Source organism: Apaloderma vittatum, unplaced genomic scaffold, assembly GCF_000703405.1.
Source record: "Apaloderma vittatum isolate BGI_N311 unplaced genomic scaffold, ASM70340v1 scaffold2715, whole genome shotgun sequence".
Taxonomy (NCBI): domain Eukaryota; kingdom Metazoa; phylum Chordata; class Aves; order Trogoniformes; family Trogonidae; genus Apaloderma; species Apaloderma vittatum.
Window position 1 is genome coordinate 1 of NW_009715341.1, and position 65,958 is coordinate 65,958.

Below are 65,958 nucleotides of genomic sequence, written 5' to 3' on the forward strand. Positions count from 1 at the left end.
CTGCTGGAGAGCAGCGTAGGAGAAAGGGACTGCAGGAGAAAGCGACCTGGGGGTTCTAGTGGACAGCAGGATGACCATGAGCCAGCAATGTGCCCTCGAGGCGAAGGCCAATGGCACCCTGGGGGAAGGGGAGTAGCTAATAGGTTGAGAGAGGTCCTCCTGCCCCTCTACTCTGCGCTGGTGAGGCCACATCTGGAATATTGTGTCCAGTTCTGAGGCCCTCAGCTCAAGAGAGACAGGAAACTGCTTGAGAGAGTCCAGCGCAGAGCCACAAAGATGATGAAGGGAGTGGAACATCTCCCTTACGAGGAAAGGCTGAAGGAGCTGGGTCTCTTTAATTTGGAGAAGAGGAGGCTGAGGGGGGACCTCATAAATGTTTATAAATATATCAAGGGGGAGTGTCAGGAGGACAGAGCCAGGCTCTTTTCAGCGATGTCCAATGACAGGACAAGGGGCAATGGGTACAAGCTGGAACATAGGAGGTTCCACAAAAACATTAGGGAAAACTTTTTCCCTGTGAGGGTGACAGAGCACTGGCACAGGCTGCCCAGGGAGGTCATGGAGTCTCCTTCCTTGGAGACATTCAAAACCCACCTGGACACATTCCTATGTGACCTACTGTAGGTGATCCTGCTCTGGCAGGGGGGCTGGACTAGCTGATCTTTTGAGGTCTCTTCCAAACCCTAATATTCTGTGATTCTGTGAAATCTGTGGGTTCTTCGACACAACAAAACTCCAGACCATAGTACAAGCTTCACTAATGTGAAGAAAAGAAAATGTAAATGGCCAGCTTGGCTAAATTGTTATTTTTTGTTTCACCTTAGATATAATGAGGAAAATTTCTCTATTTTCCAAGCATGGTAGACTAAAACACTCATGTAGAGACAAGGCAGAAGGGCCAGAGCACTCATTGAGATGTGTCTAGCAAGAGAAATGAAGATTTAATATAACATGATTATATTAGGGAGAAAATCAAGAAATAAATCTTTAGCACCTGAAAGATATACTACAGGAAAGGAAAAGCTGCTCATAATAGGTGGAGAGAAGGCAAAAATGTACAATGACTTTCTATCACACATGTTTTCTGAAAGGGTCATTGGTGAGAATATGACATGCACAGGTAATCCTAGGGCTAGAACCTCAATTGTAGATAAGGAAATAACAGGTTACATAGGTTAGGTATCTTAAAATTGATTTAGTAAACTTCATTTTTTGTTACATAACTGTCTGAAAAACTTAGACCTGTTAGTGAGTTTCTGTGAGAATTTCTGGAAGATGGATGAGGTACCAATAGACTAAAAGAGATTGGTGTAGAAGTTATCTTTAAAAAAGGAAGGAGAATGTGGAGAATTTTTGTCAATTCATAGAAAAGTCACTGAACAGATAGACTCCTTAAAATAGCTAGAAAATAGAAAAGAAGTAAGAGACAGCATGGATTTGCCAAAACCAAACCACTTTAAAGTGATCTAATCCTTTGCTAGGAACAGATACCACAGATTTTTTAGGTAAAGGAAAGAGCAGTAGCTGCCCAGTCTTTAGACTTCAGATAAGGTTTTGACATTGTTTCATGTGTTTTTCTTGCAGGCAAATTAAGGAAACATGGGCTTGATGAAAATAATGATAAGTCAGACAGATGGATCTCAATGTCTAAATTCATACTTCTGCAGTGTAGACTGCACTCAGGATGTCTCAGCCACTGAGTGCGATGAGCAGGTACCTTTTGGTATTGTTCGTCATATCTAAATGTCTGAAGCATGGCAAATGGCACTACGAGTATCTAGAAAGAGAGCCTAGAGGACACCCTCAGATGTAGCTGTCTAAATCTGGCTGAAATAAATCTCCTCCTCTTCTCCCCAGGACAACGTTATAAAGGAAAAATATAGAGAAGGATTCAAGCAGATTATTGGAGGGATTATAACCTCTGCTACATTGAGCAGTGTCTCCAAGACTTCTGAATATTTGCCAGAATTTAAAAAAATAGTGGTTGGGCTATAACTGACCTTGGCTTAGGGTAGCTGAGCAGATTAGGTCACTGTTTAATGTCACTTTGAATCTATTTTGTAATGACTCTGACTACTGTGGTAACATTATTTACATGGAACCTGCCTACAAGGTAAAGTAAAAAGGAGAAACACTTCAATTTTGTATTTTCTTTTCCTAACTATAAACATTTTTTTCTGCAATAAATAAGTCTTTCTAGGCACTCATAGCGATATTTTCTGTGTTAGCTGAAGCCCAACAGCTGTTCAGAGGTGTGTGATTCAGAGTTTACTTCGTTTGCAAGTCATTTGAAAGGAATAATCAAGAAATAATCTACTTCAGAGATTTTTTTTTTAAACTATGGGTAGTGGATATCATATCATCATCACGATTAAAGCAAGAATCATTTCAAGTCAGAGCAATTAAAATAATGACAAGATAAATAATTGTTGAAGGTCATTCCATATCAAAATAATCTACAGTGCGTTTAGGACTGTGCTGGGCTTTTGAGAGAACCGCTTCCGTCAAATACGTTCTAGCATATGGAGGGTAATTTATAAGTTTATAATTCTGCTAATCATGAATCCTTTTTAGGATGCTATCCATAAATGCACTACCCAGTTGCTGTGTGCATATGAGTGCACTGTAGTCAGTCTTTCTTGGTCAGCTGAGCATGTACCTATCATTGAGTGCCCTCATTATTCTACCTAAAGGCATACAGGATACAGTTTACTGGATTATCTTCAGTTCCTCAATCTACAGTTTTGGCTCAGAACCTAATATGCTGGCAAGCCTTTTTCTTAAAGCTGAAACAAGCAAATTTCTTATTACATTTAGCAAGTTTCATTTTTACAAAGTTTATATGTTGCCCTTTTGTGAGAACAGTGCCTCTCCCTCTGCCTGGAGATAATCCTAGCAGCACATTCAGCATCTAGGTCTAAATAACAGTATCAAGGCTGCAAACTTTACTTAATGAGACTACCTGAGTGAGTACCTTTCAAAGATTAATGCTGCCTGTGACTGAAAGTGAGGTGTTTGCAACAGAATTATGTTGTATTAAAAAAAAAATCACATTTATTGGAGCTAGAAAATCTCCTAAGTATTTTCTTTAGCAGTATGTACTATCACATGTACAACGTCAGAGAGACTCATGAGTTTTCTCTGCTTTGAAATCAAAACACTGACCTGATCCATCTCTCATCGAAAGTAGCAGAGCTGCTGTGGGTTGTGCTGTGTTCAGAACAAACCCTACAACTACAGTTTACATCAAGTTTTTTCCACAAGCAAGGCTTTATTACTTCTGGATGTGCCCAGTACATATGAATGTTTCTGTATCATGTAGTACACATTTAGTGCCAGAGATTGAGAGTAGGTTTTTGAGCACTGTGTTAGACTACATTTTGTAGTGTACTTTTTCTGATCTTTCTTATCAGGATGAAAGTTGTAGGCAGTCATCATGTTTATTTTGCCTTCTCTACTGATATGACCAAGGCTATTGTTATCAGTGACTCCTCCTTTGCAGTGTGGGGAATTTTGTAAGAAATTTTACTCTTCAGATTTGTGAGGGACATGTATTTTAGCAAAAAGGTTGGCAAAGTAAAGTAGACATGACTTCAGTCATGTCTTCTTGTGCCCCGCAGACCTATAAAGTGTAATGGAAATTGTGCAGACTTTTTACTGCCAGAAGCTACATGCTCAGCTTCTACTCTTTGTTCTGTCTGCTCCACTGCCACTAGTCAGACATGAAGCCTTCATCTGCCCTAGTATGGTTCTGCCTATAAAAGCTAAAATTTCACTCAAAAGTCAAACTTTCTTTTAGCAAATGCAGTCTTGTTAGGCTGGCCCTTTTCTGTTTGCTGCCATATGGTTGCAGTTTTGGCAAAGTGGTCTTCCTCCAAAGCTGTTAATATCCTCCCTCCTCCAAGGGCAGAAAACAGATAAAATATAAGTACTTAATTAAGGCAGAATTTTAATTAGGTATGTGTAGGCATGTTGGCATAAGGCAGTTTTCACAGCGGTAAGTTGTATACTTGAAACTATATACTGTAATTGTAATTTGGTGTCTGTTACAGCAGCTACTCTTTTAAAAGCTCTGTGTGGTTAAACTAAGCACTTTGATAAAGTGGATTTAATGAATAGATTTTAATAAAATGAGCCATGCCCCTTCTCACGATATGGGAGACCTCTTAAGTTTACAGTTTCAAACCCACAACTCTGAATTTGCAATAGCCAACCGTAACAATCAGACTGTAAAATAAAGTTAACATCACTTCCCTCCCAACTCCCACCGTCCCATTGAAGCTGATATGCTGTGCAATGAGACTGAAATATCTGTAGCATCGTAAAGGGGGGGAGGGGAGGAAAGGCAGAGGGAACCTCATAGTGTAGGTAATAGGAGAGGGATGCAAAGAGACAACTCCAACACATTCTCTCTGCTCCCAGTGCTGTTTGATGCCTCCTCAGTAGGAAACGCATGTGCAGTTTAAATATCTCAACTGCAGGTCTGTGAACTTTTTACCATCAATTACAGGACTGCACTGTAGGGACACATTTGGGTTTGGTTCTGCACTTCCTTGTATCTTACTAGTAACTGCAAAGTGAGTATGGAATTTTAAGTCACTATGGCTGAACTGCTGGGGGGCAATTCATGCAGCTAAAGTTAACATGAAGTGTTATGGAAGGTGAAGGTGATTCTTTTTTTCAGGTAAAACTGGTTACAGTCACTCACATTCTCTTATGAATGTTGCTTACTTTTACACTCAATGCCCAAAAGCACTGAGGTGTGCATGCATGTGTGTGTCCAAGTTACTTGTCCATGGCCATTTGTGTGTGACCATTGCATTCTCATTGCATCTGTTGGGTTCCTTTTGACTAGCAACAGCAAACCAGACAGTTTTTTGGATAGATCTTTAGGAGTCAAGGGTTGCTATGGTGTGGTCCTTTTGATCCAAAATTTTGTTTACTTCAGTGGTTTTCATTGTTTTTACTTATCTCAGATATTTTAGTGCTAGGGACTGTCTTCCTTCTGGAATATCTTGAAGATGAACATCACATGCAATGCGCTGTAATGTTGCCACCCTCCTATGTAGTGTAGGGTCTTCTGCTGCTAAATCATCTGTGCTGTTGTTTTATCAGAGCACACTCCTTGACTTGACAGAATTACATTCATTACTATTTTACCACTGTCAGCTGTGTCTTTGGATATCGATACAGACCGTACCTTTAACCCTTCATAGCACTGATTCTTCTGGTGCTTTCACATGTGCATTTCTATTCATGCATTATTAATACCAATTTTCATATTTCTTATACAAATCTCTTCATTCTGAATTATTTGAACAGTCATTTAAGTGTTATTTATAATCAATTAGATTATAAAATAATCGAAGACAGAAGCCATATAGCTGTAAAATGTTTAGAAGAAATATTTTAGACATTTACTTACTTGAAAACATGATAGTCATCATGCATTGCATGTCACTGAATTTACCCAAAGATCCTATAAATTCCACAGAAGAAATCACAAATGATTGGATTAATGATTTGTTGACTTCTGCAATGTAAAAGCCTAAACAAGAGATAAAGACGCATCCATTGAATCCCAAAACAAACCTTACAGAAGACTGGGCAAACTGCAGGATAATTGTAGGGCTTTTAGCTATATTTTGTAATAACCATAATGGGAGTCAGACACAAAAAACTGCAAGCATTTATTTTATTTTCTGTTGTTCATGTATTCCTATTCTACTGGTAATTTTACCCTGTAGTGTCATAAATGTAATATTCAGCTATATGCTCTTTGTACACTAGTTAATCAGAGATGTTTTTGAAACAGCCTATTAGAAATTAAAACACAGGCTAAACTGAAAATACAGTGAAAATAGTGTACTTACCACTGTTCTTAGAGCCTTGTTTCAGTATTTTTAAATATTCTCACATTAAATAAATTTTTGCCGAGCTGTGCCCATCTAGATAGGAGATAAAAGGATCAACAAAGGTAGATTGCAGACTTCAGAACTTGAAAGAAATGGATTAAAACATTTTTCAGAATTATTTCCCATAGGACTGAGGTCTTGAATGTTTTTCCACTGAGCCATGACAGTCCAGGGGAAGTACTAATAATCTGTGTCATCTCCACAAGGACAGTTTGGCTGAATTTCAAAAAGTTAATACCAGAGGGTTTGTTAGTGTGCCTGAAAAGTGACAAGCTAACGGTGCCCTCGTTCTATAATGCCCTTATAATCATCCCACTTTAATTCCAGAGGTTAAGAGAAATTCTTCTCAAGCCATCATAAATGACACGAAAAGAATGATCAGATTACATGAGAGTTTTAGAAATTACTTGCTTAGGTTCAGTTTTTTCCTTGCAGTTTAATCTGAACCTTGCAACTATGCAATCATTTGCACACATATATATTAAGGTTTAATTCAACTGGTGTCACTAAACTGAACAGCATTTATGCCTTAAAGCAGAATCAAGTTCAATACTAGGTTTAAAATGTATGCAGAATAGGAATTAGCACCTCAGCGGAGTTAAAAGTATCTGATGAAAAATGAGGCTTTCACAACCTGTGGCCAGGAAATACTTTAAAGAAAACGGAATACTCCCAACTTCTAAAATAGACTGTCTGAGAACCATGAAGTGATTACTAAGGGCAAATCTCTAAATCTTTGTTCAATATCTTTGGTGGCCTTTTATAAGAGATGATACGGGTATTACTCTTACAAATATGTTAGGATTAGAGATGTTGCATCCAGTGAGACTATGATGAAGTTAATCTTTCATAAATTATACAGACATCTTAGTCTACTAAAACTGAATTAATAACAGCTTCTTGACAGTTCAGTTGATTCACTCATGTTTTCTTCTTAAGCTAGTAGTCTTTAGATTTAAATAGATATGAAATCTTGGAAGCTCACATTTCTAGTAATCACAAGAACATCACAAGCTAGTTAAGAATCTTTAGCTTATTATAGAATTTACATCACACAGAATTGTTTCTAGTTTTAGTTCCACCTACAGAAAATGAAGTAATTTATGACATTGAACTAACTAAAGTGTGTTCATTTATTTTTTAACCCAGACTGTTAACCTGAGTTCATGATTGTAACACTAGAATCAGTATTTTTTTGTTTTGTGGCCCTATATTCAGGAAGATCCTGTATCTGAATGCTTTCAAATCCTTCAAAAGTTATTTGCTATTTACTACTTATGACCCATTCTTCATAAACAATGATATAAGGAAGTTCCCCAGACTGTTTTTCTACTTTTATCTACTGCTGCTGTTAGCTCTTTATTTTAGATTATTGCAAATCTGAGATGGTTCAGGTTAAGTTATTGATTGCTAATATGAATTTTCATGCTAATATATGCTAGTAATAGCATTTAGTGTAAATTTGTGAACATTGTGATATCTGTTTCTAAAGTGTATTATTCATTACTTCATGCATTAGTTTAGATAACTATTTTTTTTGAACTCTACAGTTTGACTTTTTTCTATTTATGGGATGTGATGGACTATCTCTTTTTTCTGGTAGGCTATTTGTAATATTTTATAGAGCATAATTCCAATGAATAAATTATCTTGTCGGTACACAAATCCCCTTATTTGCATTTAAATACGGCTTTCATATAAAGATCAGCCATTCTTCTCAAGTTTATGCAAGCAAAATCCATGTTCATAAAAGTTTTCAAACAGTGATCAGCAAGGGATGTAGCTAAACAGCCCTACACCATAATTTAAGAGAATAACTGTACGTGTTGGTTTTGTTTATTAAACCAGTTCTAGTTTTGATCCTTTTGTAGTATAGGAAACAAGAACATGTTACAAAACATTAATGAAACCAGTCTGATGAGTACATTTTCAGCTAACCTGTAGGACCATTTGAGCTCTTGCTGAGATTAAGGCTATTGCATTAACAACGGAACGATGGAAGGAATGATGCCAGGAGTACAGTTTATTAAACTCTTCTGGAAAGTTGCATTTCTGTCATTCCAATTTCTAAAACAAAAACTCATGCAGGACTAAGTACATTCTACAAGAGGTATTTGGACTGTAGGCATCAACATGTGTTCTTGAAACAGGGTTCAAGGCTCAGTCTGTGGGTCAGCGAGGACAGTTTAGGGTTCCTACTCCAGAGGTGGGAGAGTGAGAGTCGCACAGTTGGCATGAGGTTGCTCACAGACAGGATGAAGAAAGTTTATATAACCTCATCCATATGCAAACAGTCCAGTGAGTTGCCAGGGCTGTGCCAGCATGCCACCCACTCAAGTAACATCTTTATTATTCATTGAAAGATGCCGCAGCTTTTAGTGTTGCAGAGCCTGTGTTAGCAGGGCATAAATATTACAGAAGGTAGTTACAGAGTATTTATGTAATAAAGCAAGTTCCTACTGAGTACCCGACATTTTGTCAGGGAGCAGAGAGGACTGGTGGTTCCCCAATAGTAGTGAGCTATGCCCTTACCCATGGGGTCTCTGTGGGCAGAGGCAGCTACTAGTAGCATGCTCCTTTGACCTCCCCAGATCTTTTGACCACCCCAGAAAGGCCCCTGAGAAGCTCAGGCCCAGGGTTCATTGAGGGAAGCACTTCCTCACGGAGAGGGTGATCAGATATTGGGATGCACTGCCCAGGGAAGTGGCGGAGTCACTGTCCCTGGAGGTGTTTAAGGAGAGGCTGGATGTGGAACTTAGTGCTGTGGTCTGGCAGTTGTGATGCTATTGAGTCATAGTCTGGACTTGATGATCTCAGAGGTCTTTTCCAGCCTCAACAATTCTGTGACTCTGATTCTGAGACTCTGTGATTCTGTGAGGGAGCCCACCCAGGAGACTCGGTCAGAGAGAGAAATGAAGACAGGTCTGTAACATGGGTTCATAGTCTACGCAGGAGGCAGGGCTAAAGATGGAACTGGAAAAAAAGCCGCTAGGTATGTTTAAAGGGTCCACGCAGGAGATGAACTACCTACCTACAGCAGAGGTCCAGCATCCATCCAGTAGTTAGGACCAGAGGCAGGGCCAGAGACCAGTCCAGTTCTGGCGTTGCTGGGACAGGAACTGATAGCCCCAAACTAAGCTGAAATGGGGTTCTGGGCCATGGGAAGGGTGGGGGAAGCCTGGAGAGATGCTGGGCATGAACAGCAAGGCCCACTGATGCCCTCAGAGCCCTGATACCTCTGGGTTTTATTTATTATTATAATTTTGCCTTATATCATTGAAATGTGGTAAGTTGTGTTAAATTTATATATTATTACTTCCTGAGATTTTGAGTGTTCTAGGAAAGAAAAAGGTGAGGGGTAGTTCAGTGTTATTTTTCAGTAAAGAGATTTAAGTTATATTTGCTCCCATTGAAACATGCTTTCCTAGTACAGATTTAAAGTATCATATTTATAATTAGCTGCTGAAGAGCTAATGCATATAGCGGATATTGTCCTGTATCTAATCTATTAAAATGTTGAAGTTGTTAGGATTACCTCAGATACTTAAATCCAACCTGGCCTCAACTCTACACAAATCTCAGGGGACAATTTAATCTCAGATAAGTAATTTAATTTAAAAATGAACATTTTTTTACCTGTTTTAAAAGACCTGAAAGGGGATACGAGAGAGAAAATAAGCAAAAGCAGAAAGGCAGATGTGAAACAACAGATTGTTGTAGCTGCAGATGACAAAAGAGCAAATGATTATAACTTACAGGGAGAAGAAGTGAGGTAAATAGAGAGTGTAAAAAAGGAATTATAAAATGAAGCTAGAAAGAACAGAAAGGAGACAAGGGAATTCACCTGATCAGCTATTCAAAGAAATTCACTCTAGAATCTGATGAGTCAGTGGCAAGGGAGCCTCTGAGCCCAAGTAGGCAACAGAAAACAGAACACAAAGTGCCACAATGTCTTGAGTTGAATGTGATTTTTAAAATAACCCCCGGATAAATTCTTAAGCTTCCATCATGTATAATTTCAAGATTCATGTTTTCAAAGATATGATGTTTTACTGCAGCACCAGCATCTCATCCCACAGCTCTCCACAGAATCTTGCAGCAGTTGCCAAATCTATGAAATTATGGCTACTATTTATTTTAACAGCTGTATTTAACTTCTTGAGATAACTCTGTGCAGCGAATGTCCTTTCAAAACTTTTTTAAACAGTTTCTTCAAACATTTCTCTGTTACCCAGTTCTGCTAGTCCAGTGTTGCTTAGGACTGTACAAAGATTTGCTCAAATTTGAAATTATGTAAATTTATTTTTATGGTGCCAGGGATTATAACATAAAGAGTTGAGCTTGCACTGTATTTTTAGCAAGATTATGTTGTATACATTTATACACTTAGTAAACTATTTTTTAACAGTAGTCTAAAATCTTTACTGGATTAAAGAAAATATTTTAATTGGTCATGGTGTCATGTAAATTTTCAAGTTGGGATTTTTTTTCTTGCCAGGCAAAAACCAGTGAAAATGATTACTCATAGGTGATGAGCATAGTGTTACTATTATCCTGTAAAAGTTCCTGAGGCAAGCTCTAAGAAAATAACTCATTTTCTCAAAAATGTTATTAACTTTCATTGACGCCAGAATAAGGATGTACACATCTACCCCTTTGACAAGAATATGATTTGCGAAAAAAAATGACAGGCAACTGAAAACTCTTTGTCCTACTAAAGAAAGTTCCATTAGACAGAATAATTTCATAGTATAGTGGGGATCTACTGAGATTTGGATTCATATCACCTGCTCAACACCAGCTCCAGCAGAAGGAGCTGCTTCAGTGCTCATGAGGAAGGGGAAAAAAGCAGCTGAATTCTAATTGCATTTTATCTGTATCTAAGTACAACACAAAGTCATAGTAAACTCTTCCCCTTGTAGTGGCAGCCAAAATGTAGAGATATTCCCTCTGTTTCCTCCATTTCCCACAGAACAGAGTTACAGAGGGAGGGTGGAAGATGAATCCAGCTCTCTCCGCAACTCTCTTTCTCCCAGCATGTTTCATCAACTACCAAAACTGGCGGAAAAATCCGTGAATGACTATTAAGCATAAAGACACTATTTCTCTTTTGGGAAGGCATTGAGATGCAAATTGCTGGAAACTGCGAAAATAATAGGAGAGGATCACTTATTCTATCTTATTCTATGTCTATCTTATACTCGTCTGTATGAGCTGGTGAATTGCTGAAGCTGGATGAAGCTGTGGAGTGATCCAATAGTCTCACAGTTGAAACATCCATCTGCTCTTAACTAATTCTTGCAATTCAGCAGGCTGTTTCTTGTATTTTTGTTCATAGGCCAAGGATATACATCTGACTGAGGTTGTGGCTATTACAATTCTATATAATATAGTTAGATTTTTCCATTGTCTTTAGAAAGAAATTATCCCCCAAATTTATCAATTTAAAATAGAAAATCAGAATCTAGGAAGACTAATTGTATCTCAAGCAGTCTTGGTGTATGGTGATATACGTTACCATATAGCATATATGTATTGCTGAGCATCATAGTAATGACAATCTTGAATAAAACAAGGTACCCTGAGTCTCAGTCTGGAGGCTGTGCTCTAGAAAACAGGATCTGTCCCTTATTCACTGAACGTGATGAGTTCTGAAGGAGACTAAATCGAAATTGCCAAAGCAATCAACAGAACATGAAAAATATCCTAACTTTGAAGTGTCTGTAGTGAATATATGTCTCATTATGGAATGGAGTGCTTTGAGCTTTTTCTGGGTAAATACATCAACAGTCAGAAACACAAGCTCAGATAAAGGCCACTTGGGTTCACAAAGTACAGTTCACTGCTGACAAATCATCTGTCAAATAAAATGGATTGTCTTTGCTGACTTACAGTTATCATAGGTACGGTTATTGTACTTACATAGTGGTAATGTGGAGTTATAATAAATATTGGTATAAAAATCAGGAAAGAACTGTGAGGATAATTTCCCTAACCAATAAGATTTGTTCCTTTAGCTTGCATTAGCTGTGGTCTAAGAATTATTTTTGTGCATTCTGAGCCACACATAAGCAATGGAATGTAACCTTTAGATTATAGATACTAGATAGCGTTATTTAAATTCAAGCTGTTTCTGTTGATTTTGTTTTGTTTCTATATATGTCATGAGAAATATCTCTTCAAGTACTTTCATGAAAATGTTCAGCATCACCAAATATGATCATCCAAAGTGGCATCATCATGCAAAGAGCCAGGCTGCTAACAAGTTATAGATTTTATGTAAGATGTCCAGGTTTTTCAGTTTTATGAAAAAAATCATTTAAGATCTAGGCATTTTGAGTAGCCTAATAATGTACCTGAAATGTGTAATATAAAGCAGAACCTTGCATAGGCTTCTTGACACCTACTATACTTCTCCCATAATAAACTTTCTTTGATTATATTGGTCTGCTGGATGTTAAGCATAGTTTTTTCTCATACAACATCCTGTTCCTAGCTATACTTATCTCTTCACCAGGAATACACATTATTAGTTTATTCACTAGAACACCCAGTCATGCTAACTCTGCTGTAGCACAAGTTCTGTCGCAATGTCAAGATATAACTCCTTCATCTGTCTGAAATCATAAATATAAAGAGGAAAATTATGTCAAATTTAGTGTTTGACAAGGCTGAAAGCTTTAATTAAAAAAAAAAGTCTACAGTAACTAGTCTAGCATCAATTTCTTCCCCAGCTCTGCTGAACTGGCTGACAACTTTTATATTGTGGCATAGTTTCCACTCAGAAATTTCTTGGTCAGTAGCTACTAAAATTCACCAGCTTATGGTTTCTTAACACTGGAAGCGCTTAGCAATGTTCAACAGGTATTGACCTATCTAAGAAAATGGTTTATAATAATGTGTTCATGGTGACTGGAGGAGCACCTCCTCTACAGTAATCACAGCATATCTTTCTTTTCCTCACTCAAAAATAAAGAAAAATCCAGAAAGACAAATCCGCATCATTAACAGTAGAGACAATAAAATAGAGGAGACCTTAATTTTCTTCACGTTTAGGACAAATCTGCCTCGCAACATGTTTGAAATCATGTGCTCTCTGATATCACAGATTCACTCAGTTCCAAACTCCAAGATAAAGATATTCTGAGTCTCATTGGGAACGAGACGTCTTGTAGAAATTATCGTATAGCATACCAGATGGCATCTTTCTTGCAGACTTCACTTTAATGTGCTTATTCTACTGCTCTGGAGAAGAAAGAACCAAGTATTGCTATCTCTGTAAGAGACTTATTTGTCAGTTCTCCTATGCCAGAATAGGTACATCTTTTTTGATTGTGGTATCGCAGAAGGATTATCACAGGATTTATATTCTTTGAAATCATAGAAGAGCACAATAGTGTGTACATATGTTCCAGATGAGACCATTTCATACAGTCTGCATGATGTTTTTCAGTATCAGAACCAGCTTTGGGCAGAGGCGAAGTAGACGCTGCCTGCAGCAGCACGCTGGTGGGGCTTGCACTGAATCATGGGTAGCAAAATTAAGAGACAGACTTCTAGTCTCAAAGCAATAGCACCTGCTTCAGGTTCCACTTGTACTGGCTTAGATAAACTGTCCAAGTAGCTCCTCTAAGATAAGTCTCCAGGACTGGCCAAAAAAGAATGACATCTAAAGAGCTACAAGTTCCTGTAATGAAAGACTTGACCCTAATCCATGCACTCCTGGCTCTGCTCTGTGCCTTCCTTTGCTGTTGCCTTACTACTTCCATTGGTGGAGAGGAAAAGAGAGTCTTGCAGGTAAACAGGATACTTTAACAATGACATAATAGTCAGAGATGAGGACAAGGCAGCAATCTGACTCTGTTTCTCTTTATTTTCTTACTCCTTGCTGAGCAACTTTGTGTTGTGTTGATGGGTTCAGACGTGTAGTTATACTGGCAGAGGACAGAGTTGGAGGAGAGTGCACAGTGGGACCAGCAGTGCTATAATCATCTAGTGCTGGAACCATGGAGATAGTTAGACACAGTACTAACAGCTACATGAGGAAATGTGTCTGGGGAGCCACTCAAAAACTGAATTTTGCCTACATTGTTGCTAGGCGTTGAGCCAAACACTTCTCATCACTGGCAGCATAATTTCCATGCTGTTTATAGTAAGGTAAGGAAGAAGCAGTTTGACCATGAACCTAGTATGTTGATTATTGGCTGTGCCTTATTGTGGGCAGAGACGTTTTGTTCTATGACTCTGTGGGAAATTACAGGAGCCAATCATGCATAATCCTTTCAAAGAGTGGGATTATGCTTCACTATGTTTCTTTCTAATATCTATTATTTTTCTGTTTATGGGGAAAAGGGAAGACAATGTCAGGAACTCTTTTCCAAGAAATTCATTATTTCTCAGTCAAATAGGAAAAATTTAGCAAGAATTTAAATCTCATCTAGTTTAAGATAATTTTGTTCTCAGTTTTTTCACTGAAGAGCTTACCCAGCCTTTCAAATTTACCTACCCAAAGGAAGTCCACTATATTTCAACTCAACGTAGCCTACTTTCCTCTTTATAGCCTTGCTACTGACTGGCACAACCCTGAAGGGATTGCACTCCATCTATATAAATTGGTTCACAGTGGAAAAAAATCCACAAAATAGGGAACTTTTACAGACAGGTGTGAATAAATGCATTTCTATCTCCATGAGAGCTAGATTCCTATCTACTTTCTCTGGGAAAAATGAATTATCCATTGACCTATTTGAAGTACATTTAGCTATGTGCATGCTGTACTCTTACCAAATACATATACTTTATCTTGCATATATTCACAGTTATTAAATACTTGAAAAACTCCTAAAAGTTTTTTCAGCAATTTCACAGAATCACAGAATCACAGAATGTTAGGGGTTGGACGGGACCTCTGAAGATCATCTAGTCCAATTCTCGTTCCAATTTCAGATTTATCAGCACCTGATAAGCCTTGAGTATTTTCCTAACAGACTAATGAACCTTTCGTGCTTCATGCAATAATATATGAAATCAGTAAGAAGAACTGGAGCAATGTAAGATCTCATAACAGACCTGTCTTAGCAACTTTCCAACCTCATGAAAGATCTTCTGTGGCTCAACTAAAATTATTCTACAAAATCATTATGGACTTTAGTTTGCACAAGCTGTTCCATGAATCCAAGAAGCAATATCAGAGTGAAAAGTCATCCAATTTTAGTCCAAGGACAAATCAAGTTGCAGTTGAAACTCATAATACTGTTAATTTTAAATATCCAGCTAAGTTTAGAGCCTGTTCTGCGACTACTCAGGGAGCCTCTGTGTGTCACTTGTGGAGAATTTGTGTTGATGTGTCGGTCAGACTGCAGGTTTGGTTTTCTATGAAACAGTTTTCTGCCATAGTGTCATCAATCCCAAATGATGCCCTTGACAGGTGTCTATAATCTCCTTATGCCTGGAATTAAATTCTTCCTTAGAGATGGTCATTGCTTGAGGTTCACCACAAGAAAAACCGAGAAAAGTAATTAAGGTGTTCAATAAATTAAATTCAACTGGACAGGATTCTTCTTAGAATTGTACTCTGTATATACGAAATTTCTGCCTTTTTTGCTAAATCGTTTGATCCTGTTATGAAAAGCAGACATTTACTAAACAGTACTCTACAAATAAAGGTGTAAAATATTTCCATCCCGAGAGACACTATCTCAAAAATTGAACATTGATGGGAAATACTTTTGAGGGTATTTGGTTTCTTGTGGAGAAAATGAACTTTGCTTTCATTTTAAATTAATCATCTTTTATTACATTTTTTCTAGTTGTAATTGATAAAATATGCATGCTCTCTAGAAATCATGCAAATCTTATATGTCTGTCTGCTGTCATTCACATTTTTGTAAGAAAAGGGTATAAACTTAAAATTTTACTTAGTAAAAATATTCTTTTAATTATTCATTTGAAATGGTGACCTTTTCAAGTTGTATTACTGTATGTTGGCATGAAGGTTTTCTTGTGTCTTGTAATATTTTACGGTTGAAGAAATCATGCAGATAATCTAATTACTTTGACTGAAATTGTTGTGCCGTTTATGTCTCTTGCTGTACTACTGGAGAGAAACTGTGAAATGTATTCATTATCGATTCATTAAAGGCTTTTGCTATTATATAAGCAGAGCTGCAGACCACTACCTATCTTCTATTAAAAGGGGAAAGGGGCAGGCATAGTAAATCATGCCAGAGGCTATCATTTATGTATTGCATTTCTTATTGTCTTCTGAAAAAATCTACAACAAACTGTGTAACTGGTATGAAGATTCTATTCAGATTTAAGTGCTCTGGGTTGCTTTTGAATCTTGCTATTTTCTGCATTTGTTTTGACTGCTCTCATCATTCAAGATTGACGCTTGGATGGGTGTGTAGGAGGAAGCAGCAGCAGCAGGCTTACAGCTTGCAGACAAAAAAAAAAATCTGCCTTATCTGATGGCTATTATTGAAAATGCGAGGTGTAGCCTAGGCTGGGTAATGAAGGGGAGCGAGCGAGGGGGAGCAAGAAGCATGGAGCTGCATACTGATGAGTGTAGGAGTACTTGATAAAAAGAATTCTTGCTGCTGGCAGTGCATTGCTCATTGTGGAGTATTCCAACAATCACATATAACGGAGAACAGCTTAGCTGACAGCTTGATATGCTTTTTTTTTTTTTTCCCTACTGTATGACGTACTGGTCGGTAGTAAAGATTAATAACTAAGAAATGTAGAGCTAGGATCAGATCTTACGCTTTATACTGCCCTGTAAACTATGTTTTACTTCTGACTTTTCTGCTTGCTGAAAACATTAATCTGTCAAGCTGGCGGGCTCCTTTGATACCAACTTTCCCAGGAACACGATGTGGCAATGCCACCTCTCAGCCCAGGACTACCGCTATTATCCAGTGGATGGTTATTCGTTGCTTAAACGCCTCCCTCTTCACCCTCCTACAGGACCCCGATGCCCTGTCCAGACTGTGGGACAATGGTTGGAAAATATTGGGCTACCTCAGTATGAAAATCACTTGCTGGCTAATGGATTTGACAATGTGCAATTTATGGTAAGAAATCTTCTGTGCATAGCTGTGTATATACACTGTAGCTGCCTTTTTTGTCTGTCTCTTATGTGCTCATAAAAACCTTAGAGCTATTTCTGCATTGCACTAAGATCTGTTTAGTGTTTCACTTTTCTATGTCTAGCTAAAATAATATATAAACTATCCTTGTATAAACTTCCAAACTGTACATGTTACAAAATATGCTAGCGAGAAATAAGGTAAAAGAAAAACTGAATATTAAGGTTCTTTCTCCCCCTCATCAGTCTTCAGATCAAAAAAGAAAAATGCACAATTCTTTTAATACATTGCAGGATTTTCACAGTATGTAAAAGCTGTAAACACCCCTATCTGCAATACATCACATTATTACTTTTATTTAGACATTAACATTATTGTAATAAGAGTTAAATAACATGCAATGCAGTTCTTGCATTGAGAGGTATTTTAATAACAGAAAAATATTTAATGAAATGTGCTCTCTATGCAAGTGATTCTGGATGTCTCAGTTAAATCTTTTTTGCATCTTAGATAATCAGGCTATGGGATTCACTTGTTGAAACTTATGCCCTGTGTGGAAAAGTAATGCATTCCTTTTAATAGTTCCATTTTCATGCTTTAACTCTAGGCATTTATCAGGAACATATGAATGAAATAAAATTTTATTTACTTTAGGATTTACAATATTACCATGAGGTGTAAAGTAAGAGACCTGTCATGCACGAACTTTCCATTGAAATGGATATTGACAGTAAAGAGAGAAGCTTACTTATATGGTTGTTACATAAGCACTTTTCTACCTGCTTCAGTATTCCCATTACTTGGACCCCTTAGAAAAAATCCTGACTACATTTCTTAGAAGTGTCAGAGCTTAAAATATTATTAATCACTTTTTAAGATATTTTCAGTAGCCATGGAAGAGTTCTAACTTTTCGTAACTTACATCTGACACATAAGAAACAGAAGTGAAACAGGATGAATATTATGACTATAAAGTCATCACATCAGCTGCCTTTTCCCTATTTCATTTCTTTTGCAATATCATTATATGTCTTTTGGTTACTGATCAGAAAATTAAGGCACAATTCTCTCACATTTCCACATTATAATATTGTAGAGATTTCTTCCTATTTTTACATGGCTGACATGATCTTTTGCTTATATTGGTAAAAGTCAGTAGAATCTCTAATTATTCTTGAAAACAAAGCTGCAAGGGTGTGCTGTCAGCTCAGCAATGTAAAAAATAAAAATAAATTAAAAACTAAAATACATTTCAAGCTACAGTTTCCTGAAATGTGACTACGTATTCTTACATATGTTGTAGCGTTAGTTACATAAGTAGATGATCGTTTAGTCTTAAAGAGATTACAGAAGGAAATTGCTCACAAGAGGCTGTAGGTGGTATAACAAATACAGAGCGTTACACCTACCACAGGTAGGTGATAAGGCCCAGAGGAGCCACAGAAACTAACCTGGAGAGCTTTCCAGTCGTCCCCTGGCTGGGGAGGGGGGAAACACTGAACCACGTTCTAGGGGAGTAGATAAGACTTCCATTTCCTAAATCTCTTATGCAAACACAGAACTTACATATGAGATTCTCTTACTCAATATGCAAATCAAACTTTTCAAGCATCAGGGAGATTAAGTTATGCCTGCATACTCGTGTGTTAGCTAAGGTTTTCCAGTCATTTTGATTTAAGCCTTTTCTGTAGTGGTTTGGTTTCAAATGTATATCACAGGTAAAATACATAATTACTGTTAATATTAGTTGGAGTAGCATGCACATGTGAATGGAAAATTGGACTCTGAAATCCAATGATTAAGCAAAAAGCTGGAAAATTGCCTACTAATAAAAAAAGTATCATTTCAGTAATTTGATAATTCCTAATTTATTGATTTCATCATGCAGGTACATATTCCAGGGTTTTTTTCTACTAGAAATTGAATAGTTCCCATATTTTATCAGAAATAAAAATGATCATAAACCACCAATTTCTTACTATATTTTTCTTTTCAATATATCAGCATTATATAAGGAAAGCCTATCCTGAAAATTTAAATGAGTGCTTTTTTAAATATTTTATATTCTACACAGAACACTGAAGAGAAAATTAAACTCAATGTACAGGAAAACAAGAGAAGATGTGCTATGCAAAGAGAAAAATTCAAAATACTCCAAACTTAAATGTATTGTATTCTTCCTTAATATAACTGCTTTATCTTTATTAAGATGTTGTACATACTAAGCTGTATTTTACAGTCTTATTAAATTAAATGTTTCAGATATGTTAATGTGTTTTCACTGAAGAACTCTAATACTTCAATGCAGTAAAAATCAGTTAGACATAATTATTCTTCATTCTGTACCATATTCCTGCTTTTGTTTTTCTGGAAGCACATTCTGACCTGCATTTATTCATTCTGTTGCCTAAGCAACAACCATCACACTCCTATTAAGTATGATTTAGGAGTACAGGTCTTACTAGATGTTCAGAACAGGAGAAGGAATATCACAATGATATAATTAATGTCCATGAAATAACATACATCTGAGAACAAATATATTCTATTTATGCTACTTTCAACAGCAAATTTCTGTTAATTAAATTAGCATTATAATAAAAAGGTGGTTTTCAGATTAAAAAAAAAAATCATAGTTAATCATTCATTAGATAACAGAAATTAACTCCTTGTGTTTATTCCCCCTTGGTCATTAGCAAAGTTATTCACTAGACTGTGCTTCGAATCAGGAAGATTTGTTCATGTTACCTAAAGTGTGTGGACTTTATAGAAAGAAACAGCCTATTTCCTAATAACTTTACAGAATGAATATTTTTCCATACTTCATCAGTTTGTATGTTTTAAAAATATGTTGAAACATAGTATTAAAAATTTAGTTGTGTTTTCATTATCTACTTATAGCATATTTGCACACATGGCAAGTACAATTCCTACCTACTATTAGTGCTGTGCAGGAATCACACTTGCATAATGTTTAGTAGGCCCCAGGCAGATTTAGTCCAAGATGGTTCGTATGTGCTTATAGAAGTAGAATCATACGTCAATACGTGTGTATATATATGCAATCATTATTAACTTTGATAATTTGTTGTGTAATAGGCTGCAGCGTCCTTCAGATGTAAAGATTTGTAGTGACTTTGTGCAGAGATACCCTATATTTGAAGATGCAGATGATACTGCAGATTCATAACGTGAAGGCTATTTTGCAGTTAAACTAATTCTAAAGAAGAAGAAAACAATCAAATCAGTCATAAATTGCAGTATATAAATTAGATATAAACTATAAGGAAAGCTGAGGAATCAGCAAAGGTCTTTTTGATGCATAAGTCCCATGGATATCTCTGGGACAAGCTGTAATCTTTATGCAGACTTGCATAATATGCTGAGGAAAAAAGTTACAGTGCAGAGAAACAGATGAAAATATACACGTGTGCGAGGTCACTAGATCCTTGGATGCAGCTTTCTAAAACTCTGGAGCTTCATCAAAGACTCTATTCTGGATTCACAGAGATAAAAGCAGTTCAGTCAAATCACTTCCCAGTGAGGACTAGTTCTGATTAAGGATTGCATATGACTATCTATTTATAGATTGTTCTAAATCATTTAAGATACTCTGAAATTTTATCATCTGCTTAATATAGCAATTTGAAGAAGATAATATCTCTTCAAAATATTTATAAACACTCTATGAGAGAAACAGGGACCTGGCAACTAAAATGAGTCGAAACAAAAATATGAAGCGTTTTATTAAATTCTTTGACTTTCCAAAATGTTATTCACTTGTAACATTTAATAACCTGAATTCGCATTAGACATGAGAATTTCATTGCTGCTGTGAACTTACGGACATGCACCTCTACCCCTTCAAGCCCTTAAATGGCTTGCATTGCCTAAGGATCTAAGAATTGCCAAAGTATTTTTTTTAACTTCTTGCTGTTGGGAAACTGAGGCATAGAGTGACTGCATGGTGGAATTTAAAACTGCTTATACATTTCAGATAAGACGTACTAGTTCTTAAAATAGCTACTAATATAATGTTTGAAAGATCAATTCAGTTGCTTGATCATAGGTATCTAGTACCAACTGAGATATCATGGGGAGTCCAGGAGATCCAGACAGGGCCGATGGATATTACTGAGGACCAAAGACAGCCAGACCCTTCATGATGAGCAGCTGGATTCCAGGTGGGATACCACCAAGCATCTCAGATGGTTCCAAAGTCCAGATGTTCATGCAGCTGAAGAGTCTTAAATGTTGTAGGTCACACAGAGCTTGCAACATGTCTAACAATTGAATATAGATGTCTTGAATTTCCACTTAGTATCTTAGTTGCTTATGCATTCATTTTCCTTATAATAATTTTCTGTGTTTACGTTCAGCCTGTGAACTTATCTGCACAAGTATTCACCTGGTTTCACAGTGGTAGGCATGGACGACCTTCTCAGTTCCCCTTAGCAGCCTGGTTTGGATTTAGTTTCAAGTTAAGTTTTGACTTTTCTTTCTTCCTTCCTCTCTCTCTTTGTTTGTTTCTTTTCTTTCATTTTTTACTAGGTCTGGAGGTTTATTAGTCAGCTGAAGTTTGTCTGGAGACTGTTCTCTCTCAGGTGTCATTTCTGGGATTTGCTGTCCTAGAATACCCAGTAATTCTTCTTACCTTTAATGTCTTTGGAGCATCTTAAACTCTGTATCAAGTATAAAGGACAGAGGCAATTTTATTTCTTTAGTGTGAAATTTACCCGAAAGAAATTCTCTCGGTGCATTAGCTCCAAGTCCTGCACTCATAGAGACCACCACAGCTTTTATCCAAAAATACCTGGTGCAGAAATTGATGATTTGGGCAGTAGATGAAAACTTGAAAACGTGACTCTGTCTGCCAACACCTTTCTTAAATTAGCCATGCTGCAGATGATGAAAAAGAGGCCAATGTTTGACAAAGGTTCTACTCTTCAGTGACTTTCAGAAGCCAACTCCTAACATCCTTAGGAGAGCAAATCAACCTTTGCAACATCCAGGCTCCAAGCTCCAAGCTCTCCAGGCCCAGAATGTCTACTGCAGAGACTCATCAGGGCTCTCATGCATCATCTGAAATGTAAGAGGATTTAGAAAGCCTTGTCTGTATGTAGTTTACCCAGAAATAAAGAACTGTTTAAGGCAGCCTTAAAAGCAGCAGTCAGTGATACATGGCAAGCCGCATTTTTAGTGGAGTGGGAATATGAGTTCCACTGATGCTGAAGTAAGCTGTGATTTAAGATTTTCTGTACATCTAGTAAAATCTTAAAATACATGCCTGAAACCATAAGTTTCAATCCCCTCATCTGGACCTGACTTCTTACAAACCTCGGAACTTACTTTTAGTTTCATGGCAGATCTACAGAACTTGACACTAAAACTGTGGAGCTCTTAGTGCACTGGCGTCTTCCCTGAGCAAAGTGGCTTTGTCACTTTGCTCTCTTCTGAGTCTTCCTCTCCTTCACCTCAGTAACCCTCTGCAAGCATGGCTCCTGAGGCAGGCCAAGTCTTCCCTTAGTCCAACCTGTTAGCCAAACGTAGAGTGGGGCAGAGTTGTCATTCAAATGTAGATACCTACATGTGTAAACTAGATGTTTAGGACTCAGTTCATTTGGATTCAAGGCAATGTATGTTTGCAGCACCTCAAATGACTCTAAATTCCTATCTGTGGGCAACCAGGTGAAGCACCTAATCAGCCATTAAAGCCAATGAAGCATAGAATGCAATTTAGCAGACTGGCTGACTAACTATTGGGGTACTTATTTTAGGATAAATTAAAGTAGATTCATCTGGTCAGCTGAATCACTGTCTAGGATGTATTGATTTTTTTTTTACTAGGTCTCCTTAAGCTATCATGTAGACACGAAAATTGCAATGACTCAATTTGGATTCATCGAAAAGGAAACACAAAGTATTTTTATTAAAGCTTTTTCTCCTCCCTCAGAACAAGCAGCCCTGAGGCTTGAAGATTTTCTTTTTCATCCTAGTAGGGATTCTTACTATAAACCCTGCAAATTAAAGCTCAGGTGGGTGCCAGAGATGAAGATTGTGCCTGTCATCCTGCAACAGCAGCAGGTCTAACGAATAATGCCATTCCACATGTTGCAGTTAATGTTTCTGTCATAGTGTTCCTCAAGCTGGTCAAGAGGCAGAAAGGCTTGTTAATGTACTTCTCAATATTGCATGTGCAAATAGCTTGCACTGTCTTTCTGTCTTGAGGTCTCAGACCATTGTTCATCAACCTGTGTGAGTGTGTGCAGATCTGGAAAGGCAGTGCCTATTCCCCAGGGAAAGGGATTTTAGGGGAATATGCTTCGTGTTTATATATCTATATATGTAATATGTGCATGAAAAGCACAGGAACTCCAGGCTGATGACTGCACTTGACAAACGACTTTATGAAAATTTAGGCAGTAATGATTGCTCAACAGAGGAAAGAAACTTGAATAGTTGATTCATAAGGAACCTATCTCCAAACAAACTGTTGACTTCATTAAGATGTTCTGGGTATGGTGAATCCCTTGAGAGTCAGAGGTAGTATGTTTTCATCTAAAAATGTATCAGCAGTTGTATCTTGAGGGACAGGTCCATCTGTCTGTCTGCTAGGTTCTGCTAAGTTAACCTTTAAGTTAGGCGTTTTCTGATTGTTCTGGAATATTTGCCTGTCTCTTTTTAAATGTTGTTCCAGACAAGGTTGTACATACAAGTCACACAGACAGGACTTCAGGTATACATAAACCGGACAAGACTTCAGGTATACACAAACCAGATGCTGGTATATATGGTGGAATGTCCTTCCACTCACCTCTGACATTGAGGTTAGTGACACCTGGTGTGTATGTGTCTCTTTGTGAAGATCACTCTAGAGCAGTCTGAGAAAAAGGGCTTGTCCAATGTACATACCAAGATATCTGTCTCAGTCTTACCGTCACTGAGAACAGAGGGCTAAATCCAGGCATTGAAACCCAATGCATGTACAGTCATGACTAAAAGTGAAACTATTTCATAGTACATATCTGTGAGTATGGTACTTGAGGGCTGGAATTAGTCCCATCTGTTCTAACAATATGTTAAATGTTAATGTTAAATGTTGTGCTTGAGCTAAAATCCTGCCTAGTGCAGAGACTGGCCGTCATTTTGATGTAGAAACATTGTATTCTGAGACTACATATGCGAGGAATTGTCTATTAGCCCTAAATACAAGTTTATGAGAAACTAGTAGCAACTATTTACCCTGAAAGTTAGGTTGATAAAGCAGATGAAAGTTCTAATAACCAGAATAAAACATGACATTTTAATAACACATAAAATAAAGGGTATAATGCCAATATAGTGTTCTTATTTTGTATTTATTTAAAGTCAAAACCTTTCAGGTGATTTTGTGACCAAAAAGAACAATGCTAAATGTTCAAGAATTAGAAATGTTTCTGTATAGAATGATGGCTATAATGTTATTCTTCATAAATAATTAAAGATATGGAAGATATGACAATTATGTAGAGGTCATTAAAAATAACAAAGCTTAAAGATTAAGAAAGGTGTAAAGTTTAAGTGTTATTGCATATGTGAATACTTCTAAATTTTTTTAAAATAGAAAAAAAAATTAAAAGGGACACAGTATATAGCTGTGTATATTACTGTTTTAGAACAGCATTCTCCAACAAGAAAGTCTTAAATAGAATCTGAACCAGTAGGTAAATTAATCTCAAATGATGACAGACTTCCCTGACTAAGTTAAAAATATTTGAAGAACACAGTAGTACAGAGGAGCTTGATTACAGATAATTACATTATGGGATTTCAAAGGAGTTATCAGGTAAAGATTAATGCGTACTAACAGGTAACTGGAAATAAGCATAAGATTCTTGGACATGATATTCTTTATGAAGGAAGAGTGGATGATGTAGGAAAAGCTCAGGCATACATGAACAAGTACTAATGCAGATAAACTAAAGAAAGGAGAGAATATACCATGAAAGAATCGATAAATAACCAAAATATAAAAAGGAAAAAAATTAGAACATAAAAAGACATTTCATTAACTGTGTGAGTAGAATACATTAAGAATAGGTTTTATCAATATGCTGTTGCTAAAAGGAATATTAAGAAAGTTTTGACCACTGCTAGAAGTCAGATAAAACTCATTTTAGTGTTAGTATAAAGAACAAAGTACAAGAATTAGTGAAATACAGTGTTAATGAAGACTGCAGAGATATTAGAGAGAGGGAGAAAAACGAGAGAAAGCTATCATGCTACAAGCAGATAAATGAGTACTTGGTTAATTAAATTATCTGAATCATCTTTGTTAGGTGATGTTTGATGAAGAGCTTTAAGAAACCGAGGAGGAGATACTAGGTCCTTTAGCAGTCGTATTTGAGAACTAGAGAATGAAAGAATTATTAGAGGACAAATAAAGTACAAATATAGTGCCAATGTGTATTTTTGGTCACGGGATTCATCCTCAGTATAGATTTCCAGTCTCCTGACCTCTTCGTCTTCAACCTTTCACCATACAACCAATGCCTCCTTCAAGAAAGAAATAGATAGTGATGTTATTAACAACAGATAGTTATTGTCATCAGTACTGAGTGTTGTGGGGAGAAAATGGGGAATTGAACAGAATGTTGCAATGGGATGTAATGGGAAGAGAATACAGTAACCGTGCGGTTGGAAAACAAACGAAGTATTTAAGGGAAAACAGTAAAAAAACAGATGTGTTGTACAACACATTGTGCCTCTCATCACGTAGATGAGAATTTTCCTTCAAAAATAATTAAAATTTCAACAAGGGAAACAAGTTTAACTTTGCTAGTAAAGCTACATCTACCTTTTACAAGCTGTTCTACAATCATCTACTAGATGATTGCCATGCAAGCAAGCCATTCCGGGCACAGAGTTTACCTGACTGCTTCTAAATTCCCTGGGCATGTAAACTTTCTCACCTTCAATTTAGAGATCTTCTGTTTTCCCCCACACTGGTGAAAACATTTCCTTTTCCCACACACCATAACACCCTGTCCATGTATTCTGTATGGCACCAAACCCCTGCATTGGTTTTAACCTTCGTAATGATAACGATAATGAAACCTGTGAAGCCTTTATCAACGTGCTGTCCGTTCTGCCTCTTCACGCACACATTACACACGGAGGTAATTCACTAAAGGTGAAAAATTCCATGTGCTCAGAAGTAAAGATCTAGAAAGTTACAGTAGCTGTGCAATCTCAGTTCACTGCTCACATCCATATGCCTTGTGATACAGTCTCCAGTCACAGCTTTCACTACTAATGTTTTCCCTAAAAATTCCTTCCTCATTCAGTGAAATTTGGGCATGCTCAAGCACACATTTCAAAGACCTAGGAGTTAAAAATAAAACTTGTTTTTATTTTTCTAATGTTGTGTTGCTTAATGATTTTACAACCTTAGCCCACTGGTGGTTTAAAACCAAACTGCCTTCTCTTCTCATTCTTTACACTTGTCTAGTACTGTTCATCTGGAACATCAGGATAGTGTTATTGCTCAAAAGTACTTATACATCTGAACATACTCCTCTTTTGCATTTACATTTTAGAAACTGGGTTACAAAAAGTTAGAAAAGATGAAAGGATAACAGTTCAGATTGTAACTTTAGACAATTAAAAATGAATCTATTCAGTTAGAAGCATTTTTATAATGATTTTTCAAAAGCTGAGCATTGTGCATCAGAGGTCACCTCCAAAAATTTGCCCAAGTGTTTTATATGGCTTTAAGCAGAGATTCCATTCTAAGGAAGTTTGACATTCTTGACTTTCAATGGGGAAAAAGACACATTCTTCAACTACTGAAAGTAATGTAAAGTCCCATTGCAATCAAAGCCAACTGCCTTGTCTTAATTATGATTTTATTCCACATAAACATAGTTGATTGAGTTAACAACAAGCTTTTATTCATCATAAATACAATGTCACACAATGAAATTCACACCTGGTCTCTGCTATTGTTCTTAGACCATTCCTGATTGAAATACATCCTCAGGAAAACAGGTGATACAAATGCTGCATTAGTCCCCAAATAATTTACTTCTGTAGACTTTAAAACACTACATTAAACATTTGAAACATTTTATTCTCTATGGAACATATTATATTCTGTATCTTTTGCTGTGCCTTATTAATCTCTAATTACTGTGCGTATGGGATAAAATCTCCATACAACAATACACTGAATTTGTTCTAGAATGGCTAGAAATTATGAAACTGAGGATATATACAACCCGTGCTTAACTGAAATTTCATGTTTCAGGTGTTAATTTAATATTATCTTATGCAGTATTTTATTGAATTATTTGAAACAGAATGATTTAATAACATTATTGATGAGAAAAACAATAGGTCAAATTTGCAAGATGTACCATACCTGCTGTAGAATTTGTTAAAAGTCTTTGAATGGATAATAATTCTTTAATTTTTTTTTTTTGATCCAAATACTACATCTAGATGGAAGTTTTGAAATATAAAAGCTAAAGTATTTGTCCAGATGGCAGATGTGGAGGAATAAGGTTTCTGTGGATACAAGTGCTAACAGTCAGTTTAAATTTAAAATGGGAATATCATGAATAAAAGCATGCTGGATAAACATCTATCAAATTATCTTTCTGATACAAATCGCAAATAGTATTTTTCTGACTGCCTAGTTGGCATCTATGAATTAGTAGAGTGGCTTTCTGTGTGCAATCCCCCTTTGCAATTAGGAAGAGAGGGTTAAAAATCTGCCTCTTATTCACTGAAATCTTACAGCTCACATTAAAAACAAATATATGTGCAGCTGGTTACAGCTCTTAAAAACTCTGAAATGATTGATAACTTCTATTCTTTAGTAGCCACACTGTTTAAAAGCTTTTTCAATGCTTCAGGTGTGCTCTATCCAAACAGCTCCCCTTTTAATCAGATAGGAAGCCCACATCTTGTAGTTAAGATGGTATTTATAAAAAAAAATAATAGTTCTTAGTTGCTGTTCTGCATTAGGATAAAAGATTGCACAATACAGAGTTGGTTTTTAGCCTTGATCCATTTTTAAATACAGTATGAATATTATAGTTCTGTTAGCTTCTCTGAACTCCCTAGGCATCCCTCTTGTTGCCAGAAAGGGATTATAAATTGACAATGCAAGTTATTTTATTTCATTTTCCATCTCTCTTGGAATTTGGAAATGTGTCTATTCTGTCCATGAACTCCTTATTTCCTGATCTGATTTTTGAAGTACTTGTTTTATTGCCTGTAAAAATAGTCTATCTTCACTGTTTGCCCAGAAAAATAACTTTATGCAACAAAGGTTGGACAAATCTTTAGTTCCCTGTAATACTGGGCTTTTTATCAGCAAATTCTGCTCTCCTTGCTTGTATAGTTTGATTTCTTTCTGTCTCTTCACTCTGCTATGCAAATAGTAGCATCCTGCTTCTTATAGGTATATATTTTAAACTCATGCTGGTTTCCTTCCTTCTTAAAGAACAAGAAATGGAAACTCAGGGGAAAAGAGAATAAAGAAAACACTTGCTAGCACCTGCAGAAGAAGCCTGGTTCATGAAGCATCCATAGGACAATATATCTAAAGATATTTTCTGTGGTCAGCTTTTAATTTGGATTATGAGTTTGGGGAAGATGCTTTTCTATTTCCTTAATTACCTGGGTGGGAAATTATATAATATTGCTGGCCCATGTATACAAAAGCAAGAGAGGGTTCTGGTATATAAATATCTGTATATTAAGAGCTAACTTGTAGCCAAAAACCTGCTTGTGTCTCTCCTTTGATAGTACAAGTTTCTAAGTACCAGTGGTTACAAAGTACAGTTTCTCAGAAGAGTCAAGGGTAACCAGACTGAGGAATCTCACTGAGTACCTTCAGTTAAGTTCTGAGTAAATTCAGTGGCAAGGATTGGACTCAAGGTAAAAGTAGTGCAGAAAACCAAAACAAGTATTTAATACTAATCAATGTTTTTATGCCCCTCCAAATGAGAAACATTTTCTGTGTATGAGCTAGCTATATATGATTTATCATTAATCTTCAACTAGTCATGCATTTTATTACTTCTATAAGCCAAGCTCATGGCAGAAGTTTTCTTAGCATTCCTCTTGTCTTGCCTGCAGCTACTTGGGTACCACTCTTCCTTTTTCTTTATTTCTAAGACTCTCTGTGTCTGACCCTCTCGCTCAAAATGCATCTGTGTTCTTGAGCTCTCTTCCTGCCTCACCATCCCTGCAGGCAGGATTCTTCTTGTGCTACCCATATCCTCCTTTTCTCCATTTTCTGTTTCCTCAGCAGAAATTACTGTGTGTCTTTTTTGTCTCCAAATCAAAAGAAGGAAGGGAGAAGGGAGAAAAGAAGAGGAAGAAAGAGGATGGAGGGTATAAAAGAAAACAAAGAGGGGGATAGAGGATATCTCATTCACATCTAAGTTCTTTTGCTGACCTAGAACATTTTAGGGAGTCCTAAACAAAAGCAGAGGGTTGTTTAACTGGATGGTTTTAACAGAGATGTTGTTGTCACTCTTTGGGAGACAGATCTGCTCCAACAGAGCTGGTGCTCAGCAAAAACTAGTTTGCTTGGCTAGGCTTAAGCGGACTCCTTGCACAAAGTTGGCTGTGCTCTCCAGCATGCTTTGTAGTGCCATATTATCCAGACTTTACCATTTCCAAGGTGTGTCAGGCCTCTGATTTATCTAGACAGCTAGCTGCAAATTGTGACAACATTTTCTAATAAAACTCTTGCACTGAAAACCTTTTGATACACATGTGCAAGGGAAGGAACAGAATTTGGATTTACTGAAGTGTGAGTGCTCACAGCTAAAACTCACTTTGACTACAGGTTTCCTTTGAATACCTATGTAGATACTAAGTACTCTTTGAAATGGAAGAAAACAATTCCTGCATTTAGACACTGAGAAGTAATAGATTATTTTTTTTAATTTTATTTCATATTGGCCCTAATTAGTCCTACTTTAGTTCTTTATCTGTATAATGGGTATAAAAATGCCACTTTACTTTGAAGGAGTATTATATATGTGTGTTGGAGCTGTCTAACATTATTTCAATAAATGTCTAAAAAAATCTGAGGAAAGTGAGTCATACTTACTGGTGAGGTCTTCAATGGAAAACTATATATAAAACATGGACCCACACAGAGAGCGATAAAGGCTAAAAAGAAGAAATATGAGCTACCTTATTTTGTAAGTACCATCCATCCTCCTGCAGTCAATTAATGGATTATTCAGAAATATAGTTATACGGTATGTATGATGCCATGTAGAATATGTATCCTGGGGTGAAGGGTGGTTCACTAATGTTGAACAGTCTTTGTTCTGGTATTTTGTAGCTCTGTGATTTTGAAACATTCCTTTACTGTGTAGTGGGATCAGCAGCTCTTATTTGGTCTGTTTTATTCCTTGCAGTAGCTTTTCCTTTTAAGAATGTGAACTGAAACATAGAAATTATGTTGAGTCAAGTTACAGTCTCCCACAACCTTGTGTTACTAGATGTGGAGCAAACAGTTTTATTATCTGAGTTCTTGGTAGTTGTGCTCTGGTTTGGACCCTATGTTAGAAGCAGAAGTGACCAGTGAGACTCACAGGTGTTCACCAGCACTATTAGGAGCACTTTTTTATGGCAAAGAGAGTTAAATTAGAAATAAAACTTGCTCACAAATAAATCTGCAAAGCATCAGTAAAAGAACTGCTTGAATTTGTGTAGTGGGAGGCCCCAAAGACTCCATAAACATAAGTTGTCAAATGCAGTATCCTTGTGTAGGAAAAGAATTGGTGGAAATGCTTATCACAGTAGCATCAGGAAGAAGGGTGCCAGACAAGGCAGACTGATGTGTGTGAAGGTTTCCTTGGGGCTGAGGAAATTGAAGTGCTGCAGTGGCATGAGTACTGGACTCTGACAGTAGACACCCCAAAATGCATACTTGGCAAATCAGTTGTGTGGCAACATTGCAGAATCCTTCCATAGTGTTTTGGGACTGGATCAATCTGTGTATAGGTAATACTGCTCTAAAGTTATATAATGTTAATTCAGATTTTTAAAACACTGCAGTACATCTATGGGAAGAATAATCAACCCCTCAGACAAAAAACCCAAGTTTATCTTTATATGAAAGATTCTTGAAACCAAATACTATTTTCTAGGCAGGAGGGATAGTTTGGAGGACTCTATCAAGATGCTAGGTCTGTCAGTCTGAGACCAAGTGGCTTTATGTCTCACAGTTACTACTTGCTTTGGCTGGACAAAAGTTACACAGCTCAATTCCTGAGAACAGCCTTCTTCAAATGAATGGATTTTTTTCTTCTATTATCTGGTAATAAAAGATTATGCTTGCTATTATATATGCAAGTAATTTATGGATTGGTATAAAAATGTCAGGTTGTGTGAGTATTTTTAATTTCTAACTACTCAGTTATGGGTAGAAAACACCAAACTATGGCAGTCTAATTGCTGCTTTTGTGTTCTATCTGAAATAAGCAATACAAAGACATTTGCGAAAGAGTGAAAAATGTGTAAATAAAGCAGAGAATGTGAACAGAAAGAAAAGTCACAGTATTAGAACTATATGTGAATACAATATGTGGATTGGGAATAAGATGCACAGGGAGAAGAAATAGGTATGAAAGGAAAAATATAACAGAAAGTAGACAGTTTACTCTCTGGCTCACACAGAGAGAAATCTGATTTTGCATGTTTATTTATTGAATGTGTTTGTTTATTTTTACATTTCAGAATTATAAATGTTATTGTTTAATGGCAAGATACTTTAAAATTGTGGGCAAACTATTTTGATGCCTGTGATAATTAATATTTTATATGAAATCCAGTGGATAGCTATACAGAGGGTTTTTTATTAGGTTCTGGGTGACAGCTGCTGTATTATTGGTGACATAGATAGACAATGCTACGTGAAATGCTACTGTTTAATATTAAAAATATGTTGTCATGAATTGACAAAAAAATATTAAGAAATGCAGTGATCAGTGAATCACTCCAGAGTGCACTTGTTATGTACCAGTGGCTACCCAGTTGTTTTCCAAAATAGGACCTTCAATTTTTAAATGAAGTTAGCATAAATGAAATTACTTTCCCTCATTTTTTGGACTCATTGTCCAGTTATACCTGCTTCAAGTGTTTTAGTGATCAGTAAAGGACAGAGAATGAAATATTGCCTTAATGCATAGAAGGGATGCCATCCAGAGGGACCTGGACAAGCTTGAGAAGTGGGGTCATGTGAACCTCACAGAATTCAACAAGGCCAAGAGCAAGGTTGGGGCCATCCTGGCCACCTGGGATGAGGCCATCCCCAATATCAATACAGGCTGGGGGATGAACTGATTGAGAGCAGCCCTGCAGAGGAGGACTTGGGAATACTAATGGATGAACATGAACTGGCAATGTGAGCTTGCAGCACGGAAAGCCAGTCGTACCCTCAGGTGCATCAAAAGAAGTGTGCCAGCACATTGAGGGAGTGATTTTCCCCCTCTTTTCTGCTCTGGTGAGACCCCACCTGCAGTACTGCACACAGCTTTGGGGTTGTGAGCAGAAGGAAGACCTGCTGGAGCAGGTCAAGAAGAGGACCGCGAAATTTATCCAAAGGCTGGATCACGTCTCCTAGGAGGAAAAGCTGAGAGACTTGGAGTTGTTCAGCCTAGAGAAGAGAAGACTGCAGGGAGGCCTTGTTGTGGCCTTCAAATATATAAAAGGGGTTTATGGGAAAGATGGAGAGGGCCTGTAGTGACAGGACAAGGGGCAGTGGTTTTAAACTGAAAGAGATTAGATTTAAACTGGATATAAGGAAGAAAGTGTAGATACCAATTGGACATAAGAAAGAACATTTTTTACAGTGGGAGTGGTGGGACACTGGAACAAGTTCCCCAGAGAAGTTTTGGGTCACTCATCCCTGGAAGCACTCAAGATCAGGTTGAGTGGGATTTTGAGCAACATGAAACATGTCCCTGCCTATGGCAGAAGAGTTGGGCTAGACAATTCTTAAAGATCCCTTCTGACCCAAGCCATTCTGTGATTCTGATTCTATGATTCTAAGTATCCTTACTTCCATGTGCTCTACAAGTTTGGGCCTGTTACCATAACACAGTTTTAAAGGGACTGTTCTTATTTTGATTCCTGTGGAATATATAATCCCAAAGTTGATTTGTAAGAAGGCTAGTCCAGGGTTTCTGCCATGTCTGCAGCCCATAAAAAGAAATAAGCTTTGCAGTGCAGAGATAATTTGCTGCAGTCTAGAACAGGGATGGTAAATCAGCTTCCTCCAAATGCTAAAGAGCAGCCGAGTCTTATGTATCTGTTGAAACCTATGGTGGATTTGTATTTAGCAAAATCAGGTCTTCTGCCTACTATATCCAGCACTCAGTATCTAGTGTAACTAAATGCCCATATGCTTAACTTTAAATTAGCCCAAAGATGAGAATGAAAAGAAATTATGTAAGACAAATTATTTATATATTTTACTTTTCTGGGCAGTGCTGGCCACTGAATCAATGAATTAGAGGGACCTTTGATCTTACCTAGTATGGTCAGACTGATGATTCTTGAGAACTACAGCCTCAATTCAGATTGCCTAGCATGTTTCTGAGGAGCAGACTTGGTGCTGAACATAGGCTTCGTGATGCAAACCAGTCATTCTTGAGGTTACTACACGTGAAGCAAAGTGCATGCTGATATGACGCCATAGTCCACGCACAACATGCAGGATGACCAGTGGGATGATAATTCATCCTCCTTTACGAGAACAGGGAAACGCATCTCCCAAATCGTTACCAGAGAACAATAGCACCGTGTAGTGACATAAAGCGCATGGGATCACATCGCAGCGATCTGCTGGTTGCCATGGTGACGGGAGTGGGCCTGTGAAGCCAGCCGCCCGGCTGTGGAATTGGAAGGGATAAGAAAAACACAGCCCACTTCCCATGTGAAAATGAATTACGAGAACAAGCAAAGGAAGAAAATTGTCAACCCTTAATCAAATGTTCTCTTATTTTTAGAAAGGGTTTGAAGAAAATGGAGGCCATCTCTGCTTACCTCTTGGGCTTCAGGAACTCAGCTAGTAGCACCTCAAAACATACCGTGGAAATAAATCCTAATGGTTTGTATAAGAAAAATCACACATAACAGAAATCTCATCTGTCTGCAGTGGAAGACAACAATACCTTATTCAATCCTGCTATTCGTTGTGCCTGCCTTAGCAAACAAAGTCTGCAGGAATATATTAAAAAGGGTCTCAGCATAACAACTGTATTTAACAGGCAAGCCTGACCACACATTTTTCCCACATTCTTTTAATCTTCACTTAGAGGAAGTTACTGTATTCCAGTTGCTTATTAGCTTACAGGCTTTCTTACCTTTTACCCTTGCTTCACCACTACAGCAGGGTGGAATGTAAAATGCATTTAAACATAACAAATCAGTGATGCATAGAAAACACCTTTCATTTCCCAACATTTCATATTTTGGGGAAGTGTTCATGTTTTATTGTATTTAGTAATATTAAACAAAACAGCAAGTTCAGTTGATCTAACAGCCTCCCATTACTAGCAGGTAGCTCCTGAGAATGATTTGCGCACCTGAAAGTTAGGCGATGCCTTCATTTTTCAGTGCATAGAGAGGACTCCAAACAGGCAGGTGAGGCCTCTAAGACCATGTTAAAAATACATTTAACTGCAGCAATTGTAAGCATTACCATGCTTGACTGTGCAGTTACTGTCTCTGTATGCAGAATCTCTACAATTAAATTAGGCACACAAGACCCTACATAACTTAATAGAAAGAGAAAAGCAAGTAAGAAAAGCATTTGCCGTGCTAAGCAGAGGAAGCCAGTAAGATGCTCCAAAGCAGGAGTTATATCTGAAAGTTTTGCCTCCCTTTGCAGCCCTGCATTAGACACCATTTAGATGCTGGATCTTGACATCCAAGACATCCCTTTGGATGAGGACAGATGAGTCACTGTTTTCTTTCGAATTACAATATGTACCAGAAGCATGAGTCTCTAGCTCAGAAGTTACGATACTTGGTTGAAAGAAGCAGAAAGTCTTGCATTTTTAGCTTTTTATCTTCTTTTTATACTTGGCAGCCACTGGATGTAAACCAGAAAATTTCTAGCAGCAGCACAAGAAGATTGATTTACCACAGCCAGCTGTTACTGGTCTAAAGAATAATATTGCTTTCTAGCTTACTGACTAAACTTCACAGCAATTTAGTCTCAGCAGGACAGTGAATGATTCCTCCTCAATCCCAGAGTGCCCTTTCCTATCAGTTCTTGCGTAGCTTGATCTCTTTTTAGGAAATTCCAGTTTGAGAAAGACGCGTGAATCTCATCTGTCTTTACGAATCCTATAATGGCTAGGATGTGCTGAGAGAATAGATAAAGCCATTCTTTCTCCTTGTGTCACAGTTTTAAGAAAGAGCAGCTGCTACTTCACACCATGTTGCTGTGTTTCTGCCTTGGGCATGCTCTGAGACTTCTTTCTCACAGATCAGGTTCTGGTGGCTCAAAGGTCTGACATGGCTTCTAAGAAGATTTTGTCTGCTTAGAACAAAGAGCTTGAACACTGTGCAGCCCAAAGGTCAAGCTACTGGTGCAAGATGGGTTCAGCTGCAGGCAGGAGATATACAAGTGCTTCCATGACCTCAGCTGTAATTTTAGGGCATAAGTGTGTGAAGGCTTAAGTGTTTTCTTGAGTGTGTGTTTTCCTTGCTACTATTTTACAGACCCTTTCTGTGAATAACCTGTTTTTAAGACACGGATCCTACTGCGGCTCTGCATTTTTTTGTACTCTTCTATGGCTCACATTTTAAACAACATGACTGGAGTTGATAAAAATGTGAGGAAGGAAATACTTCTGTGAGACATTCTGGGAAATGAACAGGGATTTTAAACTTATTACAAAAACACCAGTGTTAGCTCCAAGGTTACAGAGAAATCCATGTTACTGCAGAGCAGCTATTCAGCATTTTTGTATGTCTGAAAATACCATGTTTGCCTGATCCTGCACTCCTCAAACTTACTCCTTTATTGGAGAAAGAAATATTTTTCTGAGAATTCAGAAGTCTGTTAATTAGCTCACAGTAATATTGATTTTAAAGTGGGTCCTTTGAGAAATTTAGCATCTAATCTAACTAGCATTTATCTCAAGTAATCTGAATAATGGTACAATATAGACTCTCTGGAATTTTCATTACTCAAATGAAGTGAAATTATCTTCACAGTATACATTCAAGACATTAAGATGTAATTTAGGTAAGTATTAATAATTATTTTATTGAATTGTTATGACTAAATAGGCAGAGTTGGGTCAACAATGTTAGTAATTAAGTGGGCCAAGTGCAACATCAGAGGTAATTTTTTCAATTGCCACCTTATCTGTGGAGCTAATTTGCATGTGACAATTGTATTGGTTGTAATGAATTGGTGCTACAAGGAAGAGGGGATAAAAATAGCAGAAAGTCTTCCTACAAGGATCCTTATCCCAGCTATCGGTATTGTTTAATTATCACTATACTTTAATTAACTATTACTGGTGTGTGAAAGGTCTTTGACTATGTGCTCATTTGAATATCAATATTTGAAAAGCTTTTGATGGCACTGGTTACTTCAGGTTCACTTCTGGAAAAGCTGAGTGTGAACCAGAGAGAGATCTTTAAAACAAGTATACTAAGATTCAGGTCTGTTGAGACTCCTTTTTAAACTGACCCTACTTATATCATCTTCTATCTTTATCATAGGTTGCAAATTAGAGCTTTGGATTGCTATCGCCCCACTCCTATCTATGAGTTTTTTAGTTAACATTTCAATAGTATTTTATTATTACTTCCTGATGAAATGACAGTAACATGGAAAACTTTCTCCCAGTTTTCTCTTTGTTCTTGTGGGGTTTTGAACTGCTAAGAAAGTCATTGATGTAAAGACTGACAGTAGAGCAAGGTGAAGATTGAGAATTAGTATCGGTAGTTTAAAAGCAAAATAATTTTGGAAGAATGTTGTCAAATTATTATTTTGCAACATGCTCAGTCCTTTCTTCTTAACTTACTTTATAATCAGTCTCCTCCAAGGCAGAACTTCATGCTTCTGCAGGGGATTTTTTCTAACATAGCCTTGTCAGGTTTGTAGGTGAAATAACAATTTCTGCAACATTTCCAGGAATCCAATAAATCTTTTTGACCTAAAAGTACAAGTTAGGTATTTCACTTGATAATCATTCTTACAGATCTTGTTTTCATGTTAACACTGGCAATACTAGTGAGAGGCAACCTTTTCACTCATACTGAAGCTTTCTAAATTCTGGTCATTTGCCAGTTCTTGTTTGGAAATGAACCATGTGACACATTGCCTGTAATTTTTACACTAATAAAGGGCTATGTTCATTATTGAAAGCTACATTTCTCTAGTCATTTCTTACAAGTCTCTAAGAAATAAGCTCTTTTACTTTCTGGAAAAGCTATGTGGTAGTGAAAATTTATAAACCTTCTGGCATATGATTTAGACCATGAAAAAGAAATGTCCTGGTTGTTCAGTGTGTCCTCAACCACATTGTGAGATGTCTCTAATTTGTACCCAGCCAGGGAGTTTAGATGTCAACTATTTCAAGCAGATGCAGTTTGGAAGGATATTACGATTTGGTGGGTGAGAAGCAATGTAATTCATGCTGAGGAGGGGGCTGCTTTAAGTGAACTATTGAGGATGTTCTTCGTAACAGTCCTTTTTCCCACTGATACCACATAACTGCTTCCTTCGTTCCCAGTAATGGATTTAGGGTGGAAGGGGTGAGAAAGGGAAGAGATTTTTGGTGTTGTTGATCTCAGTTTTCTATCTCTGGCTTCAGTCTTCAAGCATATATAATGGAAGAACATTCCCATCTGCTTCTGCCCTGCACCCACCTCTCTTATCCAAGTAAAAGTGCTCTCAGATACTCAGGCTAAGTGCACCACCTCCCATACTCACTTTTTTCCTTTCCATGCTAGGTCATGTAAGCCCAAGTATGAAGTGTGTTGCCCCAACTCCATTCAGATCCCCTGAGCTGTGCTCTTGCTCCTCAAGCTGCCCTTCAGGGACAGATCTCCAAAGTGCTTTTGTTCCTGCAGGATGTAAAGGGTGTTGGTTTGGGGTGGTTTTTTTTGTGATAAATCTGATAAATACTAGATTAAACTGGTTTTGAAGGATTCTGTATACATATATCTGTACTTTCACACATTTGGAATCTGGTATAAACATCTAATTCATCATTTGGGGGAAAGATTGTATTAATTGACTAGAAAGCTGTCCAGTGGAAAAGGACCTGGGGATGGTCGTCGACAGCTGGCTCCATGTGAGCCAGCAGTGTGCCCAGGTGGCCAAGAAGGCTATCAGCATCCTGGTCTGCATCAGAACTAGTATGGCCAGCAAGACCAGGGCAGTGATCGTCTCCCTGTACTCGGCACTGGCGAGGCTGCACCTTGAATCCTGTGTTCAGTTTTGGGCCTCTCATGACAAGAAGGACATTGAATTGCTGGAGCATGTCCCGAGAAGGGCAACAAAGCTGGTAAGGGGTCTAGAGAACAGGTCTGCCAATGGCAGGGGTTTGTATTAGATGATCTCTAAGGTGCCTTCCAACCTAAGCCATCCTATGATTCTATGATTCTGTGATTCTATGATTCTATGAGTGGCTGAAGGAACTGGGGTTGTTTAGCCTAAATAAAAGGAGGCTGATGGGGAGACCTCATCACTCTCTACAACTACCTGAAAGGAGGTTGTAGCAAGGCGGAGGTCAGTCTCTTCTCCCAAGTAACAAGTAATGGGACAAGAGGAAATGCCCTCAGGTTGCATCAAGGGAGGTTTAGATTGAATACTAGGAAAAATTTCTTCACAGAAGGGGTTGTTAAGCATTGGAACAGGCTACTCAGGGAAGTGTTTGAGTCACCATCCCTGGAGGTATTTCAAAAACATGTTAAGGGACATGGTTTATTGGTGGGCCTGGCATTGCTATGTTAACAGTTGGACTCGATGATCTTAAGTTCTTCTCCAACCTAAATGATTCTATGATTCTAACTTCAGGTGAAGTGTGCCAGAGGTGATTTTGTGTGAAACAACACAAATAAATGCCAATAAAATCTTTATCTCATAATGTACCATTATGTGTTTTGTTCTTAACTTATTTATAGGAACTATCTCAGATTTTGGCAAAATTTCTGAGCTTTTTAAATTGTGTTGTTTTTCATATGCCTCCAGTCTCCCACATGCAGAGTCATTTTTCCTTCCTTCTTGAGCCCAACTGTTCTGTGAAACTACTGCCTTCTTACTCAGGAGACTGGCTTCCTGTTATGTGCTTACAGGGAAAAAGATGATATTCCTGAGAGTTGTGCAGAACCACAAATTCTGGGGGGCTCAGCTATACTCTTTCCTAACTGGAACTTAAGAAGCAGGATCATTCTAATTCATAAGTAAGACTACATTTTACACGTTAGAAGAACAGGAATTTCAACAGTGTAAGCTAAAATGAATGAGATCTGAATTTGTCCTAGAATAAGTAATTTTGATATATTCTTACTGCTTTAATTCTGACAAGTAGGTAAGTTTGCCCTCCAATATCACAAAGCCTCTTATGTTTTCATTATATAATAAAAGCATAATAACCCCAGTAGAGATTGCTGTCCCATATTTCCTGTTATAAGAACCTGGTTTGTATATAAGCATATCAAAGTTTAATCTTTGGACCCAAATCCTCTAGGTGTCTGCTAGAAGAATTTCATCTTGGTGAATGTTTCAGCTAATATAGCTCAGCTATTTTTAAGCCTGAAATAATGTGAAAAGACACTTTTGCATTCATATTCATTTTAATTACCTTTACCATGTCATCTTTGTAAAGTTAATTGAGGTTAAATTTGGCCCAGCTTATTGTGTGCATGGAAGCTAAGAGCAGGGAGAGAACTTCTCCTCTTGTCTCCGATCTGCCGCAGAAGGAAGTTAGGTTTTCCCCACTCTCAGCGTAGCAGCCCATGGAAGGAGACTGGATGAGCACAAGAAGAGTAATCAGGTAGAAAAAGAATCAGGGCCTGAGATTAAGGGGTGAATGGGAGCAGGCACCAGAGGGGTAGGAAAACAGGAGGCTGGCTCTTTCGTTTCACAGTATTTCTGCAAATCAGACAGCAGCTTTCTACTACTATCAGTTTAATCCTCTGTGTTAGGCAGTAATAACTAAAGTTTCCTGGTTTGCTCTTGTGGAAAGATTAAGAGCTGGTTTAGCTCCATGGCAGGAGGCAAAGAAGTCTGTTTTACAGGAGAGATGAGTGTCAGTTACTGCTGACGCTGATGGTAACACACAGCAAAAGCTCCAAAACCTGAGAACTTTGAAAGACCAGGTTGTTTCCCTCTTTACGGTGGGGACAAGGAAGCAGCATGAATTCCAGGCTTTCCTCAGTTTTAAATACTTGATTTTGTAACCCTGACATACTTTTAAAAAATATGTAATGGCAATTGCAAAGAAATAGAATATATGAACTGATATATAAGGAACAAGCAATAGTAAAGAATTAATAAAATAATATTTTCTCTGCAGTAACTCTGTGCAAATAGACAGGATTTTTCATGTGCTCAAGTGTTACTCGAATTGGGTTTTAAACACTGCAATATTTGAAGCTGGATGCCAAGGTTACTGACACTAGTAAACAGTGTGTAGTAGCTCAGTGATGAGTACACCATGATTGTGTGTAAACATCATAAGTGATGAAAGGTCATATCTGAAAAACAGTGAAATGAAGTCAAAGCAATAGCTGTAAACAAAATAGCCTCCTTTATTAAAATGAATAAAAATGTATAGCCATTGTTTTGGACTGGATCCTCAGTTGGCTCAGTTTCCTTAAATCCATTTATGCAAGCTATTTCCAGCAGCTGGTGAATTCCAGCCCAAAATGGAAGGGTTTTTTTTCTCTCCAGTTCTTCCTGCAAGTTTACAGCCTCTTTTCTGTTATGTAAAGGAGAAGGAAAGAAAGAGGAAATTATATTTTGTATGTGTTTACCAGAGAGATAAAGGGGCTATTAACCCCACCGCATCGCTATCACTGTTTGCACAGCCTGTGCTGCACGCACTTCTACACCGTGTGATCTACCTAAACCGGCATGATTGCACAGCTTCTCCCTTTAGAGCAGCTCTCTGCCTGCTCCTGTTCTGAATGCTGCACACAAATCCTTTCAGGATATGATTTGCAAACTTGTAGTCTTAAATCATACCACTTACTGTGAAATATAATTTTAAATGTAATAGCTTTGCAGAGTTTCCATGATTGCCTTAAAAAGACATCCCCTAGATTTTTGCAGGATACTCTGCAGAGCGGCACTTGAGAGTCCTCAAGAGTACATCTGTAAACTAATCAGTCCAACTGAAAAGGGTGAAGATTTAGCAGCTGAACAGGGTGAAGTATTGCATATTCCAGTGTGCTTCTGAAAGAAAGCTATGTTGCTGTGGGGCAGGAGATTTTATATTCAGAAAGAATTCATATCCATTATTAAGCCCTGATTCAGCAAAGTATTTAAGCATGTTCTGTTATGTACCCATTAGTTTTTTCATTTTGCTGCTGCTTAAGAGCTCAACTGAGTCAGAAGCAGCAGGCCGAACGGAAAGGTGGAGATGAAGTTTTCATGGATTTGCTCACATAAAGCCTATTTCATGATGATGTTAAATGAGTACGAAAAATAAGAATTCTTACTTCCAGCAAATTAGTGTTATGAGACTCCAGCAGGGCTAAGAGTTCAGGACAGGTCATCTGAGTTTTGCAGGTTTTGTTGCAACTGTGTTAATTAGAAGCTTTTTAAACATAAAATAATATATTTAAAAAACAAAAAGCTGAGATTTTGTCTGACATGAGGTAGTCTAAAAAAAAGAATACAGGATTGCCAGCCGACTTTGAACAGGCTTGATTTGATCCCTGGCTGCAATTCCCTTTTTCATCTATTATTGTGCCTCCTGTGATTCCAAATAGTCACTGCTGGCTAATCAAGCATTTTAACCTTCAAATGCTAAACTTTCTATCAAGGTGGTATCAAATTCCTTGAACTTAGGAGTTGTATTAGCCTGTTTGTGTTGTTTTAGGTCCTCTCCTACTGCTAGCAGCTCCTAAGAATAGAGACTCCAGTTGTAGAGGCTTATTTTATGGACTTTTGTGGCCAATTATTTTGTGTATGTTTGAACAGATGGTCTTTTTCAGCTGTTTGGATGTTAGGAATTATTTGACCTGCCCGCAAGCAGGGAGATAAGAGCAGTGACAGGTAAAGCTTGGATTGCACTGGTACAGTTAAATTTAGGGGGATGAGGACTGTAGGTTGATACCACTCCCTCTCTTCACTGTTTTACTAACAAGTAAGTAAATAATTTTATCTTCCTCCACTCTGTCCGTCTTTATTCTGTGTTGTGTATTTTCCAGCCTGGAGGAAAAATGAACATCATGTATAGCTGAGTGAGGCAGGAAGGGAATTGAAAAATTAAAGAGTTTCTGAACATTTCTGTACTCGTGTCCTTGGTTCCAGTCAAATGAAAGAAGGTTCACATCTGGTATTTGGCTTAAGTGAGAGCTACAATTTCTCCACCGGCAGTGCTGCCAGCAGTGTAGTAATTGTCCACGAACTCAAGCACCTTCCACCATATTTTGTCATCATGAAAATGAATGCAATCATTAGTAATTTGTGATTCTTGTCAGATACTATAAGTTAAGCAAAGTGTTCTCTTTTAAACGCAACAGAAGGGCTTGTTTCAGGCATCTGTTATTTTTTCATTCTTATTCCACTTTTTTTCTTTTTTCTATTTTTAGGGAAGCAATGTAATGGAGGACCAGGATCTCTTGGAAATAGGAATCCTTAACTCTGGACACAGACAGAGAATACTCCAAGCAATCCAGCTTCTCCCAAAGGTATAGTTTCTGTTATTCATGCAAAGGAACTAGCACCTACGACTTTCATGTTATTTAAAAGACCTTTTTGAATGGAGATAAACATAACTACTGGTTTTGTAGACGTGTTTTTTGGATATGAAAATGTGGCATAAATTAATGTCATTGCATTGGACTCTCTTTGTATATATGTAATTAACAAACAAAGTGAAGGAGAGAAAAATCTTTAATTTGAAGTGATGACTGTTTAGAATTTATTTTAAATATTTTTGGCTTTTCAATCTGTTTATAGACTGTCATTACATAAGTGTAAACAAGGCTGTCAATGAATCCCAGATGTTTGTCTTTACATAGCAGTTGTCCTGAAAATACTTTGCCCCCTATTTAAGTATTCTTAAATGCTTAGGATGAAACATTGTTTTCCTGATACCTGCCTTTCATGTTAGATGTGGAAACTTCCTGCAGGCCTCATCTTTGATTTGCTGTGTACATGAATTTTCCTTCTCAGCTGTGGACAGAATGACTTGCAGTCATGTTCCCAATAATATTTGGTATTGGCTGATTTAAACTGTAGATTTTAAAATGAGCAATAGAAAGGAATTCTTTCTATATTTCAAATACCAGAATTTACTAGCATTCCAAACACAATAGTGGGCCTAGAATAAAAACTTACTATTTATTTTGGAAAGAGAATGAATGAGGAGAAATAGACACCAGTAAGGATCAGAAGCCTGCCACGTGCTATGGAAGTACTTAGTGCAAAGTACTAGGGCAGGAATAGAAATTGGCATAAAGTGTCTGGAGTGTTCTGGGAGCAGCATGTGTAGAATAATTGAGGCAAATAAAAATTAGTCTGCTTGCAGTTAGATAATGTTGGAGAACAAGAAGAGTTATTTAAAGACTTTTCAGTCTAGGGCATGAGGCTGACATTGCAGGAAGTCTTTTCTGATACCTCAAAGCTTACTGGGTGGATCACTTATAAAAGAGAACAAGGTTTTCTTTCTGGAGACTGACCTGCTGGAGAGCAGCAGTGGGGCATGGGGATTCTAGTGGACAGCAGGATGACCATGAGCCAGCAATGTGCCCTCCTGGCCAAGAAGGCCAATGGCATCCTGGGGTGTATTAGAAGGGGAGTAGCTGGTAGGTTGAGAGAGGTCCTCCTGCCCCTCTGCTCTGCCCTGGTGAGGCCACATCTGGAATATTGTGTCCAGTTCTGGGGCCCTCAGCTCAAGAGAGACAGGGAACTGCTTGAGAGAGTCCAACGCAGAGCCACCAAGGTGGTGAAGGGAGCGGAACATCTACCTTATGAGGAAAGGCTGAAGGAGCTGGGTCTCTTCAGCTTGGACAAGAGGAGGCTGAGAGGTGGCCTCATAACTGTTTATAAATATGTCAAGGGGGAGTGTCAGAGGATGGAGCCAGGCTCTTTTCAGTGACGTCCAATGACAGGACAAGAGGCAATGGGTACAAGCTGGAACATAAGAGGTTCCACAAAAGCATTAGGGAAAACTTTCACTGTGAGTGTGACAGAGCACTGGCACAGGCTGCCCAGGGAGGTTGTGGAGTCTCCTTCTCTGGAGACATTCAAAACCTGCCTGGACGTGTTCCTGTGCGATCTACTGTAGGTGATCCTGCTCTGGCAGGGGGGCTGGACTAGCTGATCTTTTGAGGTCTCTTCCAAACCCTAACATTCTGTGATTCTGTGATTCATCTGGGAAAAATTAGAAGTTGTGAACAATTTCTGCATCTGGATGTGTTAGTCAATCTATATATGCTATGAATCTGTGCACTGAAACACCACAGATTATTAAAGACAATAATATTCCACATATCGTATTAGACAAGTGATAAAGATGGTAAAAGTAGTAGAGTATATAAAGATAGCACTTGATTAACTGCAATAGATATTTAAGATTTAACAATGAATTTATGAATTTTTCAGCAATGCTGTCATTCAAATAACATTTTTGTCATCTTAATGCCTGCTTTTAGATGATGAAATTTTTCTTCTGTTTTTCATACTTTTTACAGAGATCAGCTTTCTTGTATTCTTGTGTACATTTTTCAAAATTAATGAATAGATTGTTAATATGTCATAATTTTAGTACTATCTGCATTCAATAATGTGTTTATGAAAACATTATTAATAATGTCTGCATTTCGAGTGTGTGCTAATGCTGAGAACAGATTCTGTCATTAAACTCCAAGATCTTTTTAAACTGTGCCTAATGGGAGAATGGAGGACAGAATCAAGATCTAGAGATACTCCTGAAACCAGCTGAGAACAAGATGGTTATGCAGTTACTTGGAAAAACCAACATCTTCTGAACCGAAGATAATTAAGTAACACAGAACAGCTTGAAGAATAGGGTAAATAATAGTGAGGTAGTCTTAGCAGCTTCCCTGTTGATGTAGAAAGAACAGTCCTTAAGGACCATGTTTTTAACCTGTCTTTGATGAAAGAATGTTACACCAAAACAAAGGCAGTCCAAAGCTGAAGCTGTGCATCACATTTCTTAATTGAAATGACTCAGCAATGCAAAAGAGCTTACATAGTAAAAATACATAATTTCCTATTCAAAACTGAATTCTTTTGAAGGCACAGCTGTTGGAATAGTTATGGGGCCCAAAAATTGGGATCATGGTAAGTTTTATCTAATGTAGCCCAGCTTGCTGAAGATCTAAAAAACTTCCACATTCTGCAAGGCACCAGGAAACAATTCTGTATATCTATTTGTTTGTTGATGAGTTCAGCTCTCTCATAATGCATTCACAATAGTGCATACCATCTAAATATTTTAAGAACTTAAACCATAATTGGAGTCTCACTAATTTAAATCTCATTAGATAAAAATTCTTTTAGTTTGTTTATTTTGAACATGTACGTCTTTTCAGTTCCTCATTTAATTTAAAACTTGATGACTCCTTATGTTTTAGGACTTAATAGCATGGCTGATGATGTTATTTTTAGCTTTACCATTAATGTTTCCTGTCTTGTGATACTTTTTAACTCAGATTTTGAGGTGGAAGTTAAGTGCTTTAAAAAACATTTATGGAACAACACTTCTTTAGAGCTATATACTTAGGCATCATTGAATAAGTGTAGGGGGTAAAAATCAAGCAAGAAATCTATTCCCAAGGTTTCAAAATACTCTTTTTTAAAAGATCTTTGGGTTAGTCTCATCAGTAATCTCTGCAGCCTGAAAATGCAACAGGCATTTAATGTCTGAAAAAAAAGACTTCTTTTTTTTTACACGTAACTGCTGGCTTCCTAAAGAGTGGTGAATTTCTATATTTCAAACACCAGTAGCCTGTTGAGGAACCAGTTTCTAGAGCTTGAAGTCATTTCAAATAGGAAATAAACACCAGTTATCTGTCCAAATACAGATTAATTAATCATTGTAGTTTCTTATGCAGTGTTTAACCAGTATAAAAAGGTGTGTTTATCCAGATTTTGCAAAATATTTTCCCCTGATAATTCTGTATTTGAAGAGAACATTTCATAAGGGGGTAAACTGGTATGTTTGTAAAAGATAGGCAGAGCTGAAATCTTTCAGTTAGTTTTCTGGTTTTTTTTCAAAATACCATTTATTTTTGTTGGATTAGAGCCAGTAGCCCAAATTCTCATCTCACACTAATGTAATTTAAGTTATTCAAGTTTCACATTAATATTAACTAGAGCACTTTATAGCTTATTATTATTAGATAGGGTTAAGACACTCCAGTAGAACTATCATTTGTAAAGTTAATTCTTGAAGTGGAAATATTTTATACACGACATCAGTCTTAGAGCGAATTTCATAGCAGACTTGATACTGCATTTAAGATTTCTTTTTTGTATGAAAAAAAGAAATTAATAAATGTTTGGAGAAGAATTTTGTATGTTTCATTGAAAGGAAGTCCAGACATGTCAAGAGTTAGGGACAATGTCTAAAAAGGTACTAAAGAAGTCGCAAGTACAAACACTTGCAAAAGAAATTAATACTGAGAAAATAACTGTGTGCAGGATATGCTTGGTTAACTAAGAAAATAGCAGCAGTCATGATACAGTATTTTAAGTATACTAGGAAACCTAAGGAGCACATCAAGTTATTTTAGCATACAAAACCTATGTGCAAGATACTTCTCGATGTGTTCCTCAAAAGATAAAATGCTTTTGAAAATAAGAATTAGCTTATCTGAGAACTTAGATAAGAAAAAGGATTATTTGTGTGTGGGATGCTCAGTGTACGGCTCCTTCTCCCAGCACATAATGGGAACACATTCTCTCATCTGACAGATGGAAGAAAGATGTTAGCTGAAAGCAGCTTTCTTCTGTCTTCAGAGCTATTCTTAAAGTATGCAGCTTGTTCCTTCCTGCACGATCTCAGCACAAAGCAGATTTGGGAGTCTTGCAGCAGTGGTGTGCAGGCAGCCAGACCCTTTTCTGGGTGCTTTGCAGAACCAGACGAGAAGCAGGATATGAGCAGGCTATGAGCACATGCTCTCATGAGTAGTGTTATATGAGCAGCATATATGTATTTCTCTCTGGTTGCTCCTTCAGCTGGCCCACTGGCCACTGCGCAGAAGCTTAGTGAGACACCTCTGGACTCCTCTCAGCAGTCATGAGGTCAGCAACGTTCTGCTGTCAGGAAGATTTCAGCTTTCTCACAGCACAAGTTGAAGAACAGCGTCGTTTCCTTGGAGCTGTGGTTAATATCCTCTTGGGGTTGGACTAGACAATCTTTCAAGGTCCCTTCCAACCCCTAACATTCTGTGATTCTGTGATTCTGTGATTTTCTGTGAAGCTGAAGAGACTGATGGGGGTTTTGTATATCCCCAAAAATAGCATTAATAAAAGGTGGATGATATCTTGTGGGACCCCACCTCAAATACTGCCTCCAGTTTTGGTGCCCCCACCATAAGAGCAAGATAGATCTGTTGGAGCGTGTTCAGAGGGGGCCACAAGGATGATCCAGGGGCTGGAGCTGCTGGGAGCTGGGATTGTTCAGTCTTGAAAAGAGAAGACTTTGGGGGGACCTAATAGCTGCCTTCCAATACCTGAAGGGAACCTACAGGAAGGCTGGGGAGGGACTTTTTACAACAGTGTCCACTGATAGGACAAGGGGGAATGGGTTTAAGTTTTAGGAGAATAGATTTAGATTAGATCTTAGGAGGAAATTCTTCAGTACGAGGGCGGCAAGACTTTGGAATAAATTGCCCAGAGATGTTGTGGCTGCCCCCTCCCTGGAGGTGTTCAAGGCCAAGTTGGATGGAGCCTTGAGTATCCTGATCTAGTTGAGAGGCGTTCCTGCCCATGACAGGGAGGTTGGACTAGATGATCTCTAAGGTCCCTTCTAGCCTATGCCATTCTATGATTCTATGATTCTATAATAAAACGGTTATAGAAGCAAAAAGAAATTCAACAAATGGAGTTCTGAGCAAGAGAACAGAAAGTGAGGAAATTAACCAGAAAAGTTATCAAGGAAGGAAAGGATGGGAGTCATGAAGAATAAAGGGCAGCTGACAGCAATTGCAAAGATTTAGTCCATGTGTGCATGTGTTCTCTCTCAGTGAACGACTTGTCATTAAAGTTGTCAACTACTTGATTCAGGTCTTGAAATGGGTTTGAAATGCATTTAGCCCATGTCTGGTGCTGAGCATCTGGTTTACTTTCATCCAGACACAAAGCTGAATAGTGCATACCTAGACTGTTCTGCAAAGCAAACCAATGTGGAGACAACCATCAGATTATTTTTAAATCTGTGTCACTGAACCCTTGTACTATTGGGCCAAAAAGATCACCACAGATTCAACCTCTCAGTGGGATAAAAAACTAAAGATGCAGTTGATAACATGTTACCTGAAGTAAAACAGGCATTACTACTCAGGATCCAGCAAAGGATGAAATTTTGATTTTGGAAATGTTAGTCTGTGCTAATATCCAGTTTTGAAAGCATGCCTGCAAAGCCTTAGCTCTGTGACCTGAAGTACCAACCAATATCCACAGGAATCCTAATATTCTGTGATTCTAACATTCTGTGAATGCCTTTAGAAATTATACTCATAGAAGCTCATGAGAGCAAAGGTCATAGTTTGCACTTAGTCCAAAAATTCTAGATTTAAATTTTTGTAAGATTACATTATACGCAATGGAAATGTCCTGGAGTATTGCATACATCAACTTCAGTAACACTGAAAGAAACCTGTTCTTCCTTCATCCCAGACATTGTGTCTGATGAAGAACTAGGAGGTCTTTTCAGTCTTCTGGACGTGCATCTGTTTAAATATTTCCAGGAAAAAAAAAAATTAAGTGCATCCATTTTCCTTTAAATTTAGAGGACAGATTCCAACTGCAAAAACCATAGAAAGGATGCAATCTTAGGTAAGAAACTCTGAAATCATGGTATTCTGGATCTGCCATTGGGAGAGGATCCTGAATCAGGCAGCACTGTGAAGTGAACATGCCTGTACTATCTTTTTATAGTAAGCTCCAGAATAAAATGGAAGGCTTCTAGTTAGTGGAAATAGAAGTCAAACATTAATAGAACACGAGCTTGAATAGTTAACTTTTTAAATATATGACAAAGTAGGCAAAACAGAAAATCAAAAGTTTTATATACAGCTCTTCCTCACCTACTGTGTTTTTGTAGGCAGATCTTTGTTTTCACTCAATGCCTTTCTCAACAGCAGCAACTGCAAAGTCTTCCTGGGTCTTTCTCAGGCCCTTCTTGGGGAGTTGTGCCCATCCCCTGTGAGAGCTGCCTCTCTGCCCCTGACCACAGGCTCAATTTCTGCACAGGCGCTGCAGGCACCAGCTCCACATGCTACCTCTGTGCCAGCCAAGCCCTGTGGTCTTCCAGCATGTCACTCTTTCACCACTCCGGAGGAGGAATGATTTCTTCTTCCAAAAACATGAGTCCAACATCACATTTGTAAAGTGCGTAATATATAACAGACAACTCACAAAGACAGGAAAAAAAGAACTGATACACATGCACTCCCAGCCGTTAAAATCGTCCAGAATTACTCAGATTGGCAGTTGATAGATTCATACGAGTTCCCAAAAATCTCTCAGATAGGCCAGCAGTTTAAAAGAAAGCATTATGTGCTTGCTAAAAAAGTGTTTCTTGGAAACCAACACAAGCGTAAATTCTCTGTAATCATAGCCATCATTTAAAAAGCTGTGAAAGTCAAGTCATCTCTTTCTCCTTATACAGCAGATAAAAAGCTTGATTTTAATACAGACAATGTTGAGATCAACCAGATACTGGTATTAGCTGTGGAGAAAATAGCATTTTCAGCTGTCTGAGAAGATCAGAGAAAACTGGTAATAGTGTATGTTACTGAATTCACCTTGATACTTCTGGTGCAGATGTGATTACTTTGAAGCTCTGTTTGTGTTCATGTGGCTGCCTTTTGGAGACAAATACTCAAATACATTCTATGCTAATGTAAAATACTACGTAGATATAGCAGTGATGCACCTGTAAAAGACTGAGGTTCAGACAGTCTCTTGTAAAGGATTTCTCAACTCATTTTTATGCTGCTTGACCTTACCATTCTGAGAAACAGCTCTTTCTAGCTTCTGCTTTCTATTAATTTCAAAGGAAACGATACTATTGGTAGATCAATAAGACCTAGGAGAGAAATCTATGGTTTGTGTCTTATTCCATGCTCCGTTTATATAATATTTTCTTAAACACTTCTTTTGCCCCAAATCCTGTGGGCTTCATTCCTAGCCTTCTCCATAGTTGGTATGCTAAAATCATCTGCAGTGAAACAGCTAACATGTTCTTTAAAGATAACAACTGAATTAACTAGTAGCACTGCCTGCAGGAGAACAATACTGCCCTTGTTTATAAGGAGTTAATATTTGAAAGGCTGTCATGACTTGAAGCTTAGAGCTTTTATACTGCTCTGAGTCAAACAGTATGTACATAGCTGCTTAGATGTTTGACACCACTGGTGCACATGTTGTAGCTAGTGTGAAATGATTGAAATATTATACATGGAAATGCAGTCAGTAGATAGGAGGGTGGTTTTCTTTAAAAAAAAACCAAAACCAATCAGCACATAGCACCAGCAAGGAAGCCTACAGGTAAATGATCTGTGAGAGGAGTCTAATATCATGGTGCAGTATAGAAAAAATAAATAGAATCAGTCCAAGAGCCATAACCTATTACTGAGGCCTGAGATAAGATGCAATTACATGGAAGCTCTAATAAAATAAAGGGGAAACACTTCTAGGGTGCTTTCCTAGATATTTCAAAGCGTGAGGTGGGTTTTTTTAAGAACTCCATAACATTTTATATGAAAAGCAGATATTATTAATGATACTGTCACATCTAGATAACCAATCTGTCTATCAATAAATATTTGAAAGGAAAACATTCAGCCAGCTATGAATGACAGTTAATAAGCTAGTTGATGTTATTGACAGAACAAAACTTTCCACAACAGGACAGATACTGAAAGTTTCTTAATTTTCATGTATTAGACACATTTTTGAAAATCTGTTTTAGATAAGACAGTGGTTCTTGGTTTATGACAAAACTAAATGCTATTTTTGTGCTGCAACTGCTGGCAAATATTCTAGTTCTGAGATTAATTTTCTGTGACAGAAGCAGAAGGACGGGGCCAGGGCAGGTGTGCTGGGTGCTGAACAGGGACAGTGGGACTGGCAAGGAGAACTGGCACAAGGAGATGGTAGCAGTGACTGTGAACAGTCACATCTCAGGGCAAAACCACAGAATGGGACAAGGTCAGTTCAGGAGGGCAAATCCTGGAAGCTCTGCAGGCCATTTCACTATTAAAAAAAAATGCAATTGGAGCTGCTAGAAGATGGTTGGTGAGGTGGGAGGATTGAAAGGCTAGCTACGTAAGTGACTGCTGTGAATTAGAGAGGGAGGAGGAGCAATTCCTGAAGACAGCTAGAAAGTCAGAGCTGGCTAAGTTGGAGCGTAATTTTCTATGTTCCCTCTCACCAAGAAACCCCCACCAGCTTCTCCAGTAAGAGCTTTTGTCCCATCCTCTCCCACTTTTCATCTGTCAAGAGAAATGATTCATCTCCTGTGTGCCTATGCCTTTACTTGAAACACTCCATTCAGAGAGTGACTCTCCCTTTTCAGTCTTGTAATGGGCTGTTAGCATATCATATTCAAGGCATTGTGCCCCAGAGGCTCCCCAGCTGGACCTCTTCAGTCTCAGAAATGATCTCTGCCCGCACAGCATGCCGTGGACAAGTTCTCTATAGCTATCACATGCAGAGGTTCAAAGGTCTCCCAAGAGTCATCAAGGTGGCCTCCTGAGGTGCCATGAACAGCCCATGGCTTATAATCGCTGCTGCCCAGCCCCAGAGAACACACTTGCTGGGAAGATTCAGGAGGGCAAGTCAGTGGGTGAGGATCAGCAAGGTGCATTGGCCGGGCACAGACACACCTACAGCATAGCTCAGATGAGTGTCAGAGCTTGCATGCACCTCCTACAGAAGGTGGGGTAGACCCAGCCAGGCTTCTCACTGTTTTTTCTCACATGGGTCTGATCCAAGATCACATGTCTCATCTCCAACACAGCCTTGAACACAGACAGCCTAATCTCTGGAACAGAGAAAAGGAAAATGCTTGCAGAGCATGCTGCTGCCCAACAAGAGGCCAGTGTATTTTCACATTGGCTACTGAGTGACTAGTTGACAGTTTTGTCGATTGACACCAAATCCAAAGAGTGAAATTGTCACATATATTACAGTTGTTCTTAGCCTCTTCCTTACTGAATTCTTTCCCTGTGTTTGTTTGCCTGTAGCCCTTTGCAATGCACTGTAGTAGAATGATATGTATTTTAAGAACCCTTTAGATAGATATCTCCAGTGGGAACTGAGAATTCAGAAACTTCCCATGCTGTGTTTGCTTTTCATAAAGGCTGATGGGTTACCAGAATTATGGACCAGACTTTATGTGTATTCTCAATCAGAAGGTCAAAAAAAAAATCATGCTAAAATTAGGATTTATTAATTAAACATAAAGATCAAACACTAATAAACAAAAAAACAATTTGCATAATGTGCCCCATGTGGATATGCTGCAAATTAATTCGAAGGTGCTTCACTTCTCTTTATTAAAGAAAGGAAACAAAAGTACCCTTTATCTTTCAAAATTAATGTGTTCCCTGTGGGCCCTGTACATCTTCTTCACATCTTATCTGTATTAGATTTTTCTTCTTCAGTTTAGTGGGTCCTTTCTTTTCAAGTGTCAGTTGTTTAAGCATACCTTGTTTCAAATCAGCTCTTAGAATAAGCTCCTCAGCAGTCAGACCTCCCAGGATCCTCCAATGTTTTTGCAGTCTGCTGGACAGACTACTATTGATCTCAGATTTGAAGTAAGTCTGAATGACAAAGAAAGAGAATTTGCTATGCTTTTGACGTCTAAGAATTTAATTCTAAATTAGGATGAAACTGAATGTCAAGTTCAACAGTAAAACTGATCTCTCATTTTTTAATGATTCCTTTGTTACAGTAGTGATCTGAAAGGCCACAGTTCCCACTGTTAATTGTGTGATTTCTCCTGTATCTCTTTCATGATTTAGGATAATGATTTCACTACATCATTTAAAGATTACCATTAATATTTTATATCCACCATCTGCAGCAAAAGACCAAAGAGTAAACTGTTATGTCCGTGATGCAGTGTGCCTGGATCACTACTCTCTGATATTACAGGACACCAAGATCAAGATCATGATGTTCTGGCTTTCTGCATTTGAACAAACAGATCAACGAACACTACTGTGGATTTCAAATGCAGACTTTAATTTTTTTCACTGCTTTGAATTCAAATTATATTTCAAATAAATGGTGAGAAGTAAATTGCTTCAGGCAGGATAGTAAGATCAGAATGCTCTCCTTTTTAAATTACTTTGTCACTCACTTCAAACTTAATCTCAGAGCATTATGTTTCTGTCACACTTGCCTTGTTTCTCAGGAAGTAGGAATGTACATAAGAAGGCAGAAATGGGAGACTGGCTTTCACCACGCACAGTGTCACCCTTGCACAGGCAGGATATTCTATGCAAAACACAAGGTTTCTAAAACTCTAAAGCTTCTTTACAGTTTATCAGTTCAGTGTATTATCAAGTTAGCAATAGTTACACTTCTGTAGAAAGATGATATGCGTATAATACTGTTGAAAACTGAGACTATTGCATATTTATTTCTACTTCGTTCTACTTCTGCCATTATGGAAAATTACTTTAAAATTCATAAAAACAGTATGGCTTAACAAGCTGCACAGGTAGAGGCTTTGCACTTTTTCATAGGTAATGGCTAACTTGAAAATCTTCACTTGTGTCACTGAGAGGCAGTTGTGAGAGAGAAATTGCAGCTCTTTACTTCTTAGTAGCTTAATAAAACTCAGAAAAATAAGACGCCAATGGTATTTCTTAGTTTCTTATGGAAACAAGATTTATGTGATTATGCTTTCTGTGCCTGTGTTGCTATTTAAATGCAAATGGTGTGGTCCTGTGTATGTCATTCTACCAATTCCATTCCAATATTTGATTCTGTTGTCCAACCTCAAGCAACTCTACAGACAGGGAGCAATCTAAAATATGTTAAATTCCCAGGAAGTCTATGAAAAGTGTGACCAGGTGGAGGAAAGATACTTTTTGAACTTCCCCTGGAGGTGGAAAAATATAGTGCAGTTTCAATTGTTATAAAGTATCAGATAACCTAGTAGGAGAAATAAATTAGGAATACTACAGCCAAAGCAATATGTTTCATTTGCAATGTGATACCAAAAGATCCATTTCTCAGTCTAATTTCTTCCCCTTCTATGAAATCTTAGGTGCAAATCTGACATTTTTGTCCAGTCAGGATATTAGTAATGGCTCTGTTACACTTTTGCGTTTCCTTACTTATGGATTCTCTGACATCGAGTAAGAATCCAGCTATAGTCTTGGTATACTCTGGTTTAAAAGGCAAGCAGCCATATGAAAAAGAACCATTGAGAACTAGGTTTTATTACTGCTTTTGCTTACAAAATCATTTCATGTTGTACTAATAATTAAAAAAGATGTTCATGAGAGAGTAAGATAACTCTGGCCCAAAGCAAATAATACACATAACTGCTGCTCTGAAAGATGTTCAATGAATATCATTGGTAATTCTTACTCATTCTTGGTTTTCAGATGAAGCAGATCGGTCATGATGGCTACAACCCCACCTCTGTAGCTGAATGGCTGGACTCCATTGAACTGGGTGACTATACCAAATCCTTTCTAATTAATGGCTATACATCGATGGACCTTGTGAAAAAAATCTGGGAGATTGAATTAATTAATGTAAGTTGATCAATTTATAGCAGTAGTTCCTCCTAAATATGCTATAGTACTTGTCCTTGCATATCAAAGAGAAAGCACGAAAGCAAATTGCACTACAAATATTGTCATCAAGTACTGTTAATTGTTACAGCTTTCATGTCTATACCTGGGTTGACTGTACCGTTTGCTTCGATTTGCTTTGCCATTGTCTTTAGCACGGTATTCAATCAGCACGATTGTGTCTGCCTTCAGGATGCTGAATAACATTTAAAAATATAATTTGGTAGTTTTTAGCTACAGAGCATGTCTTTGCTTTTAAAGTGCCTAGCAACAGTACTTCTTGTCTAGATACCTACAGTTTACTTTTTCCACATGCTATGGAGAATTAAACATATAATAAGGAAACCTTAAGTGTAATTAATAAGTTATGCTGAAGGAACAAAATATTTTATTTATCACTTTCACTGAAACTTGATTTACATGAGTCAGTTAAATTAAATGCCCACATATGGGCAACCATAAACTTTAATGTGGACTGTACTGCAGAGTACTTTGGAATGAGATGAAGTTTGTACTGTAACAGTGAAGACATTGACAGTACAGCTTTGCCATTGGAATTTTCATGTAAGTTATGTGCCTGAAACTGAGTTGTGTCCTTTTGTAAAAGGTAGATGATTATAGTTTTGGATCTGCTGTCGCTTTTGAAATCAACTGTATTGTTGGTTTATCTGAACTTTAGGACAACCCCTACATGGAGAAAATCCCAATATCATATTTTATTGGCTTTTCCCAGACAAAAGGCCGTGCTCGTCCTTCCAATATAGGAAATACTGCATCTCTGCCCCTACTTAGTGCCTAATTCCCAAAACAGTCAAAGGGCTTCCAGTAACCATAGACAATCAAGCTTAAGATAGAGCAGCTGTTATATCTTTATACTGGGAAACAGTTCCCAGTGTGTTCCAGGCTGGAGAAAGGAGAACATAATGATGGTGCAAAGCCACATTTCAGCACAGTAACCAGAGCATGAGGCACCAGCAGGTATAGCCCAAGACCAGCATCTAAAGAAGAGAAAAAAAGTTAAGAAAAGAAAAAAGAAAAAAAAGAAAAAAGGGAAAAAGAATAAGGAAAAAAAGAAAAAGAGGTATTTCATATTATCTGAAAGAAAAAGACATTGCATGTTAGAGTTTCTTTTCTTCCTGTCACATTACAGTCAATGTCAATGTACACAAAAATTTAGAGTAGGAGTAAGGACCAAGCTCTGCCTTAAATGTTATGTCTGTTGTATCCAATGTATGTTGTAGGTATATAATTGAAGTAAGGATATGACTGATGCTGTTATGGGTGTCGCTGCTAAGCTATTTGTAACTGTGATTCTTTTTTCTGTAAGAGGCTGGAACTTTAGTAAGAACTGGGGACCCTTTGCTCTAGAAGCTAGTATAGATTAACAACCAGCACTGAGCTGAAAAAGTGGAAGATTGCTCAAATTGTCTTCTGTAACTTTATTTTGCATCCCAAACATTTTGCCATAATCAATTGGGAAACAAATTACCCTTTAGCTCCCCCAAGTGGATCATTAGAACCTCATTAAAGGCTTGTGGTTCGATTCCAAGCTTGCTTAAAGTGATGAAAACAGAAGTACCTGCATCGAAGTTAACAGGAATACACTTCTGTAAAATTAGTATAAATCAGACTGCTATACAGCCCTCAAATTTTAAAGCTGAAGGTCATGTTCTTTTAGAAGGCCTATGCTTCTTGGTAAAATACTCTTTTTTGCCATGAGTTGCAAGAAACAGCTGTTAAACAGTTGTTTAAATATTTATATAGATACCCAGGTACCCAGAGATAAAAAATTTTTCCACCTGATATAATATTGGATTATGTTGTTCAAGAGCACAATTCTGAATTCTCAGAATTTCTATTTTAGTTAAGTGAGTGGTAGCTAACTGTAATGATATAATGTTCACTGAGAAAATCTGTATCTTAGAAAAGTATTTACTGTTATTTTTCGGTTTCAATTGAGGGGAATCTTTCCAAAATGGGCAAGAAATTGGTTTGAAGCATTGTGCAGTCTGACAGAACAAGATTCTTGTCTCTGACCAGCAGGCCTGCTGTCTGAAATCAGTTTCAAAGGTCTTGCTTCTCATTCCGGTGATGGCAAACAAGAGCTTATTACAGAAAGCTTTTCATAAAAGAATGTGTAAAGGTCAAAGTCACTAACTCTCGAATAGGTGTCCCAACTTGAGCGGGTCAGAATTGAAAAAAAAACAAAAAGAGAAAAAACAGACTCAACATCCTGAAAAGAATTCAGAGTACTCATGGTTTGCTGGCTCTTGGCACTTAAGTTGTAGATGGAGCATGAAGTTTCATTTGCACTTACACCACATACACAATAAAAATGTATCAAGGGTTACAGCTATGGTAAGTTTTTCATTTTAGCCATCAGTTTAAACAGTTGCAGCCACTGAGTTTGACATAAAAACCATTCCTGATTTGGTGCAGCAAATCCCTTGATTCCTATTTGTTGCTTCATTCTGTTATGCCACTGGGAAATCATCCATGGCTTCTGGAGGGGTAGGAACAGATCTGAAGGTAGAGATAATATTTTCTACTAGGTAAACTAGCATAGTTGGAAGGACAGAAGAGAGAAAGGGATACTTAATTTTTCACAAACCCTTCTTTACATCTTAAAACATGAAAATTCTTTATTATCTTCTTTCTACACTTTTTGTGACCATCAATTCACATGCCTGTGGATGAAATTCACGAAGCTATATTTTTTCCCCATATCTAAACTAGTAATAAGGTCATCCTTTATCATAATGCATCTCAACATACTATTGTGAGTTTTACTTATCACATGCCTCTAAACTTCCATGTGTGATGCTGACCAAGATACTTTTCATTTACTTCAGGGCATAAATCTATTGAATTACGCTATTAAAGCAAACAGTTCATTTTTCGAAAGACAGAAAGAAGACAGCATCTTCTGAAAGTCTCATGGCAGCTGAATGAATCTAGCCTCCCTAAATTCCCTCTATAAATTATAAACAATGGTGAAAGAAAGGATCCAGAGGATGATTCAGGATGGTTAAATTATGCTTAATTATCTAGACTGAATCGAAGAAAATTTGTCTCTCCCTACTGAGATGCAAAAATGCTAAGATTTGGTGCAAGTATTGATCTTCCTGAAAGAAGGAAGGCTCCTCAGAGGGATCTGGAGAGGCTGAATCTATGGGCAAAGGCCAAGGTGCAAAACCACCAAGTGTTAGGTCCTGCATTTGGGTCATAACAACCCCCAGCAACGCTACAGTCTTGGGGAAGAGTTGCTGGAAAGCTACCTAGCAGAAAAGGACCTGGAGGTGCTGGTCCGCAGTTGTCTGCGGGTGAGCCAGCAGTGTGCCCAGGTGGCCAAGGCAGCCAGCAGCATCCTGGCCCATATCAGAACTGTGTGGCCAGCAGGACCAGGGCAGTGATTGTCCCCCTTTACTTGGCACTGGTGAGGTCATGCCTCAGGTCCTATGTTCACTTTTGGGCCTCTCCCAACAAGAAAGGCATTGAGGTGTGGGAGCTGTCCAGAGAAGGGCAACACAGCTGGTGACGGGTCTAGAGCACAAGTCTTATGAGGAGTGGCTGAGGGAACTGGGGTTGTTTAGTCTGGAGATAAAGACACTGAGGGGACACCCTGTTCTCTACAACTTCCTGAGAGGAGGTTGTGATAAGATGGGAGTCGGTCTCTTCTCCCAAGTAACAAGTGATAAGGCAAGAGGAAATGACCTCAAGTTGTGCCAGGGGAGATTTAGATTGGATATTAGGAAAAATTTCTTCTCTGAAAGGGTTGTTAATCATTGGAACAGGCTACCCAGGGAAGTGGTTGGGTCACGCTACCCAGGGAAGTGGTTACGGACATGATTTAGTGGGACCTCGCATTGCTTAATCAGTGGTTGGACTCAGTGATCTTAAAGGTCTTTTCCAATCTAAATGATTCTGTGACTCTATGATTAAAGTTCACCTTTGTGAGTTACCCCTGCTCCTGTAGAACACTGTAACAATCAGAGCTTTGAATCTTCTTATCTTCCTAAAAAGACCAGTTCTTGCACTATATCCAACGCTGTTTTACCATATAGTCAAGAACTTTTGGGAAAAAAAAAAAACAAACACAAAAAAACAACTGTAATGCCAAGCATATGAAAGAGGGAAGAAGTCTGAGACAGCACTGGTAACGGCCACTTTCCCTCATTCTCTGGTCCTCCAGCTACCTCATTAGCATTACCTCATTAAGACACAGATTTAATATGCAACTTCCTGCATTTTATTGCAACTTATTCCAACAAGGTAATGTCTGCTCTAACATATGTGGGACTTTTATGTGTACATATGTAGTGTGTGTGTTTCTTCAAGCACAATCAAGCAGCAATTACAAAAAGCATTACAATATAAAGAGTCATTTTTAAAGTTATTAATTTGTATTTCTTGCTCCTACCAGCATTCACAATCCTTTTTCAACAAGCCAGACTTTGAAATTTAAATTCTGTTTCACTAATTAATTTGTTATGTAGATCAAGAAATTTCCCAGACTCATTTACTTCGATATTTTCTCAAGTATGTGCACCATTCTAGTTTCCTTATCCTGGGATTATAAGTATTCAGAATGCCTGCTCCCAGCGTTGGCTTCCCCAACAGTTCTGTTTTTGTCTCGCAGGTTTCCTGGTTCTTTAGAGAGGTCAGATTCTGTACCCAGATTCAGCTATCATTTATTCAATGCAGTAGAACTTTTCTGAAATATATATAATCTACTGAAAAAAAAAGTCCAATATGTTCTGAAATCCCCTAACCCATCTAAAGTATGCACCTGTGCTTTAAAGTATAAATGCTTTTCTACATGACTAATCATATTATTCTTATCTGTTATGTGGATTACTTACGTAACCCTCCCCCTCGGGGACTCACTCTCTTCAGGGAACTTTTACCAAAGAGATTCTTCAGGCAAGATATAAACAGCTTAAAAGCATAAAGCAAGTTATTTATTGTCTAACACACACAATACATTGTAGGACTAATGAACTAGGCATTAAATCAACCCCCACCAAATGAGTCACTAAGCTTAATGGCCAAGTAGTCATCACTCAGGTAGGGGAGGGCTGGCCTCTGCTGCTCCCTGGAACAGGCTGATCTGTGATGTTGCCGAGTTTCTGTCTTCTGATTTCCTTTTGGGATTTTATACCTTCTTGGGATTTTATACCTTATCATGTGATTGTTGTTATCCTTGAGTCCCTGAGGTGCCACTTTCCCCTATCTCAACAATCTCAGGGCTGTGACTTTACCTTTCTTATCTCACATGCTTCCAGCCTGTGCCCTCTCACAGCTCCTTCTCACACCCTAGCAATTTTCTCAGAAGAAAACTGAGAATCGTTGCACAGCTGCTCTGTACTGAAAGTAGGCCTTGAATCACAGATAGCTGAACTCCTGGGAGGAGGGTTACATGTAAGTGGCCTGGTTTACATTTCTTCTCAATTAGTTCATCCTGCCCTGTGAGCTGCTATTTTTGTACACGCATCTTTCACACAGATGATTCAGTCTTTGTCCTCTGTAAAATGTTTGTCAAATGGTTTCATAAACTCAACTGCTGTCCAGATTTTGAACTTTTGGAAAAGTGTTCTTGATACTCTCTCAGAAATTGCATTCCTGATTTAGATTAGGGTATAATGACTGCTGTTCAAGATCAGATCAAAGATTCTAGAGAGAGAAAATAGGTATGCATGGATTGCCTTCCATTAGTTTATAACTAAATACTTTGGACCCTCCACAACATTGCCAGTAAGTTTCACAATTTAATTTAATTATATACTGCGTGAAAAAGTGATTCCTTCGTTTATTTAAAGCTGCAACATGATCATTTCACTACAGCCCACTAAGTTTTGAACTGTAGGAGTGAAGGAGCATGAAAATGGCCATACTGAGATGGATTGGAGTCTTTCCACCTGTACTGTTTATAAAAATGGCCCTGAATAGTTGACCAGGGAAGACTACACGAATAGAACAAGCATATTATGAATTTTCTGCATAGCATTCTTCTAATCATTAATAATTTTCAGCTCAGGGAATTTTGGAATTGGACCAGTTCTTCCCTATTTGTCGTTGTCTTTTTTTACCTCGAATTAGGTAAATTTTTGTGATCTTACAGCTAGTCTTATTTCCTATGGAATTTATAAATATATTGAACAGCGGAGGCCCATTCATAGGTCTCTTCAGGGATTCACTATGAACTTTCTTCCACTCTGAAAACTGCGTTTTATCCTATAGTGTCTCAGTTTAACTAGTTATTTATCTATGAAAGAACCTCTTCTTAGGGCTTAATGCCATGACTTGGTTTTGGAGGTTTGTTTTTTTCTTAAAGGCCTTTTAAGAGTGACTTCATCAAAAGGCTTTAGAATTCCAGGCAAATAAGTAGGTCAAGCAGATCATCAACACTTTCTACATATTTCTGACTGTTTCAAAGAACACCATTAGGCTATTGAGGTATGACATGCCTTTACATACAGTCACTTTAACTCTTCCCGGTTGTATTTATCCATGTGTATACTACTAGTATGCATTATTAACTTCCTAACGATTTACTTGGGACAGACTTAAAGGTGAGCATTTTCTTGAATCTTCCCTGGAACCTTTTTCAAAAATTGACATCAGTTCTGTCACTCTCCAGTCCTCAGATAACAAGAAGGTTTTAAGGGAGAAGTTAGACATCACTGCTAGCAATTCAGCAAGTTCATCCCTGAATTCCTTCTCTGTTTATCTTTTCTGTGCTGTGGTTTGTTTTGCACACTTCTATCATTTCTCCCTTCAGCTGTCTCATTTGCAAACTGCAGAGTCTTGGTCCATTTAGCCAATTCATATTTGTTGTGTATCCTCCTAGTCCTTCTCTGAACAGCTCCAATACACAGAAAGCCAGCTATTTATGTCTGATTTCAAAGTCAAGATTACCTTACAGATATTTAGTTTAAGCCTATAGCTCTAAGTAATAGAAACTTAAAGCTCTCATGAGGCCTTAGCCAACTAATGCACCTACAATGTCAGTGCAATTTATAGTGTCTTCTTAAAGAACTTAAAAATGGATGACATGCTGCATTCAGATTTCTTGACCAGGTTAGTGTTTCGCTTAGCAGCCTTCACGTCTACTCCAGCAAAGCAGATAGCAACTCCATAGCTTGACTGGGTAATGCACACCAAATGGATGGATTTTGTACAGTGCTCACTTGACAGCTTCATTTCCCATGCTCTGTAGCAGGAAGAGATGCCTTTTTCTTAGAATGGCTGTCCTTCAGATTCTATTTGATAAATTACTCTGTGACTCTTTTTTTTCCTGTTACTTAGTTTCCCAAGTGTGCAGGTTTTGAAGACAAAGGAAACATTACATTTCCATAACATATTCTCAGACATTGTGACTGCAGATCTATAATTCCTGTTCCTTTTTCTCTCTACCTCAGAGCGCTGTGCTAGATTTCAGATCACTGAAAAGAATTAAGAGTGCTTGGAGCCACAGTCCTTTCTGGTCTTCCAGAGACGTTGCTGTCTGATAAAGATGCCCGTAGCTCTTCCTGTTGCTTTCTAAATGGCTTCAACAATTTTGATAATTACAAGAGCTTTCAAGACCATGGGTTGCATTAGCGATTGCCTATGGTATCTCAGGTTATTAGGTATCTTTTGTTAAAACTAACTTCCATAGTTTTTGAGTACAGAAATTTCTCTGAATGACTTTTTCTTTCTTCAAACTTTCCAAACATTCAGGAGCACATTATTAATGTACTTCATTAAGAAAGTACTTGGAGTTTATTTATGTCAACCAATACTTTTAAAAACAGCTATGCATATTCATATATAAATGTATATAACTGACTATAACAAATTCTCCAGCAAGCTAAATGATGGACTATCACATTTCAAATGCAAATGACACTTCTGTAGAGACAACCATGTTGATGTACTGGTGCAAAAACAGAAGTCTTGTATTTCAAAGATTCTAGATAGCATAAAATGCTTGAGAAAGTCTCTGACATCCTGCAAAAAAATGTGCCTGTTGTAATGAGGAACAGATGTTTCTAGCCTTTGAAAGTTTTCTGGAAATCTTTAAAGGCAGACTGAATGTTGGGTCCTCTCACTCATTAGTAAAGTAAGAGTCTATGTATAAGAAGCATTAAAATATTTAAAAAAACCCTTTTCTATTACATTTGTGGTGGTTTTTTATGTTAAATAACTACAATTTTGAAATGACTGATGCACAGCCTTGATTGGTTTGAGGAAATATGAGGGAAACTTTCAATATCTATTCAAATTCTTTGACTCATCTGCTTGCAGAACTATCCTAAATAATATAAATAATAGTACCAAATATTAAACATTTTTTTGGACAACAGGATAGTTGCTTATGTATTTCAAATCAAATACTCTGAAGATTGGTATGGAACTAAATAGCTTTCACCATGATGCATTATTTCTTCATGAGGTAAGACGTATGTGGATTTGTGCAGTTGCTCCCACATTAGTAGAACAATGCTGCAAATATGACTACATTAATACATGTTATCTGCTACAGTTGTAAATACAAAGGATGTCTGTAAAGTATTCTGTTTCCCTTTGAAATGGGATCAGTAGATTCTGTGCATGTACAAAAAATATATTATACAAATAGCAATTTTTTTTACATATGGAATAGTTAGTAGTAGTAGATTTTGTTCATTCAGGGAACCCACAGAGGTCTCAGAAAAGTTTTAATAATGAACATCTTTGTTTCTTCTACAGGAACGAAAAACCAATTGCAATCATATAGTATTTTTTTTCTGTTGGATCTTGCATTTGAAAATGATTCTTTCTGCAGTCAGACTCTTTCTGCTTTGAATACTGGTAGCCTCTGCATCAGTTACTCAGTTCCTAAATGACTGTGATTGTTCATTTAGAAACTGTTGTCGTGTTGTAGTACTGCTGTTTCTAGAAACCTTGTTGGAAGCTCTTTATCCTCAAAAATCCGTGTGCCAGTATTGTCACTTCGTAACATGTTTAACTCTTATATACAGTTACTGCATGTAACATTTTGCATAGGTAGTGATCTCACAGCCTTTGAGTGATTTGATGTGCAAAATTCCATCTGTTCCTCATGGTAATGCAAAATACGTTTTAAATACAGCATCCTCTTTCCTCTATACTAGTACTTGCAAAAGATCAGGAGACGACATAAACCGTGACAATTTCTTCAAGCTATCCACTGTTTACCTCTTCCCACTCCCACCTTGGATCGTGGCAGTGCTCAGACTCAGGAGAAGTGGGAGGAAAAACACTTGTTTTAGATCAAATGCATTGCTTTATTCAGTTTACAATACGACATGGTAAATAAAGAAGAAGAAAATATTCGCACTGTGAACATTTTCACAACATACATTTTTTGGTAGTATGATGATTCTTTTGTAACTCATTTGGTGTCATTTTGCACTAGAGGTTATTGAAACAGAAGACATATAAGTACTTCGAAATCATTGCCCTAATGCTATATTTATATTTGTCAATATTAAAGAAAAATATTGTTCTCTGATTAAAAAGTCACAGTAAAATAACTATGTTTTCTCAGTAAATCTAGCAATTAAAATCTGCAGATTTCTTTTAATAAGTTTCCCATTTACTGTGTTTTTTAAATGTAAGGATTTTAGTCATACCAAAATGGTTTAATTTTTTAACAATCACTTTCACCTCTTTTCTGAAGTAAATCTTCGCTCTTACAATTCTTAAAATCAAAGCTTTTTTCCCCTTCTTTTTCTCTTTTATTCCTTCCTTCTGCCCCACGCTCTCTTCAAAACAAATTAGAATCAGGTAGTGATTGGCAGCAATTTTTAGCACTAATAATCAAAGCTAAGCAATTTTAGCACCTATTGTGTTCCACCTGCAGGATCATTTTCTTGTCCTGTAACACACTAGGTAGCACAAATGATTGATTTATAATGCAAGGTAATTTTTTTATTAAAACAACCTGTTTTGCCTGGTGCCAGAGAGGGTACTGTCTCTGAAGTATCCTAACAAAATCTCCCTCCATTCAGGCACCAAATAAATTGCCTCATCGTCTGATTTTCTGTCTAAAATCTTAGTGTTCTGTAAGGAGGTTCATAATTCAAATTTCAAAATATGAACTCTTTTCTAGGGAGTATAGCACAAGCAGCCCAACGCAAAACTCCCTTTAAAAAGGCTAGGAAACCACCTCTTCTTGCAGCTCACAAGTTATCTACAAAACTGCATAAAATAAATAGTCACTAAATATTCTATCCTCCTAGGCAACTACTAGTTCTGCCTTCAGTAGCTCAGAAGAGCCCTGGATAAAGAGTGATGTTTTACCAGCTTAACCTTTTCAGCACTGGTGAGCCAGCAAGAAATTGGATTTCAACTTTAAAATAATGTCCTTTTTCAGATCCTTTAATCTGACATTAATTTAGAAATTTTAGACACGTCCTACTTTGAATTTAGCCTCCCAAACATGGAGTCATAGGATAGCATCCTACATTACAGTCATGATCCTAGATTGTAAAAGGTAGTAAAACGTAGTTCCTCTAAAATAATTTCATTATGAGTAGTTCCTGGACTTGTGCAAGGTGTTTGACACTGTCCCACATGACATCCTTGTCTCTAAAATGGAGAGACATGGATATGACAGATGGACCACTCTGTGGATAAAGAACTGGATGGATGATCACACTCAAAGAGCTGTGGTCATTGGCTCAATGTCCACATGGAGACCAGTG

At 37.7% G+C, this 65,958-nt stretch overlaps 1 pseudogene across 1 annotated transcript; it reads left to right on the forward strand.

Annotated features, from left to right (window-relative positions):
* The first annotated feature begins 16,526 nt into the window (after nucleotides 1–16,526).
* Nucleotides 16,527–55,207, forward strand: LOC104273681 (annotated as a pseudogene). The gene is made up of 3 exons (XR_717814.1): nucleotides 16,527–16,990; nucleotides 42,821–42,919; nucleotides 55,055–55,207. The product of XR_717814.1 is annotated as an ankyrin repeat and sterile alpha motif domain-containing protein 1B pseudogene (transcript).
* Nucleotides 55,208–65,958: the final 10,751 nt, after the last annotated feature.